Source organism: Papio anubis, chromosome X (assembly GCF_008728515.1).
Source record: "Papio anubis isolate 15944 chromosome X, Panubis1.0, whole genome shotgun sequence".
NCBI classification, from domain to species: domain Eukaryota; kingdom Metazoa; phylum Chordata; class Mammalia; order Primates; family Cercopithecidae; genus Papio; species Papio anubis.
In genome coordinates, this window is record NC_044996.1 from 83,207,661 (window position 1) to 83,279,749 (window position 72,089).

A 72,089-nucleotide genomic window follows, 5' to 3' on the forward strand; every position below is an offset into this window, starting at 1 on the left:
GCCCTGCCACTTACCAGCTGTGTGGCCTTGGGTGAGTCATTTCACCTCTGAGTCTCTGCTTCCTCATTTGTAAAATGGTGCTAATAATATATATCTTGCAGGGCTCATATGAAGGACTCAGTGAAAGCATACACTAAATATCTAGAACATGGTTTCTCCCTTGTCAGCAGAGGAGCAGGCTTCCCCTTTCCCAGAGAAGAGTGCCAACATACAGAGTGAATGGCTTCATGGCCTATCATCTTCACCTCAACACATTAGATAAAAATGCTCCATCCTTGGGCTCTCACAGCCTTTGGCCATACCTCTTTAAAGTGTTTTCCACATTGTAGTTAAATGTATCTCCTTACCTGTCTATCTTCCCCTATTCCCCAGAGATCAAACTTCCACTATCCCTTCTACCCAGTTGATACAATTTGGATGTTTGTCCCCTCCAAATCTCATGTTGAAATGTGACCCCAAACTTTGGAGGTGGGACCTGGCGGGAGGTTTTTGGGTCATGGGGGCAGATCCCTTATGAATGGCTTGGTGTCTTCCTCTCGATAATGAGTGAGTTCTTGTTCTATTAGTTCACATGAGACCTGGCTGTTAAAAAAAAGAAAAAAAAAAAAAGCCTGGCAACCAGGCACAATAGCCTATGCCTGTAATCCCAACGCTTTGGGAGCTGGAGGCAGGAGGATCACTTACATCCAGTAGTTCCAGACCAGCCTGGGCTACGTAGTGGAACCCCCATCTCAACAACATTTTTTTTTTTAATTAGCCAGGCATGGAGGCATATGCCTGCAGTCCCAGCTACTTGGGAGGCTGAGGTGGGAGGATTGCTTGAGCCTGGGAAGTTAAGGCTGCTGTGAGCCATGATTGCACCTCTGCGCTCAGCCTGGGCAACACAGCAAGTGAGACTCTGTCTAAAAAAAAACAAAAAACAAAAAACAAAAAAAAAGAAGAAGGCCGGGCGTGGTGGCTCATGCCTATAATCCCAGCACTTTTGGAGGCCGAGGAGAGGGTGGGAGTGGATCACCTGAGGTCAGAAGTTCAAGACCAGCCTGGCCAACATGGCAAAACCCCATCTCTACTAAAAATACAAAAATTAGCCAGGCATGGTGGCACGTGCCTGTAGTCCCAGCTTCTGGGGAGGCTGAGGTGGCAGAATCACTTGAACCCAGGAGGTGGAGGTTGCAGTGAGCTGAGATGGCACCACTGCACTCCAGCCTAGGTGGCAGAGTGAGACTCCATCTCAAAAAAAACAGAAAAAAAGAAAAAAAGATCCTAGTTCCTCTCTCCTTTTCTTTTGCTCCATCTCTCACCATGTGACACACCTTCCTCTATGAGTAAGATTCCTGAGGTCTCACCAGAAGCTGAGCAGATGCTGGTGTCATGCTTGTACAGCCTGCAGAACTGCGAGCTAAATAAACCTCTTTTCTTTATAAATTACCCAGCGTCAGGTATTCCATTATAGCAAAACAAAACAGAATACTATGCTAGTCTTCTAGAATGACACTTCTGAGTCTAATTAACTGAACAAATACTGTGCCTACTATGTACCAAGTTTTGGGCCAGATTTTGAGGACAAAGAGGTAAATTAGACATGATTCCTGTCCTTTTTTTTTTTTTTTTTTTGAGACAGAGTCTCGCTCTGCTGCCCAGGCTGGAGTGCAGTGGCGTGATCTTGGCTCACTGCAAGCTCCGCCTCCCGGGTTCATGCCATTCTCCTGCCTCAGCCTCCCGAGTAGCTGGGACTACAGGCGCCCGCCACCTCGCCCGGCTAGTTTTTTTGTATTTTTTAGTAGAGACGGGGTTTCACCGTGTCAGCCAGGATGGTCTCGATCTCCTGACCTCGTGATCCGCCCGTCTCGGCCTCCCAAAGTGCTGGGATTGCAGGCTTGAGCCACTGCGCCCGGCGATTCCTGTCCTTTTATATCTCATGATCTAGTAGGAGATATGGACAAGTTAACAGGTGAGTATAATTTAACATAGTGTAGTTAAGTACAATGACAGATGTGAACTTAACCACAAGAGAATGCAAGAAAATGTCAGCTCCGTGAAAGTGGGGACTCTGTCTTGTTCACTATTGATAAGCACTCAGTAAATATTTGTTAAATGAATGAATGCATGGTATTACGATGGCACAGAAGAGAATACCTAAGCCAGGTGAAATAGCAGAGGAGGTGAAAAGGGAGGAGAGCAATTGGACTGCTGGATTAGGTGAGGCCCGGATGACTTTTACAGGAAAAGTGGGGTGTGGAGGGCACTTCAGAGGGACAGCAGGGAGGTGAGAAGTAGCACAGCAAGCGCTTGGGAACAAGTAGTTCGTTGTTGCGGGAGTACAGAATTCAAGGCTGGAAGAGAGGAAAGCTAGGGCCAGATGACAGAAGGTCTTGTAATCAATGGCATAAGAGGCTTCAGTTTTGTCCCAAAGAAGATGTGAAGGTGAGAGGTGAAGCCAGCTGGACTTCCTGGGTTGAGTGGGGACTTGGAGAACTTTTCTGTCTTACAAGAGGTTTGTAAAATGCACCAATCAGTGCTCTGTAAAAACGCACCAATCGGCACTCTGTAGCTAGCTAGAGGTTTGTAAAATGCACTAATCAGTGCTCTGTAAAAACGCACCAATCAGCACTCTGTAGCTAGCTAGAGGTTTGTAAAATGGACCAATCAGCACTCTGTAAAATGGACCAATCAGCAAGACATGGGCAGGGACAAATAAGGGAATAAAAGCTGGCCACCCCAGCCAGCAGTGGCAACCTGTTCAGGTCCCCTTCCATGCTGTGGAAACCTTGTTCTTTTGCTCTTCACAGTAAATCTTGCTGCTGCTCACTGTTTGGGTCCGTGCCACCTTTAAGAGCTGTAATACTCAGCGAGAACGTCTGCAGCTTCATTCTTGAAGTCAGCGAGACCACAAACCCACTGGAAGGAACCAACTCTGGACACGAAGACAGTAGGGCAATTTAAACTGAAGAGAGATAGGGTCAAATATACACTTAAAGTATGTCACTCTGACAACAGTATGAGAAATGGATTTGAGCAGGGCAACATGGAAGCAGATTACTTAGCTAGTTGTTTCTACAGGCCAAAAAAGAGAAGATAAGAACCTGAACCAAACCGTGGCAGTGGGGACAGGGAGTAAGATATGGAGTTGAGAAATGTTTATCGGGTAAAACTAGCAGGATTGGTGACTGAATGGATATAAGAAACTGAAGGGGGAGTTAAGAGCAATTCTCAGATTACTGACTTGGGTAACTAGGTATAGTAGTGGTTCTCCAAAATAACGAACATAGGAGGAGCAGGGTTTGGGGGACCTGCTAGTTGAGACGTGATGAGTTTAAAAAGTAATGGGACATTCAAGTGACTGTCCAGCAATTACTTCTGTATCATTCTAGAAATCATATGTCAGAGTCATAAACTGGAGATTCCGGAGTTATCAGAACTCCTCAAGCTGATTTACTGGCTGATCCATCTGAGGATGGAGTTCACTGCCTTCAGGCACAGCTGGACTCAGGCTCAAACCTCATGAAGCTTCCCTCAGTGCCAGCTTCTCTTCTTGTGATACACTTATTCTCTTCTGCTATTGTGATGAAAAAGTTGGCCACTGACCACCCCAGGCTTGCATCTTTACAAGTCATAATACAAAAGGAAGACAGTCTGGCTTCTTAGGTCTAGCAGAAAAAACCTAGAAAGGCCTTTGATTGGCCCAACTTGGCTTAAGTATTCATTACTTAATCACTGTGATCAAGGAAAGGAGGTAACATGGCTCAGTCTAGGTTAGTCTAGTAAGGGAGGAATTCTCCAAAGGAACTAGAAAGAAAATGAAAATGCATGCTGGGAAAAAAAAAAAAAAACAATAGTTTGAATAGTTTGAATGGTAGTTGAAATTATGAGAGTGAATTTTGATATCTAGGGAGAATTTGTAGATTGAAAAGAGCAGAAGGCAGAGAAAACACTCAGTTTCAAGGGGCAGGTGGAAGAAGAGGGGTTCTTTAAGAAGAAATAGACTATTTTGACAATCAAGAGAGTTAGCTGTCATGGAAGACAAGAAAGAAAAATGTTTCCAGGAGGAATAGGAGTTAACAACAGCATCAGTGCAGTAGAGTAAGGTAAGGACTTAGCAATTTTAGTGAGAGCAGCCACTTTCTGAGAATGTTCATGACATGGGCATGAAGCCAGACCGCATTTGGTTGATAAGTGAACATGAATGTAGACAAGCTTTTTCGAGAAGTTTGGATGAGAGCAGGTTGGCATCTGGATGATGGCTGGAAGGGAACACATTCCCACTCTTGGTTCTGAAGCTATAGCACCAGCCCCACTACCCTGGATTGTATTTCTCCTTGGATTCTGGATGTCTGCCTGGACTACATTAGCTGAGTTCCTGATCTCAATTTTCAATCTTTCTTCCACTCCTGCCTGCTCCAACCATTCAACATATTACCCAGGGCCATGGCTACCATTATTGCCCATGAATTTCCCATTCTTTCTTTGGCTTGATTACTCCTTCCTTCTCACCATGCCATGTAGTTGGAACTATCAAAGCTGCATCCTATTGACAGCTAGTACTGATAGCAGAGACCAGCGTCTTAGCCATTTTTGAATCCTATCTAGTGTAGTAGTAGAATGTTCAATAACTTATTGAATGTGTGAACACTTCATCATCCTTGCCTCTAGTCACTTATTCTTCTCTTCCACCTCACAAGAGGTTTCTCTCCTTTCTCTAAAGCTAAATCTACCAACTATATTCCGAATTCCAGCCCTTTTCACCTTCTTTAGGGTGTTGCTCCTTCAACAAACTCTTTTCCTTAGAGCATATCACTTTTTCTCATGAGCTCCTTCCTTTTTCACTGTTAAATATGCACATATCCACTGATGAAAAAAAAAAAGTTGTAGGCTGGGCGTGGTGGCTCACGCCTGTAATCCCAGCAACTGGGGAGGCTGAGGCAGGAGAAGAACTTGAACCCGGGAGGCAGAGGTTGCGATGAGATCACGCCACTGCACGCCAGCCTGGGCAACAGAGCAAGACTCCATCTCAAAAAAAAAAAAGAATTGTGAATTTGTGTTTTGTTTGTTTGTTTGTTTAACCTGCATTAGGTTATCATCCTTTTAGCTACTGTACTCTCACGTAGTAGAAAGAGCAGCAAACCTGAAATGAAAAAACTAAGTTTTAGTCTGGTTCCTTCCAACAACGTTGGCTAAATGACTTTCCCTCTCTGAGCCTCAGTTTTTCATTGGTAAAATAAGCAAAGTGAACCAATTATCGCTCACGTTCTTTTAATCTCTAATGTTCTGTGCCTGATCTGAATCTACAAATAAGGAACAAAGACTAGGAGCCTCCATCTCCTTCCTATCAATACTTTTGGAGTGCTTACTTATGCAGCATATATACTAAAATCGGAACAATGGGGAGAACATTAGCATGGCCCCTGCAGAAGGATGACACACACATTCGTCAACACTTCCATGTTTTTATTTAAATAAATAAATAAATAAAATATTTGGCTGTATGGTGTCTCACGCCTGTAATCCCAGCACTTTGGGAGGCTGAGGTGGGTGGATTGCTTGAGCTCAGGAGTTCAAGACTGGCAAGGGCAACATGGCAAAACCCCATCTCTACAAAAAATACAAAAATTAATCGGGCATGGTGGTGACAGCAGAGCAGAAAGCACCAAGGCTTTGGAGTTCATACAGACCTATGTTCACATTCCACCTCTGCCACTTACTGTGGGCAAGGTATTTAATCCAAACTTCTTCCTCTTCTGAAAAATGGAAGGAATGATCTCACAGGGTTAGTGTTAGATGAAGACAGCAATGTGAAAATCCATGGCAGGTAAGTGTTAGCTTCGTAACTTCCTCCTCCTCATCTTTCTGGCTCCTTTTCATAAGCCTATCACCCAGCACTGTGGTTGTCATCAAGACTGTGCCTGGACAGTGTTCTCTCAATATTCATCACATCTGTAAGCTCAAATTTACATTTATAGCAATGACTTCTATAATACTACCCTCCAGGCGCCAATTTTCAATGGTTTGTAGAATATCACCACTGTGACAGCCAAAGTCAGTGCCTCCACAACTGTTAGCCCACCATTCTTCCCGACTTCAGACTTACAGTTTAGAAATATATTCACACTCTTCTCTTCCCTCTACCCTCCTCCCAATCCAATTTCCCACTATGTCCCCATTTATTCCTTTGAGGTCACTTTCATCAAGATATTCCCCTTGAAGTCACCCTATTTCCCACCACAGTAAGACCTAACTTCACAATTCCCTGGTTTTCAATACCTACTCTCAATAATTTGGTCTCATCTTAGCCAACTAATTTCTTCCATTTCCCAATTCAGTTGAATTCACTTCAACTTTTGCACTCTCATTAGAAAATGAAAGATTGTATTAACATGAGGAACAACCAATTGCATCCTTGAGACTGATTTTCTAACCCAGGACATACTTCTCTGAGCCTATTTCTTTAGCTATAAGATAATCAGCTTTATCTACTTCGCAGTGACATAAAATAAAGGCAGCTAGGAAAATGAAGTGTCACAATGCATTGTGATTATATACAGAACAAGGTGCCACACTCTCACATGTGCACGTGAACAGCTGTAGAGACAGACCTGCTTGTTCCCTCTTATCTTTGCTCGTAAGTATTCTCTACCATTGGGAATGCCCTTCCTCTTCTACTCTTGGATGATACAAATTCTCTCAATACTTCACAGACTTTTTTTTTTTTTTGGAGACGGAGTCTTGCTGTGTCGCCCAGGCTGGAGTGCAGTGGCCGGATCTCAGCTCACTGCAAGCTCCGCCTCCCGGGTTCAAGCCATTCTCCTGCCTCAGCCTCCCGAGTAGCTGGGACTACAGGTGCCCGCCACCTCGCCCGGCTAGTTTTTTGTATTTTTTTTAGTAGAGACGGGGTTTCACCGTGTTAGCCAGGATGGTCTCGATCTCCTGACCTCGTGATCCACCCGTCTCGGCCTCCCAAAGTGCTGGACAGACTTCTTGTTTTTACTGATCACTCTGCTATTTTATTTGGTACCAAAAATAAAAGCCATGACATTTTTCAACTATTATGTGTGTAGGGCAATGCGGAATTTTGTTTATCCAAGTAGTTTATAAGTCAAGAGCAGGAATAGGTATAGTTCCCAGCAGAAAGCTGAAAACCCAGTTTTTCTTACCAAGCACCTAAATTGCCTGCTTGGCCTAGCTTAGCTTCATTTAAGTGGGTAGGTATGGTTTTAATTTAGCAAAGAACCAATATAGAAAACCCTCCCCCCTCAAAAAATAAAAATAAAAATAAAAATAAATAAAAAACAGGCTTTGCAGTCATAAAACCTGTGTTTGAATTCTGGTTGTACCATTCACTATGTGACTCTGGGCAATTTAACCTGAGTCCCAGATCTCTCAACTGTTTTAAATTTTTATTTATTTATCTATCTTGACACAGGGTCTCAGCCTGCCACCCAGGCTGGAGTGGCACCATCGTACCTCACAGCATCCTCCAACTCCTGAGCTCAAGCAATCTTCCTGCCTCAGCCTCCCGAGTAGCTGGGACTACAGGCACACACCACCGAGTCTGGCTAATTTTTGGTTTTTTGTTTTTTTAAAGAAACAGAGTCTCCCTATGTTGCCCAGGCTGGTCGTGAACTCCTAGGCTCAAGAGATCCTGCCTCCTCAGGCTCCCAAAGCACTGGGATTACAGGTGTGAGCCTCGAAACCCAGCCAGATCCAACTTTAAGGATAATGCCTCTGATCTCAAAAGGCTGCTGTCATCAGAGGAGATACTGTTTGTAAAGCAACTAATAAAGTGCCTGGCATGGTATACAGCATTTGCTCAATGTGACTTCCCTTTCTTACTTGCTCCCTGCCCAATTTACAAAGCATTCAATATTGTCAGATGGCAATATACCTGAAATCAGATGTAGCAAATCTCTGTGCCTTCAGTACAAGAATAGGCACACACAAATTCTTTTTCCAGTGTTTTTATTTGCACATTTAATAGTCACAAATCTTTTTACAGACTTTTCATAGATTTATTATTTATAGAAAAAAATCAAGATTAAAATGGAGTATCGAAAAGGACCAAGAAATTACCAGCAGTGATGGCAAAGTACAAAGGCTCTGAGAGAACAGAGTAAACAAGAGCAGCGCAGCCCAGCGCAGCGTGTGGCCACTTCCCACCAGGCAGAACACTTGACTTCATTAAGGCAAAGCCTTTACTCTGTTACTTTTTCCTCCCACGTAGTTTAACCCAAATAGAAAGGCATTCTATTCTCACACTACCGTTCTCTAAGGTCCTAGGAATATAACTGGTACTATAAGAAACCAGATGCATCCCTTGACTATTAATACCTGAATAGACAAGTTAAACTGTGATGCATTAACCATCCCTCTGGGAGAATTAAAAAGAGGCAGAAATTGATTCTTAAGACTGAGAAAAAGGGGTATATGTGTGTGGTGGTCGTGGAAACGGGAGAGAAAAGAGGTTCAAGGAGGGATGAGGGCAACAAACCTAACTCCTTCCAATGTCCAACTGTTCTTATGTTCTCAGATGCTGCTGATACAGTGTTCCATTACTCCGAAAACAAATGTTATCTACATCTAGTCAGTTCTAGGGTACAAATGCTAACAATAGGGAAAATACCTTGGGGGAGGGGTATATTCATTTCAGGTACATAAAAATGGAATTCAAAATTGTGTCCTACTATGTTCTCATCTAATGTGTTATTACTGTTGTAAATCAAATTACTGTGTGACCGTGGACAATTTACTTAACCTCTCAGTGCCTCAATTTTCCACAAAAAATGAGAATTGTAGTACTGGGATTACAGGAGATGCATGGGAAGCACGGAAGAATAGTGTCTGGCCAAATCAATAGAGACAGAAAGCAGATTGGTGGTTGCCAGGAGCTGGGATGAAGGGAGAATGCAACTGACTGTCGACAGACCTGGGGTTTCTTGGCGAAGTTACGAAATGATCTAAAATTAGATGGTAGTGATAGTTATGCAATTTTGTGTGTGAATATACTAAAAATCACTGAATTGTACATCTTAAAAGGTGAATTTCAGCCAGGCATGGTGGCTCACGCCTGTAATCCCAGTGTTTTGGGAGGCCAAAGCAGGCAGATTGCCTGAGTCCAGGAATTCAAGACCAGCCTGGGCAGCATGGCAAAACCCTATCTCTACAAAAACTACAAAAATTAGCCAATTAGGTGTAGTGACTCATGCCTGTAGTACCAACTACTCGGGACACTGAGGTGGGAGGATTGCTTGAGCCCAGGGAGGTTGAGGCTACAATGTGCCATGATTGCTCCACTGCACTCCAGCCTGGGTGACAGGGTGAGTCCTTGTCTCAGAAAAATAAAAATAAAAAAAACAAAAGGTGAATTTCATGGTAAAGTGTATCTCAATAAAGCTGTTATTTTAAAAATTCTTAAAAAAATAGAATAGTGCCTGGCACACAGTAAGTGCCAAATAAAGGTTAGCTATTATTATTAGTAATATCATTGTCATTATTATTTGGCCATTCTGTGGCCTAAGTAAACCCCAAGAAATTCTCTATTTTTAATAAAAGCCTACAGAATCTAGAAAAGTGTTTCTAATTTATATACATCAATTAACATTTATACATTTATTTCCATCCAAATGTCTCAGAAACAGTCTAAGAATCACAATTCAGTGTTTTGCACTGTGCTAAAACAGCTGCATGCAATGGATATCTTATCAAATCATGACAAGCTTTAGATAAATTCTAATGACTTGATGTTACCCAAGAACTTGAACTGACGGATTTTCATTTTTGTCTCCAGGAATGAACAGGCAGTCCAAATACTGTTAGTAGTTACATTATATAAAGTACACAATTAAATGTCTAAATACAGGCTTGCTAGCCTTCTAATCACATTTTGGGAGATACTGTTTATAAAAAGACAAATATAGCAAACAGTAAAATGCTTACTAGTCCCATGTCCTGTGACCTCACCTTGCCCAACAACAGGAAAATCTCACCACAATGAAAAGATCAAAATCAACTCATGTAATAAATCTCTTCAGAGGCAAAAGACTAAATGATTAACGGTTGACTTTTAAGACTATACCGCACATTCAAATATGTTGGCATCAATTGAGTTTTTATACTCTGAACAGCTATTAAATCCAGTCTTTACCCGTCCTATTGCTAAAGAATATGACAACAGAGTCTTGGTCTCAGAAGTAGGAGCAGCAAGTGATTACTCATGATGGCAATGATGCGCCACATTCTGCAGTGATGCTCACATGCCTGAATTTCATCTGAAGCATGAAAGTTCCCAATTCCTGCAACAGGGTTTCCTTTGTTGGAGTCCCCTGTCCTTGCTGTCTTCACTTCTATAATCAGCTATGTGCCTTTGCAGCAAATCAGGAAAAGCTGTGTTGAGGGTTACAACTTCCAGACATTTAGGTCTTAACTTCCATCACAGAAAGCAATGTACTTTTTTGAATATATTAAGAAAACGTTTATTCATCCCTTCAAGCCACTCACTTTCAGAAAGACAATTGAACATCCATTTTATCAACCTTCATTTAACCCTTTTCTTGTTTAGAAAAAAAAAAAAAACTGCCAGCGCTAATTTACATAAACATGCTCTTTGAGGCTGAAGCAAATCTGATTTTCAAAGTGAAAAAAATATAAAAACTGAGTTATTTCCAAACAGAACATCAGAACTGTCTATTTCAAGAAAAGTGGATTCATCAAATGAATCTTCAGCCAACAACTATTCGAGAATGATGTAAACATCATGTATAGGCATGCTACGTTTTCTAGGATTTGACATTTTCAGTGATCAAGAATTACTATATTTTGTAAATAGAAATACCGCTATTAAAAAAAAAAAAGAATGCTATAAATAGAACAATGTCTTTTGTTTGCAAAGTCAATGTACCAGAATGATGTGAAAATAATAAAAGCGAAATATTTCATGGCAAAGTTATCTTGGGGTAAATGCTACAACTACAAGCGCCACTGGCGAGTATTCTCAGGGCAAACAGAAAAAGGGTTAAATCAAGTAAAATCATTCCCTAAGTCACCCAAGAGCAAAGATCAATACCTAGAACAAGCTGTCTTAAGTCCTGATATGTATAACCCACCCACCACGTACATCTACACGAACCCCCTCAAAGTTGTGGCCTTAGGAATTTCTGACCAAACAATTAGCCCGAGTAAAATTCAATAAACACTTTTAATTCCCCCTTGAGAAGCATGGTTACTTCTTTAATTTTACATTATAGTCATTGAGACAGATTACAAAACAACTTGGGCAGAGAGAGAGTTTTAGCGGGAAGTAAGAGAATTTCAGACATTGGAAATGGATAATAATTTAGAACCAATTTCAAAATGAGGATCAGTTCCAAAGTATTTTCTTTACTAATTCAAGATTGAAACATTGGCTCTGTCCACACAAAGGTTTATTTTACAATTTAAAAGGTAAACTGTAATGAATAGAAATATATAAGCAAAAACTCTGGACAAGGCTGGAACCAAGGGACCCACTTTGCAATGCTTTGTTGTTATCATTCCAAGAACCCATTTGGCCCTGTGTTCACTTGGTTAATGTGGGGATGGAGAAAATAGGATTTTGGAATAATATATCTATGTGTAGGTAGTCTTTAAATACAAAATGAATAAATATTTAAATTATATGATAAAGAAAAATTGGGGAATAAGAAAGTCCTATGTTTATCAACTAATAGTATATTTACAATGAGTGTTTTCTGCCTGACACCTAATCTTTGTCTATTAGAGTTCCTCAATGTGCAATTTATAGAAGGCAACAGTTCATATTGCCTTAAAGGAGCCCTGTTTAGATCAGAATCAGCCTGTCCCAGATGCTCTGCTCCCTGAAAAACGTTCACACCTGTGTGCATAAATAGCTGAGAGTACAAGTAGGTACACACGTACAAAATGTACTTGTCTAAAGGGGAGCTAATTAGCTTGATAAAGTCTAAAATCAAGACCAAAAAATTGCTATTCCCCAACCCAAAAAACACATCTAATGAGAAAACTGCTAAGCCCACTATGAAAAGGCAGCAGCTGTAAACTCATCCCATCCCACGTCATGCTCTAAGTATCTAGCTGTCCTATTAATCAGCCATCAGAACACTAAATCCCTCCCTGTTCACACGGTTAAATGCAGACTTCTGATTTAGCTTTACTTTCTAGTTAAGAGGCCAGACTACAGAGAATATTAAAGAGCTCCTTTTAACTATACTGCATCCAAACTGCCTCATTCCACCCTAAGAGAAGGTGCCCACATGATAATATGCACTAGAGATCTACCAATCTCAGTTTCTGAGGTCTTCTTTTTGGATAAGTTCCAGCATTGGAACATTCACAATTTCAGTCAAAGGAAAATTACATGTTGACTACTAACATTTTAGACTGCATATTCAAAGCTAAGGCGCAAGATTAAGACTAGAGTGCCAACCTAGATGCTGGTAAACATGGCAAAAAGGTGACTGCACAAAGGGACCAAAGAGGCTGATTCTTTAGAGGCCCTTTGCTGTTTTTTTCTTTTAGCAACAAGTGTAGAATTTCCTCTGATCAAAATCTGAATATTGGTTAATGCATGTTTTCTCATTCTCCATGTATGAACCCCCTCCTAGCCTCTCTCATTGCCTTTTTAAGCTTAAGAGAGAGAAATAAAAGAAAATGGATATAGACCATTTATTTTTATTTACGAAGAGAGAGGCATATTCTAATAGTCATAAGGCAATGTGTTTAAGAGCTGCACCTGAACTGGTATTCTCAAAACTGAAAATAGTTATCAACTCTATTCAACTTGTAAGATGTATCCATGTGCTTCCCAAGTCACTAGTTGTCACTCAAATGGACCACGGTGACTCCATGATGCCTTAAGGAGGCATTATATACTGTGTGTAGTATGCACATGTATTTTTAAAGAAATGACATTAAGAGAGAAAAGAACAGCCTTTCAAACATCAGTTCCTCACATAAGTGGTGACACTGCTATATGGCTCCCTTTTAATCTTCTCACCTACTCAGTTACCAAATACCTCCAAAATTAGACAAAATAGGGCCAGAGACAAAGCTCCATGGTGACTTGCATCTTTCAGATGTGCTTTCAATTCACTGGTTTTTCATTTCCCATTCCTGATTTACTGAGGAGTAAAGGTGAGAATCATCCAACTGATGACAAAGTAAAACAGGAAAACAGGATAAACAGCTAGGGCTCTGCGGTTTGGAGGCTGGCTATCAGCAAGGAAAGCTGTGGAGGCTAAACAAAACAAGACAAAACAAAAAGGAATGTTTAATACAGTAATATTGTCACAACTACTAACATTTACTAAACATTCATGAGCTTGGCATCATTTGGAACATAGAATTACACTAAAAGTTTAGTATACTGGTGATCCTCAGAGATAAAGGCATTCTGCAACACAGTTTTTCAGAGAGCCAAGGGCTTTTTATTTCAAGTACTAAACCATTTTGGATGGAAATCTTTCTAAAAGGAGTTTTTTACCCTTTTCTGGAAAAGTTATTGAACTATACTGAAAAGGCTTACAAAGATGTGTAAGGTTATTTGCTCCTATGGTAAATGGCCTCGTGCTGCTGTGCTTTTTGAGCTAACTGTTCTTCACAGAAATTATCATTCCTTTCATTACCATCCTTCTCTTGTCCATCTAAGAAAAACCTACTCATCATTTTACTAATCAAGCATCACCCTTCTGACCAGGTACAGTGGCTCATGCCTGTAATTCCAGCACTTTGGGAGGCCAAGGCAGGTGGATCACCAGAGGTCAGGGTTAGAGAGGTCAACCCAGCCAACATGGTGAAACCCCATCTCTAATACAAAAATAAAAATTTGCCAGGGTGGTGGGGCACCATAATCCCAGCTACTCGGAGGCCCTGAGGTGAAAAATTGCTTGAACTTGAGGCCGGAGGGACGTTGCAGTGAGCCAAGATGGTGCCACTGCACTCCAGCCTGGGTGACAGAGCAAGGTCCAGTCTCAAAAAACAAAACAAAACAAAAAAACAAAATAAAGAATCATTCATCTCACTGGGTGCTATGGCTTATGCCTGTAATCTCAGCTACTCGGGAGGCTGAGGTGGGAGAACTGATTGAAGCCAGGAGTTCAAGGCTGCAGTATGTGACGGTTGTACCACTCCACACCAGACTGAATGATAAGTGGCTCCCATCTCTTTAAAAAAAAAAACAAAAAAACAATAGGAGGTGGCTGGCAAGATGGCCAAATAGGAACAGCTCTGGTCTGCAGCTCCCAGTGAGATAAACGCAGAAGGCGGTGATTTGTGCATTTCCAACAGAGGTACCCGGCTCATCTCACTGGGACTGGTTAGACAGGTCATGACCCCATGGAGGAGTGAGCTGGAGAGGAAGCGGGGTGAGTGCCTCACCGGGAGAAGCCCTGAGGTGGGGAACTCCTTACCCTAGCCAAGGGAAGCCATGAGGGACTGTGCCATGAGGAACGGTGCATTTCAGCCCAGATACTATACTTTCATCACTGTCTTCACAACCCGCACACCAGGAGACTCCCTCGGGTGCCGACGCCACCAGGGCCCTAGATTTCAAGCACAAAACTGGGCGGCCATTTGGGCAGACACCAAGCTAGCTGCAGGAGTTTTTTTTTCATTCTCTAGTGGCGTCTGGAACACCAGTGAGAGAGAAGCATTCACTCCCTTGGAAAGGGAGTTGCAGCCAGGGAGCCAAGTGGTCTAACTCAACGGATCCCACCCCCACAGAGCCCAGCAAGCTAAGACCCACTGGCTTGAAATTCTCACTGCCAGCACAGCAGTCTGAAGTGGACCTAGGACGCTAGAGCTTGGTGGGAGGAGGGGCGACCACCATTACTGAGGCTTGAGTAGGCGATTTTCCCCTCACAGTGTAAAGAAAGCCACAGGGAAGTTCGAACTGGCCGGAGCCCACCACAGTTCAGCAAAGCTGCTGTAGCCAGACTGCCTTTCTAGATTCCTCCTCTCTGGGCAGGGCATCTCTGAAAGAAAGGCAGCAGCCCCAATCAGGGGCTTATAGATAAAACTTCCATCTTCCTGGGACAGAGCATCTCTGAAATAAAGGCAGCAGCCCCAGTCAGGGGCTTATAGATAAAACTCCCATCTTCCTGGGACAGAGCACCTGGGCGATGGGGCAGCTGTAAGCACAGCTTCAGCGACTTAAACATTCCTGCCTGCCAGCTCTGAAGAGAGCAGTGGATCTCCTAGCACAGTGCTTGAACTCTGCTAAAGGACAGACTGCTTCCTCAAGTGGGTCCCTGACCCCCATGCCTCCTGACTGGGAGACACCTCCCAGCAGGGGTCCACAAAAACCTCACAGAGGAGAGCTCTGGCTGGCATCTGGCAGGTGCCCCTCTGGGACGAAGCTTCCAGAGGAAGGAGCAGGCAGCAATCTTGGCTGTTCTGCAGCCTCTGCTGGTGATACCCAGGCAAACAGGGTCTGGAGTGGACCTCCAGTAAACTCAAGCAGACCTGCAGCAGAGGGGCCTGACTGTTGGAAGGAAAACAAACAGAAAGGAATAGCATCAACATCAAAAAAAAGGACGTCCACACAGAAACCTCACCCGAAGGTCACCAACATCAAAGATCAAAGGTAGATAAATCCACGATGATGAGGAAAAACCAACACAAAAAGGCCGAAAATTCCAAAAACCAGAATGTCTCTTCTCCTCCAAAGGATCACAACTCCTTGCCAGCAAGGGAACAAAACTGGATGGAGAATGAGTTTGACAAACTGACAGAAGTAGACTTCAGAAGGTGGGTAATAACAAACTCCTCTGAGCTAAAGGAGCATGTTCTAACGCAATGCAAGGAAGCTAAGAACCTTGAAAAAAGATTACAGAAATTGCTAACTAGAATAACCAGTTTAGAGAACATAAATGACCTGATGGAGCTCAAAAACACAGCACGAGAACTATGTGAAGCATATGCAAGTGTCAATAACTGAATCAATCAGGCAGAAGAAAAAACATCAGATATTGAAGATCAACTCAATGAAATAAAGCGGGAAGACAAGATTAGAGAAAAAAGAATGAAGAAGAATGAACAAAGCCTCCAAGAAATATGGGACTATGTGAAAAGACCAAACCTAAGAGAGAAGAATCAAATCGACGCAATTAAAAATGATAAAGGGGATATCACCACCGACCCCACAGAAATACAAACTACCATCAGAGAATACTATAAACACCTCTACGCAAATAAACTGGAAAATCTAGAAGAAATGGATAATTTCCTGGACACTTACACTCTTCCAAGACTAAACCAGGAAGAAGTTGAATCCCTGAATGAATATGCTTAGGCTCTAGAGTGAAGCAACAATTAATAGCCTACAACAAAAGTCCAGGACCAGATGGATTCACAGCTGAATTCTGAGAGAATTTTCCAAGGGAGGTGGTACCATTCCTTCGAAACTATTCAATCAATGAAAAAAGAAGTCCTCCTAACTCTTTATGAGGCCAACATCATCCTGATACAAAAGCCTAGCAGAGAATACAACAAAGAAATTTTAGACCAATATCCTGATGAACATCGATGCAAAATCCTCAATAAAATACTGGCAAACCCAGTTCAGCAGCATCAAAAGCTTATCCACCATGATCAAATTGGGCTTCACATCCCTGGGATGCAAGGCTGGTTCAAGTAGCAATCAATAAACGCAAATCCAGCATATAAACGAACCAAGACAAGAACCACATGATTATCTCCATGAATTAGAAAAGGCTTTTGACAAAATTCAACAGCCCTTCGCGCTAAAAGCTCAATAAATTAGGTATTGATGGGCATTACCTCAAAATAATAAGAGCTGTTATGAGCAAACCCGCAGCCAATATCATACTGAATGGGCAAAACTGGAAAAATTCCCACGCTTTGAAAACTGGCACAAGACAGGGATGCCTCTACACTCCTATTCAGCATAGTGTGGAAGTTCAGCTGGGCAATCAGGCAAGAGAAATCAGAATTATTCAGTTAGGAAAAAGAAAGAAGTCAAATTGTCCCTGTTTGCAGATGAAGCATGATGATTGTATATTTAGAAAACCCCATTGTCTGGGCCCAAAATCTCCTTAAGCTGATAAGCAACTTCAGCGAAATCCTCAGGATACAAATTAATGTGCAAAATCACAAGCATTCTTATACACCAATAACAGACAAACACAGAGAGCCAAATCATGGATGACACATTCACAATTGCTTCAAAGAGAATCAAATACCTAGAATCCAACACAAGGGATGTAAAGGACCTCTTCAAGGAGAACTACAAACCACTGCTCAGTGAAATAAAAAGAGGACACAAACAAATGGAAGAACATACCATGTGCTCTCATGGATAGGAAGAATCAATATCGTTGAAAATGGCCATACTGCCCATTTAAATTGGCCATCCCCATCAAGCTACCAATGAGTTTTCTTCACAGGGTGGAAAAAAAACACTCTAAAAGTTCATATGGGCAAGAGCCATGTCTCCAAGACAATCCTAAGTCAAAGAACAAAGCTGGAGGCATCCCGCAGCTACCCTGAAAAACTTCAAACTATATACTACAAGGCTACAGTAACCAAAACAGCATGACACTAAGTACCAAAATGAGAGATAGACCAATGGAACAGAACAGAGTCCTCAAGTAATACCACACATCCACAGCCATCTGATCTTTGACAAACCTGAGAGAAACAAGAAATGGGAAAAGGACCCCTATTTAATAAATGGTGCTGGGAAAGTGGCTAGCCATAAGTAAGCTGAAACTGGATCCTTTCCTTGCTCCTTATCTGAGAAAATTAATTCAAGATGGATTAGAGACTTAAATATTAGACCTAATACCTGAAATCCTGAGGAGAAAACCCTGGAGTAGTACCATTCAGGACATAGGCATAGGCAAAAGACTTCATGTCTAAAACACACCAAAACTTAAGCAGCCTTAAAATGAGCAAACCAAAATGGGATCTCTGAGTAAACTAAGAGCTTCTGCACAGCAAAAGAAACTACCATCAGAGTGAACAGGCAACCTACAGAATGGGGAGAAAAATTTTTTGCAATCTACTCATCTGACAAAGGGGCCAATATCAGAATACAAAGAATAAACCAATTTTACAGAAAAACAAAACAACCCCATCAAAAAGTGGGCAAGGATATGAATAGACATTTCTCAAAGAAGGCATTCATACAGCCAACAAACACGAAGAAATGCTCATCATCACTGTACATCAGGAAAGTACAAATCAAAACCACAATGAGATGCATCTCACACCAGTTAAATGGCGTCATTGAAGTCAAGGAAACAACAGGTGCTGGAAGGATGTGGAAGATAGGAACACTTTACACTGTTGGTGGGATTGTAAGCCCAGTTCAACCATTATGGAGAAAACAGTGGCGATTCCTCAAGGATGTAGAGAACTAGATGTACCATATGACCCAATAATCCCATTACTGGGGATATACCCAAAAGGATTATAAATTATGCTGCTCTAAAGACACATGCACGTATGTTTGTTGGCACACTATTCACAATAGCAAAGACTTGGAATCTAGCCCAAATGTCCATCAGTGACAGATTGGATTAAGAAAATGTGCTTACATATACACCATGGAATACTAATACATGCATAAAAGGATGAGTTTATTTGTGTCCTTTGTAGGGACATATGGATGCAGCTGGAATCCATCATTCTTAGCAAAACTATCACAAGAACAAACCAAACACATGTTCTCACTCATAGGTGGGAACTGAACAATGAGATCACTTGGACTGGGAGAGACATGCACGGGGGCCTATCATGGGAGGGGGGAGGGAGGGATTGCATTGGGAGTTATACCTGATGTAAATGAGTTGATGGGTGCCTTACACCAACAAGGCACAAGTATACATATGTAACAAACCTGCATTGTACATGTACCCTACAACACAGTATAATCAATAATAAAATAAATTAAAAAAAAAAAAAAAAAAAAAAGACCAAACCTACCTTTGATTGGTGTACCTGAAAGTAGCCGAGGGAGAATGGCAACTTGGAAAACACTTTCTTCAGGACCCATCCCGGGAGAACTTCCCCAACCTAGCAAGGCAGGCCAACATTCAAATTCAGGAAACACAGAGAACACCACAAAGATACTCCTCAAGAAGAGCAACCCCAAGACACATAATTGTCACATTCAGCAAGGTTGAAGTGAAGGAAAAAATGTTAAGGGCAGCCAGAGAGAAAGGTCAGGTTACTCACAAAGGGAAGTCCATCAGACTAACAGCGGATCTTTCAGCAGAAACCCTATAAGAAGAGAGTGGGGGCCAATATTCAATATTCTTAAAGAAAAGAATTTTCAACCCAGAATTTCATATCCAGCAAAACTAAGCTTCATAAGTGAAGGACAAATATAATCCTTTACAGACAAGCAAATTCTGAGAGACTGTCACCACCAGGCCTGCCTTACAAGAGCTCCTAAAGGAAGCACTAAACATGGAAAGGAAAAACCGGTATCACTCACTGCAAAAACATCAAATTGTACAGACTATTGACACTATGAAGAAACAGCATCAACTAATGGGCAAAATAACGAGGTAGCATCATAATGACAGGATCAAATTCACACATAACAATATTAACCTTAAATGTAAATGGGCTAAATGCCCCAATTAAAAGACACAGACTGGCAAATTGGATAAAGAGTCAAGACCCATCCGTGTGCTGTATTCAGGAGACCCATATCATAGGCAAAGACACATATAGGCTCAAAATAAAGCAATGGAGGAATATTTATCAAAGAAATGGAAAGCAAAAAAAAAAAAAAAAAAAAAAGCAGGGGTTGCAATACTAGTCTCTGATAAAACAGACTTTAAACCAACAAAGATCAAAAGAAACAAAGAAGGCCATTACATAATGGTAAAGGGATCAATTCAACAAGAAGAGCTAACTATGCTAAATACATATGCACCCAATACAGGAGCACCCAGATTAATAATGCAAGTCCTTAGAGACCTACAAAGAGACGTAGGCACCACACAATAATAACGGGAGACTTTAACATCCCACTGTCAACATTAGACAGATCAATGAGACAGAAAGTAAACAAGGATATCCAGGAATTGAACTCAGCTCTTCAGCAAGCAGACCTAATAGACATCTACAGAACTCTCCACCACAAATCAACAGAATATACATTCTTCTCAGCACCACATCACACTTATTCCAAAATTGACCACATAGTTGGAAGTAAAGCACTCCTCAGCAAATGTACAAGAACAGAAATTATAACAAACTGTCTCTCAGACCACAGTGCAATCAAAATAGAACTCAATTAAGAAACTCACTCAAAACCGATCAACTACTTGGAAACTGAAAAACCTGCTGCTGAATGACTACTAGGTACATAACAAAATGAAGGCAGAAATAAAGATGTTCTTTGAAACCAAAGAGAACAAAGACACAACATACCAGAATCCCTGGGACACATTTAAAGCCGTGTGTAGAGGGAAATTTATAGCACTAAATGCCCACAAGAGAAAGCAGGAAATATCTAAAATTGACACCCTAACATCACAATTAAAAGAACTAGAGAAGCAAGAGCAAACACATTCAAAAGCTAGCAGAAGGCAAGAAATAACTAAGATCAGAGCAGAACTGAAGGAGACAGAGACACAAAAAAAAACCTTCAAAAAATCAACGAATCCAGGAGCTGGTTTTTTGAAAAGATCAACAGAATTGATAGACTGATAGCAAGACTAATAAAGAAGAAAAGAGAGAAGAATCAAATAGACACAATAAAAACTGATAAAGGGGATATCACCACCCACCCCACAGAACTACAAACTACCATCAAAGAATACTATAAACACCTCTACACAAATAAACTAGAAAATCTAGAATAAATGGATAAATTCCTGGACACATACTTCCTCCCAAGACTAAACCAGGAAGACATCAAATCCCTGAATAGACCAGTAACAGGTTCTGAAATTGAGGCAATAATCAGTAGCCTACCAACCAAAAAAAGACCAGGACCAGATGGATTCACAGCCGAATTCTACCAGAGGTACAAGGAGGAGCTGGTACCATTCCTTCTGAAACTATTCCAATCAATAGAAAAAGAGGGAATCCTCCCTAACTCATTTTATGAGGCCAACATCATCCTGATACCAAAGCCTGGCAGAGACACAACAAAAAAAGAGAATTTTAGACCAATATCCCTGACGAACATAGATGCAAAAATCCTTAATAAAATACTGGCAAACCAAATCCAGCAGCACATCAAAAAGTTTATCTATCATGATCAAGTAGGCTTCATCTCTGGGATGCAAGGCTGGTTCAACATATGCAAATCAATATACACAATCCAGCATATAAACAGAACCAAAGACAAAAACCACATGATTATCTCAATAGATGCAGAAAAGGCCTTCAACAAAATACAACAGCCCTTCATGCTAAAAACCCTCAATAAACTAGGTATTGATGGAACATATCTCAAAATAATAAGAGCTATTTATGAGAAATCCACAGTCAATATCATACTGAATGGCCAAAAACTGGAAGCATTCACTTTGAAAACTGGCACAAGACAAGGATGCCCTCTCTCACCATTCCTATTCAAGATAGTGTTGGAAGGTCTGACAAGGGCAATCAGGCAGGAGAAAGAAATAAAGGGTATTCAATTAGGAAAAGAGGAAGTCAAATTGTCCCTGTTTGCAGATGACATGATTGTATATTTAGAAAACCCCATTGTCTCGGCCCAAAATCTCCTTAAGCTGATAAGCAACTTCAGCAAAGTCTCAGGATACAAAATCAATGTGCAAAAATCACAAGCATTCCTATACACCAATAACAGACAAACAGAGCCAAATCATGAGTGAACTCCCATTCACAACTGCTCACAAAGAGAATAAAATACCTAGGAATCCAACTTACAAGGGATGTTAAGAATCTCTTCAAGGAGAACTACAAACCACTGCTCAATGAAATGAAAGAGGACACAAACAAATAGAAGAACATTCCATGCTCATGGATAGGAAGAATCAATATCGTGAAAATGGCCATACTGCCCAAGGTAATTTAGAGATTCAATGCCATCCCCATCAAGCTACCAATGATTTTCTTCACAGAATTGGGAAAAAAACACTCTAAAGTTCATATGGAACCAAAAAAGAGCCCACATTGCCAAGACAATCCTAAGCCAAAAGAACAAAGCTGGAGGCATCACACGACCTGACTTCAAACTATACTACAATGCTACAGTAAACAAAACAGCATGGTACTGGTACCAAAACAGAGCTATAGACCAATGGCACAGAACAGAGCCCTCAGAAATAATACCACACATCTCCAACCATCTGATCTTTGACAAACCTGACAAAAACAAGAAATGGGGAAAGGATTCCCTATTTAATAAAGGGTGCTGGGAAAACTGGCTAGCCATATGGAGAAAGCTGAAACTGGCTCCCTTCCTCATACCTTATACAAAAATTAATTCAAGATGGATTAAAGACTTAAATGTTAGACCTAAAACCATAAAAACCCTAGAAGAAAACCTAGACAATACCATTCAGGACATAGACATGGGTAAGGACTTCATGTCTAAAACACCAAAAGCAATGGCAACAAAAGCCAAAATTGACAAATGGGATCTCATTAAACTAAAGAGCTTCTGCACAGCAAAAGAAACTACCATCACAGTGAGCAGGCAACCTACAGAATGGGAGAAAATGTTTGCAATCTACTCATCTGACAAAGGGCTAATATCCAGAATCTACAAAGAACTCAAACAAATTTACAAGGAAAAAACACCCCATCAAAAAGTGGGCTAACGATATGAACAGACACTTCTCAAAATAAGACATTTTGCAGCCAAGAGACACTTGAAAAACTGCTCATCATCACTGGCCATCAGAGAAATGCAAATGAAAACCATAATGAGATACCATCTCACACCAATTAGAATGGCAATCATTAAAAAGTCAGGAAACAACAGATGCTGGAGAGGATGTGGAGAAATAGGAACGCTTTTACACTGTTGGTGGGACTGCAAACTAGTTCAACCATTGTGGAAGACAGTGTGGCGATCCCTCCAGGATCTACAACTAGAAATACCATTTGACCTAGCCATCCCATTACTGGGTATATACCCAAAGGATTATAAATCATGCTGCTATAAAGACACATGCACACGTATGTTTATTGTGGCACTATTCACAATAGCCAAGACTTGGAACCAACCCAAATGTCCACCAATGATAGACTGGATGAAGAAAATGTGGCACATATACACCATGGAATACTTTGCAGCCATAAAAAAGGGTGAGCCCTACAAAAGTCCCTTTGTAGGGACATGGATGAAGCTGGAAACCATCATTCTCAGCAAACTATCACAAGGACAAAAAAACCAAACACCACATGTTCTCACTCATAGGTGGGAACTGAACAATGAGAACACTTGGACACAGGAAGGGGGACATCACACCTGGAGCCTGCTGAGGTGGGGAGAGGGGAGGGGAGGGATAGCATTAGAGATATATCTAACGTGAAATGATGAGTTAATGGATGCAGCACACCACGCTGGCACATGCATAGTTATTATTAACAACTTAAATAAGCAGTACATGTACCCTATGTACCCTAGAACTTAAAGTACAATTAAAAAGAAAACAAAACAAAAATAAATAAAATTAACATTAAAAACAAAAACAAACAAACAAAAAAAACAGACCTACGAAGAGACTTATACTCCCACATAATAATAGTGGGAGACTTTAACAAGGCACTGTCAATATTAGACAGATCAACAAGACAGAAAATTAACAAGGATATTCAGGACTTGAACTCAGCTCTGGACCAAATGGACCTAACATGCATCTATCCCAAATCAACAGAATCTCTACCCCAAATCAACAATACACACCCCAAATCAACCCAATATGTACCCCAAATCAACAATCTCTCCACCCCAAACCAACAGAATATACATTTTTCTCAGCACCACATCACACTTATTCTAAAATTGACCACATAATTGGAAGTAAAATACTCAACAAATGCAAAAGAATGGAAATCATAACAATAGAATGAAAAGAATGGAAATCATAGTCTCTCAGACCACAGTGCAATCAAATTAGAACTCAGGATTAAGAAACTCACTCAAAACCACACAACTACATGGAAATTGAATGACCTGCTCTTGAATGACTACTGGGTAAGCAACGAAGTTAAGGCAGAAATAAACAAGTTTTTTGAAATCAATGAGAATAAAGACACAACATACCAGAATCTCTGGGACACAGCTAAAGCAGTGTTTAGAGGGAAATTTGTAGCACTAAATGCCCACAAGAGAAAGCAGGAAATATCTAAAACTGACACTCTAACATCACAATTAAAAGAACTAGAGAAGCAAGAGCAAACACATTCAAAAACTAGCAGAAGACAAGAAATAACTAAGATCAGAGCAGAACTGAAGAAGATAGAGACACGAAAAACCCTTCAAAAAATCAGTGAATACAGGAACTGTTTTTTTGGAAAGATTAACAAAATAGACCACTAGCCAGACTAATAAAGAAGAAAAGAGAGAAGAATCAAATAGACACAATAAAAACTGATAAATGGGAGATAATACTAACCCCACAGAAATACAAACTACCATCAGAGAATACTATAAACACCTCTACACAAATAAACTAGAAAATCTAGAATAAATGGATAAATTCCTGGACACATACTCCCTCCCAAGACTAAACCAGGAAGACATCAAATCCCTGAATAGACCAGTAACAGGTTCTGAAATTGAGGCAGTAATTAATAGCCTACCAACCAAAAAAAGCCCGGGACCAGACAGATTCACAGCTAAATTCTACCAGAGGTACAAAGAGGAGCTGGTACCATTCCTTCTGAAACTATTCCAAACAATAGAAGAAGAGGGACTCCTCCCTAACTCATTTTATGAGGCCAGCATCATCCTGATACCAAAACCTGGCAGAGACACAACAAAAAAAGAAAATTTCAGGCCAATATCCTTGATGAACATCGATGTGAAAATCCTCAATAAAATACTTGCAAACCAAATCCTGCAGCACATCAAAAACCTTATCCACCAAGATCAACCCGGCTTAATTCCTGGGATGCAAGGCTGGTTCAACATACGCAAATCAATAAACGTAATTCATCATATAAACAGAATCAATGACAAAAACCACGATTATCTCAATAGATGCAGAAAAGGTCTTTGATAAAATTCAACACCCCTTCATGCTAAAAACTCTCAATAAACTAGGTATTGATGGAACGTATCTCAAAATAATAAGAGCTATTTATGACAAACCCATAGCCAATACTGAATGGGCAAAAGCTGGAAGCATCCCTTTTGAAAACCAGCACAAGACAAGGATGCCCTCTCTCACCACTCCTATTCAACGTAGCGTTGGAAGTTCTGGCCAGGGCGATCAGGCAAGAGAAAGAAATAAAGGGTATTCAATTAGGAAATGAGGAAGTCAAATTGTCTCTGTTTGCAGATGACATGATTGTATATTTAGAAAACCCCATCGTCTCAGCCCATAATCTCCTTAAGCTGATAAGCAACTTCAGCAAAGTCTCAGGATACAAAATCAATGTGCAAAAATTACAAGCCTTCCTATATACCAATCATAGACAAACAGAGAGCCAGATCATGAGTGAATTCTCATTCACAATTGCTACAAAGAGAATAAAATACCTAGGAATACAACTTACAAGGGATATGAAGGACCTCTTCAAGGAGAACTACAAACCACTGCTCAAGGAAATAAGACAGAACACAAACAAATGGAAAAACTTTCCTTGTTCATGGATAGGAATAATCAATATCATGAAAATGGCCATACTGCCCAAAGTAGTTTACAGTTTCAATCCTATCCCTGTCAAGCTACCATTGACTTTCTTCATAGAAGTAGAAAAAACTACTTTAAATTTCATATGGAACCAAAAAAGCGCCCATATAGCCAAGACAATCCTAAGCAAAAAGAACAAAGCTGGAGGCATCACTCTATCTGACCTCCAACTATACTACAAGGCTGTAGTAACCAAAACAGCATAGTACTGGTACCAAAACAGATATATAGACCAATGGAACAGAACAGAGACATCAGAAATAATGCCGCCCATCCAAAACCATCTGATCTTTGACAAGCCTGATAAAAACAAGCAATGGGGAAAGGATTCCCTATTTAATAAATGGTGCTGGAAAAACTGGCTAGCCATATGCAGAAAACTGAAACTAGACCCTTTCCTTATACCTTATACAAAAATTAACTCAAGATGGATAAAAGACTTAAATGTAAAACCTAAAACCATAAAAACCCTACAAGAAAACCTAGATAGTACCATTCAGGACACAAGCATAGGCAAAGACTTCATGACTAAAACACCAAAAGCAACGGCAACAAAAGCCAAAATTGACAAATGGGGTCTAATTAAACTAAAGAGCTTCTGCACAGCAAAAGAAACTATTATCAGAGTGAACAGGCAACCTACAGAATGGGAGAAAATTTTTGCAATCTACCCATCTGACAAAGGGCTAATATCCAGAACCTACAAAGAACTTAAACAAATTTACAAGACAAAAATCAAACAACCCCATCAAAAAGTGGGCAAAGGATATGAACAGATACTTCTCAAAAGAAGACATTTATGTGGTCAACAAACATGAAAGCTCATCATCACTGGTCATCAGAGAAATGCAAATCAAAACCACAATGAGATACCATCTCACGACAGTTAGAATGGCAATCATTAAAAACTCAGGAAATAACAGATGCTGGAGAGGATGTGAAGAAATAGGAACATTTTTACACTGTTAGTGGGACTATAAATTAGTTCAAGCATTGTGGAAGACAGTGTGGCGATTCCTCAAAGATCTAGAACCAGAAATACCATTTGACCCAGTAATCCCATTACTGGGTGATACTATACAGACACATGCACACCTACATTTATTGCTGTACTGTTCACAATAGCAAAGACTTGGAACCAACCCAAATGCCCATGAATGATAGACTGGATAAAGAAAATATGGCACATGTACACCATGGAATACTATGCACCCATATAAAAGGATAAGTTCATGTCCTTTGCAGGGACATGTATGAAGCTGGAAACCATCATTCTCAGCCAACTACCACATGAACAGGAAACCAAACACCACATGTTCTCATTCATAAGTGGGGGTTGAACAATGAGAACACATAGACACAGGAGGGGTACGTCACACACCAGGGCCTGTCGGGGGTTGGGGGGCTAGGGGAGGGGTAGCATTAGGAGAAATACCAAATGTAGATGATGGGTTGATGGGTGCAGCAAACCACCATGGCACATGTATACCTATGTAACAAACCTGCATGTTCTGCACATGTGTCCCAGAACTTAAAGTATAATAATAATATAAAAACATATATATATATATATATATATATTTTAGCCAAATAAATAAATGAAAATAATCAGCCGGGTACGGTGGCTCATGTCTATAATCCCAGTACTTTGAGAGGCCAAGGCGGGTGGATCACCTGAAGTCAGGAGTTTGAGAACAGCCTGGCCAACATGGTGAAACCCCATCTCTACTAAAAACACAAAAATTAATCAGGTGTGGTGGCACACAGCTGTAATCCCAGCTACTCGGGAGGCTGAGGCAGGAGAACTGCTTGAACCCAGGAGGTGGAGGTTACAGTGAGCCAAGATAGTGCCACTGCACTCCAGCCTGTGCGAGAGTGAGACTCCGTCTCAAATACTAATCATCATCATCATCATCATCACACCTCTGGGAAATCTTTCCTGAATAATCATGTTACCATGTATAAATCTTCGTCTCCCACCTAGAACACCTATTGCCTTTAAGTGCTTTCATGTCGGGCTGCTCTGTTAGATTTTGAACTCCAAGGACAAAGACCATGCCTAAAATTATGCCTGACACATAGTTTGTGATTAATGTTTGCTGAATTCAAGTTGCTCTCTCCTATGATTCTACTTCGTGATCACCTGTGAGCCTGGATACTGGATAACTAAGTAAGTATAATTACATGTATGGTAATTATGAGATTCTCAGTGAGAGAATGAGGGACTGTCCCCATGGGAAAAGCACCCAAGCTTAATATACAGTCTTTGGAATATCAATTCTGGCTCTCTCAGACCTTTGTTGGATTACTTGTTAGCTTTCAACCATGTTCCAGAGCAATGAGATGTTACTACACTTAAAAATATTAAGCAGTCTGTCTATCCATTAAAGCAGAAGCTAGTGAACACTTCTAAATTTAAGCTGGAATCTTAAGAGAACTTTAGGAATGTAAAAACAATGAGCACATAGCATTCATTATCATTGCTATAGGCCCTTCCTAGTCTTTAGCAAAATGTTCTACTGAAGCAGAAAAGTGCTATATAATGATGCTTACAATCTACACTGAAAGGCAGTATAGTACAGTTCTTAAAGGTTCATGACTGCCTGGTTTGCAATTTGACTCTCTTACTAGTAATGCAACCTAGGGCAAGCTGCCGAACTTCTCTGTAACTGTTCTTCATCTATAAGATGGGACTAACAATAGTATTTCTTAAACGGTGCCTGGCCTTTGATAAGCAATCCATAAATGTTATTATTTTTATTTTAATTACTTTGTCAGGAAAAGATCCCAGTCATTTCACAAGTCACCTAATGCCTTTTATATACCAGGACTGGGCTAAATGTAGTGTAATCCACTCTCCCAACCTTTTTTTTTTTTTTTTTTTAAGAAAGAAAAAAGATGTGACTCTCCATACCTTATAAGTCCAGATATCCAACTCAGATAAGATAGACAGCAGCCCCATCATTGCCTACTCAGGGAAGAGGGTTCTATGGATAATACTGTCAAGAATCGTATTACTCACATCTAACTTTGGACTTATACTGCTCCTCATCTGGTCTTCATCTTTAAATCATGTTTTTGTTTGTTCTGTTATTGTGGAAATAAGTATATACTTACCAACTATAGACCAGGCAAACATTACAATCACCACAAAAAGCCGAACCATGAAGTTTACAGGTCCTGGATCAGCCAAAAGTACCAGCCGGCAAATCAGCATTGCTACTGTCAAGGGAAGTATACAGTAACCCAGTACACAGAGGCTCTGAAAAAAAGATCTTAAAAACAAAATACATTAATAAAGATCATAAATACAGCTGATGGGTGTTATGACACAGCTTATTACATAGATTTCTCTATATAATGGACTGTTTCCTCCTTCTTGGTACATAACATCTACATCCTAACATTAATTATTAAGTACATGCTTTTGGCTGGGTGTGGTGGCTTACGCCTGTAATACCAACACTTTGGGAGGCCAAGGTGGGTGGATCACCTGAGGTCAGGAGTTTGAGACCAGCCTGGCCAACATGGTGAAACCCCATCTCTACTAAAAATGCAAAAAAATTAGCCAGGCATTGTGGCGGGTGCCTGTAATCCCAGCTACTCAGGAGGCTGAGGCAGGAAAATCGCTTGAACCCGGGAGGTGGAGGTTGCAGTGAGCTGAGCTCGTGCCACTGCACTCCAGCCTGGGTGACAGAGCAAGACTCCATCTAAAAATAAAAATAAAAATAAAAATAAAAAATTAAGTACATGCTTTAATTTTCTTTCCCTATACTCTTCCTCCTCTCCTCTCAGATCCCTTAAAAATCAATCATCTAACACCAGATGATCTGCTCTAGTTCCTACAGATATCTTTCTCTGAACCTCTAAGATGGTGGTTCTTAATCCTTTCTAGTTTATATATACTTGAGAATTTTTATTATACTTGAGAATTTGTTGAAAGCTATGGACCACTTGCCCCCAAAAATGTACATACTCTTCTTACACAAAAAAGTCTGCCTATGATTTCAGGGCCTGGAGAGGGCATCTGAAGCTTATTAAAGGACCTCAGATAATTTAAGACAATTTAACTCAACAAGGTTATCTCTGTCCAGTAGTAGTGGTTTTAAGAACACTTCTCTTTGGCCCTTATTTAGTTCGATTTTTCTTTTTAAAAAAATATCAGGCCAGGTATGGTGACTCATGCCTGTAATCCCAGCATTTTGGGAGGCCAAGGTGGGAGGATCACTTGAACCCAGGAGTTCAAAACCAGCCTAGGCAATACAGTGGGACCCCACCTCTACAAAAAAAATTTTTTTTTTAAATTAGCCAGGCATAGTAGCACATGCCTGTAGTCCCAGCTACTCAGGATGCTGGGGCAGGAGGATCCCAGCTACTTGGGACACTGAGCCTGGGAGACAGAGGCTGCAGTAAGTCATGATCACACCAATGCACTCCAGCCTGGGTGACAGACTGAGACTCTGTCTCAAAAAAAAAAAAAAAAAAAAAAAATCTAACTAGCTTGTCTTCCTTAATCTAAGATATACTACCTGGCAAGGGGGAAAAACAATGCATTTTAATAATACTCACATGTTCCCTCCAAGAAGCTTTGAGTTGAGGGTGATGGTAACTGCACCAAACCAGACAATGACAAACACCTCTGCAAACTGGGGCCCTCCATCTTTTTCACTATCTACAGAGTCTCTTTGCAGCATTCTGAGAAAAGGAAACAGCATAAGAATTGCTTAATCTTTTACTTAGGGCAACACAGTTAAGGCATGGGTTCTCAAACTTTGAATCAGATTGCTGTGCTATAACCTCACCCGAAGATCTGTAATATGTAGGTTGTACTAAAAGGAAAATGACACAAGTATTTGGCAAGGCTCCCTTACTGCAAATTCCAAATGCCTCAGGACTACAAGGGGTGCTCCATTTGACCTTGTTGAATTACTGAAGACCTTTTTTTTTAAGCAGTGGTTATAAACTGAAGGGTCAAATGTACCTCACAGATATGAGGTTTTGGGCTTATATAATATTTAAGATGATTTTGAATTTAAATTGACATTATTTTATTTCACATAAGAATATGAATTTCTAGATCTTCTTGAAAAAACTATTAGACTTTCTAACACTGAGCCTGCATTCCAACACTGCAACAATTAAATGTAGCTGACATAAGTGCAAAGGGCTTACAGTCACCATATCACTACTACATGCATTTAGGTTACTACTCTAGCCTTTAGACATATCTGAATTTGCAATTCTTGGGTTAAGGTTTCAGTTGAGATATTTAAAAATGGAAATAGGCCAGGTATGGTGGCTCAGCCTGTAATCTCAGCACTTTGGGAGGCCAAGGCAGGCAGATGGCTTGAGGCCAGGAATTCGAGACCAGCCTGGGCAACATGACGAAACCCCCGTCTCTACAAAAAATAAAAAAATTAGCTGGCCGTGGTGGTACACGCCTATAGTTGTAGCTACTAGGAAGGCTGAGCTGGGAGAATCACTTGAGCCTGGGAGGTTGAGGCTACAGTGAGCTGTAATCACACCACCGACTCCGCCTGGGTAACCGAGTGAGACTGCCTCAAAACAAAATAAAAATAATAAACAAAAATGGAAACGGTCTATACACCTTTTTAGTTGTTGATTTTTAAAAACATCAAAACATACAGATTATTACTAAAGGGTTTTGCTTTGGAATTGAGTAGTTGAACAACCACTTAACTATTCTTTGTCTAAGAATTTTACAGATGTAAACTGTTTTGAATATTTGGACTTGGTGTTATTACCAAGAAAAATAGTAATTGTAAGCTCACAACCTCTTCTTATTAAACAGTATAGAGAAGTCACACTGTAAGTCTTTCTTGCCCTGCTATGCTACCTGGCAGTACACACAGGCTTTTGTATTCTATGCTATGCATATTCCATTCCGAGTCCTGACAACCAGATGCAAAGAATGGCCAGCACTCATCACTTGTTGCCTGGAATCCCTATTGCTTCAGCATGGTATGATGGAAAGAATATTAACTAGCCTGGAAAGCAAGAGACCCAGATACTGATCCTAATTCTGTCACTAGATATGTCACTTGATGTCCTGGGACTCCAGTTTTCTCTGCAACTAAGTGGGGTTAAACTACGTAATCTATAAGGTTAATCTTTCAAAAGTAAAAAAATATATATATATGCTCAGGATGTCTAATATAAACTCCTCCATCAAGGCATTAGGCTGCATCCCTTGACATAGTTACTAAAAGTATAAGAAATAGTACTCAACATTATTACCTAAATTAATATATGCTCAATTTAAATTTAAAAAATTAGAGAAGTCAGCAAGAAACTTAGTGAATTTAGACCCACAAAGGGTTAAGCCTGGAAAGGACCCTCAACCATCTCCCTTTACAGATATGGAAGAGGAGACCCAGAGTGACTAGGTGGGAAGAGATGTGTAATGAACCCTAGAGGTACAGAGTAGGTAGTGAGGAAACCTGAGGTTGAATCTCAGGTCTACCACTGATTATGTGATCTTGGTTAAATCCTCAACCTTTGTGAACCTGAGCTTATTTGTCAAAAAAAAAAAAAAAAAGAAAAGAAAATAATTTTAATTCTTGCTATGTGGCTAAAGTAAGAGAAAGTATTTCAAAGTTTTCTGCAAACTGGGAAAAATTATACAAACATTGGTTATTAGTAGCCCGAAGTCGCATAGCTAGCTGACAGTAGAGTCAGAATGTGAACTCCGAACTGAATTCCAGGGCAGTATTTTTTCCCACTCTATCAATGGTTATATTCCTCTCTCTAGTGTAACCTTTCTCTCCTTCCTCTGTCCTCTTCCTTTACATACAACGTGTATGGAAAAGTACAATGCTCTGAAACACAATCTTGCTTTTCACTACTACTTCTGATTTATTCTCATTCTCATTCATATTTTTAGTAAGATTACAGAGAATTACGTTTGCAAACAAAGGGTGCTTAAACCTTAATGCACTTAGTTTAATAACGGGGAGGAACAAGAGAGTAAATAAGTAAATAAATATTTGTTGAATAGACATGGCTAAAACAGACTAAAATGTCATTGGTTAAGGAAGGTGAGCCTAATTTCATCATTTTTAAATTGATTTGGAAAGTGACGTTAGAGGCTTAAATACCTAAGGAGTGCAACATGTCCAACAAGTCATACAAGTCCTAAATTAAATATTCAATCAAAATCCCCCACAATTTTGAAAATCCACAAAAAAGTCTAGTCTAGCTCAAAGGACAAAGAAAGAAAATGCAAGTACTTACAATGCGAGTGTCACACAAAGGATCAAAGGGCCCCACAAATCCCCTACGAGACAAGAAAAGACAGAAGCAAAGGTAATATTTTCTGTCTTTATTCCAATATCTACCTCTCTCCCTCCTGGAATTCAGACATCAAGGATCTCTTTGCCTGCCTAAGCCTTCCTACCTCTCCTCTCCCACTACCTGCCCTCCCTGTCCCCTAATCCTGAATGCACTTCTTTACATAGACTTTAAGTTTTGTTTACTTCATATCCCACAAATCACCCTTCCCTCCTCCCCATCTACTAAGCCACATACTGGCATCCTATAATTAAAGACCAATGGACAAACAATCAGAAGACCTAGGTTCCCTACCCCATACTCTTAAGAAAAAAGACTATAACCAAGGCACTTTACCGATCAGAGACTGCATTAGACAAGGCAAGTATAATCATGCTCAGTTCACAAATACAAAAAATGAAGCTGAGAAGGAAATGACTTGCCTAGTTTTATATGTGGAGGTGGGACCAGAACCTAGGGCTACTGGTTTTTTTTTTTTTTTTTTTTGAGATGGAGTTTGGCTTTTGTTGCCCAGGCTAGAGTGCAATGGCGCAATCTCAGCTCATAGCATCCTCTGCCTCCTGGGTTCAAGCGATTCTCCTGCCTCAGCCTCCCGAGTAGCTGGAATTACAGGCACCCGCCACCATATTTGGCTAATTTTTGTGTTTTTAGTAGAAACAGGGTTTCACCATGTTGGCTAGGATGGTTTCGAACTCCTGACCTCAGGTGATCCGCCTACCTTGGCCTCCCAAAGTGCTGGGGTTACAGACGTGAGCCACCGCAGCTGGCCTGATTCTTTTTTTTTTTTTAATTTTTTTTGAGACAGGGCCTCACTCTGTTGCCCAGGCTAGAGTGCAGTGGTGCGATCGTGGCTCACTGCAGCCTTAACCTCCCAGGCTCAGGTGATCCTCCTACCTCAGACTCCTGAGTAGTTGGGACTACAGGCACATGCTACCACACCCAGCTAATTTGTATTTTTTGTAAAGATGGAGTTTCGCCGTGTTGCCCAGGCTAGTCTTAAACTCCTGGCCTCAAGTGATCCACCCGCCTCAGCCTCACAAAGTGCTGGGATTACAGGCATGAGCCACAACACCCGGCCTGGTCTTTTGATTCTTAGACCAAAGTTGTTGCCACTCTGTCGTACTGCTTCCCTTTTATAATTAGTATACTGAATTAATATAGAGTTGCTGTTCTTCTAGGTAAAAAAAACAGCCCAGTATTGGTAATTTCACAAGGTTAAACTTTAACAAATAACATATGAAAGCTTTCTGAAAACTGCAAAAGGCTATGAAGGCTCTGCCAGCATCAGGTCTAGCAAACATGGTCCTCAATCAAAAGCTGCAGGCTGGGTGCGGTGGCTCATGCTTGTAATCCTAGCACTTTGGGAGGCTGAGGCGGGTAGATGGCCTGAGCTCAGGAGTTTGAGACCTGCCTGGGCAACATGATGAAATCCCATCTCTATTAAATACAAAATATTCACTGGGCATGGTGGCACGTGCCTGTAATCCCAGCTACTCGGGAGGCTGAGGCATGGGAATTGCTTGAACCCAGGTGGCAGAGGTTGCAGTGAGCCAAGATCGTGCCAATGCACTCCAGCCTGGGTGACAGTGCAAGACTCTGTCTCCAAAACAAACAAACCAACAAAAACAGCTACCGAGTGATTTGGTCAGGTTCGGTAGCTCATGCCTGTAATCCCAGCACTTTGGGAAGCTGAGGCGGGAAGACCACTTAAGGTCAGGAGTTTGAGACGAGCCTGGCCAACATGGTGAAACCCCGTCTCTAACTAAAAATACAAAAAAATGAGCCAGTTGTGGTGGCACATACCAGTTAGCTCAGCTACTCGGGAGGCTGAGGCAGGAGAATCACTCAAACCCAGGAGGCAGAGGTTGCAGTGAGCCAAGATCACAACCTCCACTCACTACACTCCAGCCTGGGTGACAGAGCAAGACTCCGTCTCAAAAAAACAAACAAAATAAGCTTCTGAGTGATTTGTATGCCAACAGTTCAGTAGCACACAGCTTAGAGCACAATTACCTTCCTCAATTCATTCCAAAAAGGCACATATCCCACATCTAACTTTAACCTCACATGTATATAACCTTACCCAAGAGACGTACGCAAATTTATATACTTAATGTTATTTGTTTTTTAATTATATAAGTAATTTTGACACCATTGTGGAAAGTTTGGAAAAGACATAAAAAACCATAATCCTACCATTTCTAATAAAACTGCTGCTAATTTCATTAATTTTTTTTTTAATTGCTCAACTTAAAAACTGAATTCAAGTGTACTGTCATGTGCCACATAATGACATTTTGGTCAATGACAGTGGTCCCATAAGATTATAATGGAGCTAAAAAATTCCTATCACCTAGTGACATCTAGTACAACACATTACTCACGTGTCTGTGGTGATGCTGGTATAAACAAACCTACTATGTTGCCAGTCATATAAAAATATAGCACAGTTATGTACACTACATAATACTCTACTTGATAGTGATAAAAAATGACTATGCTACTGTGGTTTAAGTGTTTACTATGCTATACTTTTCATTGTTACGTTGAAGCATACTTCTACCTAAAAAGTTCAGCCTGGGTAGCAGAGCAAGACCCTGTCTCTAAAAACACGTGTTTTTTTGGTTTGTTTGTTTTTTCTTTGTTTGCTTTGTTTTGAGACAGAGTTTCCCTCTTTTCACCCAGGCTGGAGTGCAATGGTGCAATCTTGGCTCACTGCAACCTCCACCTCCCGGGTTCAAGTGATTCTCCCGCCTCAGCCTCCCGAGTAGCTGGGACTACAGGTGCCTGCCACCACACTCAGCTAATTTTTGTAATAGAGACAGGGTTTCACCATGTTGGCCAGGCTGACCTGGAACTCCTGACCTCAGGTGTTCCACCCACTTGGCCTGCCAAAGTGCTGGGATTAGAAGCGTGAACCATCGTGCCCGGACAAAAAAATTTTTAAAAATTAGCTGGGCATGCTGGCACAGGCTCCAGGCATGGGAGCCTGAGGTGGGAGAATGGCTTGAGCCTAGAAATTTGAGGCCATAGTGAGCTATAATCACGCCACTGCATTCCAGCCTGAGTGACACAGCAAGATCATGTCTCTAAAAAAAGAAAAAAGTTAACCATAACACAGTCTCAGGCAGGTCCTTCGGGAGATATTCCAGAAGAAGGCATTGTTATAATCGAAGATGGCAGTTTCATGCGTGTTCATGCCCCAGAAGACCTTCCAATAGGACAGATACAGAGGTGGAGGACAATTGTACTGATGATCCAATTCTGATCCTGTGAAGGCCTAGACCAACGTGTTTGCGTTTGTCTTAGTTTTTAACAAAAAAGTTGAAAAAATAAAACATTGGCTGGGCACAGTGGCTCCCGCCTGTAATCCCAGCACTTTAGGAGGCTGAGGTGGGCAGATTGCTTGAGGCCGGGAGTTTGAGACAAGCCTGGGCAACATAGGGAGACCCCCATCTCTACAAAATATTTAAAAACTAGCCAGGCGTGGTGGCACATGCCTACAGTCCCAGCTACTCAGGAGACTGTGGCAGAAGGACTGCTTGAGCCCAGGAGTTTGAGGCTGCAGTGAGCTATGATTATGCCATTGCATCTCAGCCTTGGTAACAGAGTGAGACGCTGTCTGTTTTGACAGAACTCTGATAAAGAAAGCAGTCATCAGACTAAATGATAGGCTTGAAAATGAAACTGTCAATAAAGGTACTAATAATTTGTTAAATGTTTATGGGTATTTACTATTATATTAACATTTAGGCCAGGGGTGGTGGCTCTCGCCTGTAATCCCAGCACTCTGGGAGGCCAAGGCAGGTGGACCATTTCAGGTCAGCAGTTCGAGACCAGCCTGGCCAACATGGCAAAATCCGTCTCTACTAACAATACAAAAATTAGCTGGATGTGGTGGCGGGCACCTGTAATCCCAGCTATTCCAGAGGCTGAGGCAGAAGAATCGCTTGAACCCTGGAGGCAGAGGTTGCAGTAAGCTGAGATTGTGCCATTGCACTCCAGCCTGGGCAACAGAGCAAGACTCCATCTCAAAAAACTAACAAACAAAAATTTAAACATTTGCCTTTCCCTTGGAGATCATTAATTCTTTATGTGTCAGCAGCTTCCAGGAATATTATGCAATATATGTAAATATTATAAATTAGCAGCCTCCAGAAATGCATTTTGTAGTAACCACTAGAGCATTTTTAAAAATTTATATGGGCCGGGCGCGGTGGCTCAAGCCTGTAATCCCAGCACTTTGGGAGGCCGAGACGGGTGGATCACGAGGTCAGGAGATCGAGACCATCCTGGCTAACACGGTGAAACCCCGTCTCTACTAAAAATACAAAAAACTAGCCAGGCGAGGTGGCGGGCGCCTGTAGTCCCAGCCACTCGGGAGGCTGAGGCAGGAGAATGGCGTGAACCCGGGAGGCAGAGCTTGCAGTGAGCTGAGATCCGGCCACTGCACTCCAGCCTGGGCGACAGAGCGAGACTCCGTCTCAAAAAAAATAAAAAATAAATTAAAAAAAAATGTATATGTATGCTATATATATATATATATACATATATATATATATATATACATATATATATATATATATATATTTTTTTTTTTTTTGAGACAGGTCTCGCTCTATCACCCAGGCTAGGGTGCAGTGGCGCAGTCATGACTCACTACAGCCTTGATCTCCTGGGCTCAAGCAATCCTCCCACCTCAGCCTCCCAAGTAGCTAGGACTACAGGCATGCGCTATCAGGCTTGGTTAGTTTTTTAATTTTTAGTAGAAATGAGGTCTTGCCATGTTGGCCAGGCTGGTCTCAAACCCCTGAGTTCAAACAATCCTCCTGCTTCAGCCTCCCAAGTACTGGTATTACACATATGAGCCACCATGCCTGGACACTGTATATTTATTCATGAGGTATATTTATTGATGAGGGCAATATAATAAGCAAAATCTTTCAGTCTCTGAGATTCCAATCTAAATTTTTAATTTCTGCCTGTAATCCTAGCACTTTGGGAGGCTGAGGCAGGTGGATCACCTGAGGTCGGGAGTTGGAGACCAGCCTGGCCAACATGGTGAAACCCGTCTCTACTAAAAATACAAAAAAATTAGCTGGGCGTGGTGGCAGGCACCTTTAATCTCAGCTACTCAGGAGGCTGAGGCATGAAAATTACTTGAACCCGGGGGCAGAGGTTGCAGTGAGCCAAGATCACACCACGACACTCCAGCCTGGGAGTCAGAGTGAGACTCTGTCTCAAAAAAAATAAAAATAAAAATAAAATAAAATAAATGTTTAATTTCTGCCAGAAGTTTGATTTACATATCATTTACATATTTTTTTCATCCTACAAAATGATGTCAGTTTTATTACCACAGAGCCTTTGCCTTATAAAGTACTTATGATAAGGCACGGTGAGATAGATTAAGCAAACCCTTAAAAACTTCATATACTTACAGTCTCTCAAAAGAGTATTACTTTTCCTTGGGTACAAAACATGCATGAATTTTTTCCCAACAGCTTTTAGATCACGCATCTGAAAAACAGAAACAACCTGTTGTATTGTGATGACCAAGGTTGTCCGCAGCCTTACTTAATTTGCTAAAATTTCTTTTATTTCAATCTCCTGTGAACTCTTCATTGAATTTTGCAGATAATTCCAGTTCAACTCCTTCACTACACAAACAAACCAGAGAGGTAGGGTATGCTTTTTCTATTAACTCCTTAAGCCAACTTTTAACACTTTTCCACATCTTTTTTGATCTGTTCTGTTTTGATGTTGAAAACAAATCCATAAAAAAGAAACACAGCCCTCCCAATAGGCTGCTTGAAGAAACTAAAACAATTGCACTATAAAAAGCTGCTCTACAAAACACAGTATGCGACATTCAGTTCATAGAAGATGAGGTCTCAAGGATCAATTAGCCTGCTCTCTAGCTACCACATTCTTTGCAATATATGAAATAAATTTCTAACATTCTCAGTTTAATTGGTAAACAAATCCTAGAAGCCAGATTAAAAAAAAAAAATCACGAAACTGGAGGAAGGGTTCAGTAATACAAATACAACCTCTCAAAGTACCACTGAGCTAATTCTGTTTTAGTTTTTTCACCTAGAACTTTATCCATGTTATTAAACACTTTGTAAACATAATTTTTAATAGTTGTTTAGCATCCCATCACAAAGATATAACATAATTTACCTAACCAATACCTCATCTATGGTTCATTCATTTCTAGCTTTCCCCTATTACAAAGAATGCTATTATAAACATCTTTGTATATTGATACTTTTATGTTGAAAATTTTTGTTTTACATTTTAAAACTTTCCTTATACTATATTTGGAGAAGTATGATAATATATTGGTTTAAAAAGATTTGGACATTTTAAGATTTTTTTTTTTTGAGCCGGAGTCTCGCTCTGTTGCCCAGGCCAGAGTACAGTGGTGTGATCTCCGCTCACTGCAACCTCCACCTCCCAGGTTCAAGCGATTCTCCTGCCTCAGTCTCCCAAGCAGCTGGGATTACAGGCGTGCGCCACCATGTCCGGCTAATTTTTGTATTTTTAGTAGAGATGGGGTTTCACCATGTGGGTCAGGTTGGTCTTGAACTCCTGAACTCAGGTGATCCGCCCGCCTTGGCCTCCCAAAGGGCTGAGATTACAGGCGCGAGTCACCACACCTTGCAGTTTTAAGATTCTTAATATGCATTATAACCAAACTGCTCTCCAAAAAGGCTGTACCAAATTATTCTCTAGAATAAAATATTAAACTTCAGTATATAAAACATATTCAAAACCAGTGAACCAAATGAAAATATTGCAAAGTACTATCAGTTACTTAGTCCCAGGATACTGAACAGAAGTTCTCTCAACTAGTCTAACTTACGATTGTATTGCGAACAGATTCATTTAATGTGGAGCTGTCAAACTCCCGGATGCGAGATTTCATAGGAATGGTGATTTCTCCTTCTACGGGGATGTCTTGTGAGATGGATATATCTGAAAGGCCTGCAAACTGAGAGGAGTCACGGGAAAAAAAGTAAGCCTGTAATAAACTGTAGCATTCCTCATATATATCATCATTTCCTAGAGAGTTGGGACCATGTATTTGGTAGGGTTTTACATAGGAAAGTAGGTGTTAGCTCAACAGACATTACACAATGCAGTTAACAATAATTCTCAAATTTATTTCTTTAAAGATTAAACATAATGAAAAAACTAAAGTAAATGTCATAGACACCTTCTTGCCCACCAACATTTAGCATAAAATCTTCACATGGCACAAGCTAGCAAAATTGAGATAATAATTGTAAAGTTATTAAAAAGTGACCTTTTAGCAATGACTGTCTTAGAATGCCTGCATTTCTGTTGCACTTCTGCTCCCTAGCAAGCTCTAGTGGCCTCTGCTGGCTAAAAATGAGCATTACATGAACCATAAAGGCAAGTGGGAGGAAAAGGGAAATAGCAAAATATACCTTGATTACACTCTTTATAGGTTACCTGGCAATCACAGAGCAGATACAATTTTCAAAGTGAATAAAGAATGTGAACTTTTAAATTCATACTCATCTGCTAAATTTTATTACAACCGAAACTCGAATCTACAAATTCCTAAGAAAATAGAGGCAATGCCTTCTCATACAGTTTTTGGACCAGTAGGCACAATTTTTAGTGGGCAAGAGTTGCAGATAGAGGAAACACAAGACAGTATACTGAAATTTTAGAAAGAATGAGGATGTTCACAGAATTTGTAAAGGGTTGGGTGTGGTGGCTCATGCCTGTAATCCCAGCACTTTGGGAGGCCAAGGTGAGCAGATCACCTGAGGTCGGGAATTTGAGACCAGCCTGACCAACATGGAGAAATCCCATCTCTACTAAAAATACAAAATTAGCTGGGCATGGTGGCGCATGCCTGTAATCCAAGCTACTCGGGAGGCTGAGGCAGAAGAATCGCTTGAACCCAGGAGGTGAAGGTTGCGGTGAGCCGAGATCACACCATTGCACTCCAGCCTGGGCACCAAGAACAAAACTCCATCATAAATAAATAAATAAATAAATAAAATGAAATAAAATAAATTTCTTAACCACATTCATATTTCTTAACTATAAGAAACATTCCATAGAATTTTTTTTTAAGGTTTCCTATAGAGGAAAGAAAGGAATAGGATAGAGCAGACAGGGAGAGAAACTAGGCTTTTTTCAATACATATTGTTCGTATAAATGACTTGCAATCATATAAACAGTTCACACAATTATGAAACAAAATTAAAATTTGAAGGAAGCAATCCCTGAAACTGAGAGAAAAATTAAACCAATGAAACTACCACGTACTGAAATAAACACACAACCACAAAGATAGCACCTATTTCAAGTGACTACATAACACTGTAATTTGACTTCTGACTAAGATCTAGGAAGCTGGAAAGACCATTCCCCAAGTAGAACAATGAGAAAAGGCTAGATACTTTACTTTATCATAACTTTCCCTGAATTCATCTGAGACCTGAGTTGTAGGGAGACCAAGTAGCCTGGATGAAATCTAAAGAACGCCAGGTGCTTCCACGAAGAGACATCAGCAGTGGCTCAACGGTAGCAAAGCATGAGGAGAAGACAATGCTGCACACCACACCACACAGATGGGTGAGAATTCAACTAAAATTTTAAATAAATTGCTAAAGTCCAAGTATGGACTAGCACAAGAGTACAGAACCCCTAGAAGCAACAGACGTAAGGGGAGTTCACACCCTCTTGCAGGCTCTTCTCTAGAAAAAAGCCCCTAGAGAGAAAGAGCCTTAAAGCCACTTGGACAAAAACAAGTTGCTTTCAGAACACAGGCAACAACTCACTGAAGCTGGTGAAAGGGAAAAGGAAAAGCTCTCTACTACTAAGGGATGGACAAGAAACCATCCTGGGTCCAGACCGTTAAGAGTTTCCTTCAGCTAGGAGGGGGACAGGATCACTAAGAAAGTGCCACCCAGGAGACCCAGGGACACATGGTATGCCTAAGGCAGAGACTAGACTATGACAACAAAGAATCCCCTTTCCCTGGCCCCTATCACCAGGCTAGCAAGTATGGAGCAATAAACAACAGCAGTCTACTGCTGGAGGAAGGGCTAGAGCTTAGAAAGAGACTCACCATGAGATGCAAGGGCAAAGACAGAAGCTGAGTATAGAACATGAACATTAATAAAAACATTGGGGCTGGGTGCAGTGGCTCATGCCTGTAATCCCAACACTGGGAGGCTGAGGTAGGAGAATTGCTTGAGGCCAGGAGTTTGAGACTAGTCTGGGTAATATAGTGAGACCCCTATCTCTACAAAAAAATGTTTTTAAAAAATTAGTTGGGCATGGTGGCATGCAACTGTGGTCCCAGCTACTGAGGAGGCTAAAGTGGGAGGATCACTTGAGCCCAGGAGGTCAAGGCTGCAGTAAGCTATGATCACGCCATTGCACTCCAGCCTGGGTAACAGAGTGAGACGCTGTCTCAAAAAAAACAAAACAAAACAACAACAAAAAACAAAACACTGGGACAACATAGCACCCCTACCCCTAAACACAATGTAACAGCAGAGGAATCTGAAGCTGGTGATGCACTGAAGGTACCCATAGCAACAACGAAAAAAGAACAAATGAAGCTCAACTCCTGACTAGACTGACTTAACCCCTACTGACTGACAACTCAGTAGCAGAGGTGTGCCACTTCTGGCAGTGTATACATGATGTCTAGCGTTCAATATCAATAACAAATTATCTCCCCCATATTCACATGAAAAAACAACCCACTATGAGACAAAGCAATCAACAAAACCAGACTCTGAGATGACCAAGATGTTAGAATTATCAGAAAAGAAATTTAAGATTACTATGTTTAATATGCAAAAGGCTCTAGTAGAAAAGGTACATGCATGAATGGTGATGAATTTCTGCAAAGAGATGGAAACTGTAAGAATCAGATGGCAATGCGAGAAATACATGAACATAGTAACAGATGAAGGATGCCTTTGCCAGCCTTATCAGTTAACTCAATACCAAAGATTTCAGAGCTAGGTCAGTCAAAATTATCCAAACTAAAACAAAAAGAGAAGAGTAAAAGAACAAAAGATAAAAGAATAGAGTATGTAGGAACTATGGGAAAACATTAAATGGTCTTATTATGTAAATAATTGGAATCCCAGAAGAATAGAAAGATAACGGCTCTGAAGAGATACAGGCCAACTGCAGTGGCTGACGCCTGTAATCCTAGCACTTTGGAAGGCCGAGGCAGACAGAATGCTTGAGCCCACGAATTCCAGACCAGCCTGGGCAACATGGTGAAACTCCATCTCTACAAAAAAATATTTAAAAATTAGCCAGGAGTGGTGGCACACACCTGTAGTCCCAGTTACTTGGGAGGCTATGGTGGGAGGATCACCTGAGCCCAGGAGTTCAAGGCTTGCAGAGCCCAAGATCATGCCACTGAACTCCAGAGACTCTGTCTCAAAAAAAAAAAAAAGCTGAAAATTTTCCAAAAATAATGAGATATGAAAGGACAGATGCAAGCTTAAGAGAACCCCAATCAAGATGAATACCAAACTACAAAATGAAAAAATCCACAAACCTAGACACAAACTACTGAAAACCAAAGAAAGAGAAAATCTTGAAAGTAGCCAAAGAGAAAGGCATTGCATTCATAGGAACAAAGATAAGAATTATAATAAAAGGCCGGGCATGGTGGCTCACGCCTGTAATCCCAGCATTTTGGGAGGCTGAGGTAGGCAGATCACCTGAGGTCAGGAGTTCAAGACCAGCCTGGCCAACATGGTGAAATCCCATCTCTACTAAAAATACATAAAAATTAGCTGGGCATGGTGGCAGGTGCCTGTAATCCCTGCTACTTGGGAGGCGGAGACAGGAGAATCACTTGAACTCGGCAGGCGGAGGTTGCAGTGAGCCAAGATCACGCCACTGCACTCCAGCCTAAGTGACAGGGTAGGACTCCACCTCAAAAAAAAAAAAAAAAAAAAAAAATAGGCATCTCTAACAAAATATAAACAAACAAATAAAGAAAGACATCTCACCAGAAACTATGCAAACCAAAAGAAAATGGAGGGACACTTCTGGAGGGCTAAAAGAATAAAACTATTAACACAGAATTCTAAACCCAGCAATACCTATTAAAAACAAAGGCAAAGTAAAAACGTTTTTCAGACAAGCAAAAGCTAAAATATATTCTACAAGAAATGCTAAAGGAAGTTCTTCAGAAAGAAGGAATATGATATCAGAAGGAAACTTGGATTTACATAAATAAATGATCTCCCAAAGTGGTTAAAATGAAGGCAAATATGACATTTCTTCCTATTTTTAATTATTCTAAAAGATAATTGCCTAAAGCAGGGGTCACCAACTTTCTGTAAAGGGTCAAACAGTAAATATTTCAGGTTTTAAGAGCCATATGGTTTCTGCTGCAACTGCTGAACTCTGCATTGTAGCATGAAAGCAGCTAAAGATAATACACAAATAAATAAGTGTAGCTCTGTTCCCAGAAAACTATACTTAGAAAAACAGGCAGTGGGCCAATTTTTAAATTATAAAAATATAATTTAGGAGATAATTGGAAATTTGAACCCTAATAAGATATATAAAGAAATTATTAATTTTTTACACGCATTATTATTGTGGTTATGTTCTCTCTAAAAGCAGAATTCTAATTTGGGAACTGTGGCACACCTATAGTTACAGCTAGTTGGGAGACTGAGGTGAGAGTGTCCCTTGAGGCCAGAAGTTGAAGGCTGTGGGTGCTACGATCATGACTGTGAACAGCCACTGCACTCCAGCCTGGGCAACATAGCAAGATGACAACTCTAAAATAATACAAAATCAGAAAAAAAAAAATCCTTATTTATTTATTTATTTATTTATTTATTTATTTATTTATTTTTATTTTTTTTTTTCGCAACAAGGTCTTGCTCTGTCATCCAGGTTGGATTGCAGTAACATGATCATAGCTTACAGCAGCCTCAATCTCCCAGGCTCAAGCAACTGTCCCATCTCAGCCTTTCAAGTAGCTGGGACTGTAAGTGGTGCCACCACACCAGGCTAGTTTTTAAATTTTTGGTAGAGACAGGGTTTTGTCATGTTGCCCAGGTTGATCTCGAACCCCTGGGCTCAAGCAATCTGCCCATCTCGGCCTCCCAAAGTGCTGGGATTACAGGTATGAGCCACCGTGCCCAGCCAGAATCCTTATCTTTTAGAGATACATACCACATATTTACTAATGTAATGATGCCTGAGATTTGCCTCAAAATAATACAGAAAGTAGGTAGGGCTGTAGAAGAAAGAAGATTCATTGTAAGTAGATAATTGTTGAAGGTGTATATGGGGATCCAATTTACCATTTTTTTTTTTTTTTTTAAATGGAGTCTCACTCTGTTGCCCAGGCTAGAGTGCAGTGGTGTGATCTCAGCTCACTGCAGCCTCCGCCTACAGGGTTCAAGCAATTCTCCTGCCTCAGCTGCCTTAGTAGCTGGGACTACAGGTGCACACTACCATGCAAGCTATTTCTTCTTTTTTTGTATTTTTAGTAGAGATAGGGTTTCACCATGTTGGCCAGGCTGGTCTCAAACTCCTGGCCTCAAGTGATCTGTCCACCTCAGCCTCCCAAAGTGTTGGGATTACAGGCATGAGCCACTGCACCCAGCCTGGATCCCGATTTAAACAAACACCAAAAAGGACTTTATCTTTTTAGAAAATTGCGAGGTGAACGGATAGTTTTGTTATGTATGATAACAAAGAAAACGTCCTTACCTGTTAGAGAAACATAGTGAAGTATTTACAGATGAAGATGATATGTCTGGGCTTTGCTTTAAAATACTCAGAAAAGATTATGAAAGATAAGAAAAGACTGAAGAACCATTACAGATTGGAAGAAATGAAGGAAAAATAACAACTAAATGCAATGCGGGATCCTAGATAAGATCTTGGAACAAAAAAAGCCATTAGTGGAAAACCTGCTAAAATTCAAACATGGTCTATAGGTAATGGTGTTTTGCCAATGTTAATTTCTTGGTTCTGATCAGTGTACTATGCTTATATACAATGTTAGCATTAGAGGAATCTGGGCGAAGGGAATACAGGCACTCTCTCTACTATTTTTGCACTTTTCTATATGTCTAAAATTAGTTTTAAATAAAAAGACTGAAAAAACATGTGGTGAGACCAATAAAATAATAGCAGAATGTTGATAGGTACATGAGGTTCATTATACTACTTTTCATTTTATTTATACATTTGAAAGCTTCTGTAATAAAATTTAAAAATATATTGCTCCCTTGTTTCTGCTATTCTCTCAAACTACTCTCCTTCTTCTCTTGCTTGATCACACTTTTCACTTTCCCATTTAACCCTCTGTAATCTGGCAGTGGCCTTCTCACCACTTCACTGACATTGTGCTCTCTGATAGTAGCCTCACATAATCAAGAAATACAAGGATCTTCATTCAATCCTCATCCTCTTTTAATACTCTGCAGCATGTAATGCGTAAACCAACCCATTTTGTTTGTTTTGAGACGAAGTCTCACCCTGTCACCCAGGCTGAAGTGTAGTCGCATGATCTCGGCTCACTGCAACCTCCGTTTCCTGGGTTCAAGCGATTCTCTTGTCTCAGCCTCCCAAGTAGTTGGGATTACAGGCACACACCACCACGTCCGGGTAATTTTTGTATTTTTAGTAGAGACAGGGTTTTGCCATGTTGGCCAGGCTGGTCTCAAACTACTGACCTCAAGTGATCTGCCCGCCTTGACCTCACAAAGTGCTGGGATTAAAGATGCGAGTCACCGCACCCAGCCAAAACCAACACTTTTTGAAGCCATATTTTCTCTTCGCTACTATAACACTGCCCTTTCAAGTGCCAGGATTGCTTGTTTTCAGTTTCCCTGTTGCCTGCTACTGCTAGGAGAAGCAGGGTAGTACAGTAGAAAAAAACAGGCTTTAAAGTCAAACAGGGATCTCACATGGAAACAACACTGCTATAAAAATAAATAACACCTGTACAGCACCTAGCACATACCCAATGCTCAACATGGTATTTGGAGAATACTGATTAAGAGTGCAGGCCAAATAGCCTGAGTTCAAATCCCAGCTCCATCATGTACTATCCATGTGACAATGAGCAGGTTACTTAGCCTCTCTGTGCTTCAGTTTCCTCCTCTGTAAAATTGAGATAATGGTACCATCATCACAGAGTTATTGTGAGGAAGAAATGTATTAATACAGGAACACAATAGGGGCTGGATAAATGTTAGCTCAAGTTCAAGATTCCCATGGAGTCAATTCCAGTTCTGTCACTATGGTATAATAAAGAATTTAGCTGGCCTTTGTCCCCTGTTCTTGAGAGTTAGCCTCTAAACTTAGAATTTCCTGAATGATAGAGGAGTATTTTTGATATTCACAGAGGCTCTGGTAGTTTATGCTAACAGGTGAGTCATAGTAGACCCTTATGTAGTTTGTGCTCTGGAGATGACTCAGGATGGGGGCTAACCACGTCAGAAACACCGCGCATATAACTAGAGGTCTGGGGCTTTAAGTCACAACATATAAGCCCAAACTTTGGGGAGTGGTGGGACCCTGAAGACTGAGTTCTATTATCCGAGCAATGATCCAATTAATCATGCCTACATAATGAAACCCCAATAAAAACTATAGACACATGAGTGAACTTCCCTGATTGGCAATACTCTGCATATTGTCACATACCAGCAAACCAGGAGGGTAACATGTCCTGAATCCACAGGGACAAGACAAGGAATCTTTGTGTTTGGGACTCTGTCAGACCTCGCCCTGTGTATCTCTCTCTTTTGCACATTTGGATTTGTATCCCTTTGCTATAATAAAATTGTAATTTTAAGTAGAGTGCTGCTCTGAGTTCTATGAGTCATTCTAGTGAATTATGAAACCTGAACGGAGGGCCAGGTGCCATGGCTCACACCTGTAATCCCAGCAATTTGAGAGGCCAAGATGGGCGGATCACTTGAGGTCAGGAGTTCGAGACCAGCCTGGTCAACATGGTGAAACCCCATCTGTACCAAAAATACAAAAGTTAGCCGGGCATGGTGGCATGTGCCTGTAGTCCCAGATACTTGGGAGGCTGAGGCAGAGGCTGCAGTGAGCTGAGATTGTGCCAAAAAAAAAAAAAAAAATCTGAGGGGAACGTGGAAATCCCTGAATTTGTAGCTACTTGCTCTGAAGTGAGGATGGTCCTGGGAACCCCCAAAATTGTGGCTGGTGTCTGAAGAGCAGTCTTGTAGAGGACTGTGCTTTTAACCTGTGCAGTTTGGCCTAACTCCAGGTAGTTGGTATCAGAAGTCACTGTAGTCACTGAGGTGCCATGTGATCCCCTACTCTCTCCCCTTTATCTCTTCAAGAATTAGCAACAATGTTCCATGAGCTATGGAGTCAGGAACTATGGCCCTCCAGCTCCATGTATAAAAGACAGGACTTCCAGGACCTCAGCTAATGGACCCTGCTCTCTGTCTAGCCCTCAGCAGGAAAGGCGACTTGGATCCATGCCCCTCCCCTTTCCCATCAGCAGGCAGGCTCTTGCACATATATAGATGTGCTCACAGAAACACACATGCACACTGCTCTGCCTGGCTTGGGCCAGTAAGGGGAACAGGTAGAGGCAGGGCCAAAAACACACAATAAAAACAGGGACTGCAACCTTAAAAAAAAAATAGCTGGGAGCAAATGGGTTATACTATTGACCAAAATCCTGGAAAAAGGAACCAACAAGGGGAAGCATGAAGCCAGAATCAGCTCAAAGAGGCTTGGCTCCCAGGAGTGGATGAAGGGATAGCCAGTGGGCATGGTCTCCAGCCAGCCCTTCACCTGGGGCCAGCTTCCTCACAGCCTGAGATCTTCCAAAGATCCCAGATTGTAGTTTGAGACCAGCCTAGCCAACATGGTGAAACCCCATCTCTACTAAAAATACAAAAATTTTCTGGGCATGGTGGTGCATGCCTGTGATCCCAGCTACTCGGGGAGGCTGAGGCAGGAGAATCACTTGAACCTGGGAGGCAGAGGTTGCAGTGAGCAAAGGTGGCACCATTGCACTCTAGCCCTGGGTGACAAGAGCAAAACTCTGTCTCAAAAAAAAAAAAAAAAAGACCCCAGACTGCAGCCATTATTACAGCCTACCTTTTCTTCCTGCCCGCTAAATACAGGCATTACCCAAGATTCTGTCTTTGTAACCCTGTGCAGATGACTCCTAAAGCAACATCTCTAGGCATGACCTCTTCTGAGCCCTGAAGTACAGGTTTTAAAGTCCAATTGCCTGTTGGATATCTATCGAATGGCCTGCCAGTATCGCAAACTAAACATGTCCCAAACTGAATTAATCAACTTTTAAGGCCCTCATCCAGCTAACCCTCCTTGTATATTATCTATTTTTGTTCAGAGTGTCACTATACTCTTGGGTGTCTACAACCATACTCTTCAAAATGTGGTACCGGGAGCAGCAGCAGCAGCATCACCAGGGAGTCTGTTAGAAATGCAAAATCTCGGGCCCTATCTCAAACCAACTGAATCAGAACCTGCAAATTAACAAGATTCCCCAGATGACTGCTAGCACACTAAAGTTTGCAAAATACTGATCTAAGACAAATCCTCCTTCACATACTACAAACCCTCGTGGATTCTGCCTTGTCTGAAATCCTCTTGTCTCCTGCCACTGCTGTTGTCCAGATCCCTATCATTTCTTCCCAAAACTACTGCAACAGCTTCACTGGCCTTCTAGATTCCAGATATTCCCCCACTGTAACTTACCCTCTATTATGTTGTCCAATTCATGATTTCAAATTCTTCCCTCCTCAAAAATTTCCACTGGCTCCTTGTAGCCCATTAAGCCTCCCAGGTTAGTAGTCGATAATAAGAAATAATACTTATTGCAATATTATATGCCAGACATTCTATTAAGTGTGTTAATTTATCCAATGTGTTAACTCATTTCACCTAACAACCCCATGAATTAAGTATTGTTATATCTCTATTTTACAGATGGGGAAACTGAAGCAAGGAGGGGTTTGGTAATTTCCCCAATATCCCGCTAGTTAAGTGACAGTGCTTAGAATCAAACCTAAGCAAATCGACTCCAGAGTACACATACCAAATCACCACTGTTCCATACTGCCTTCCTAACTCAGTAGGCTTACATGTGAAGGCTTATCTCCTAATAATTCCCTGTGCTTCAGCCAAAGTGATCTACCTGTTGTTCTATATATATATATTAGCACCTTCCAACATCTGTGCCTTTGTTCACAAGAGGCTGTGTAGCACAAATGGATATAGTCTGGGCTTCAGAGTCAGATCTAGGTTCAAATATCAGGCATGGGCACTAACTGGATGTAGACCTTAGGGAAATCATCAAACCTCCCTGCATCTCATATCCTCATCTGCACATAAAATGTAGTTAAAAGCCACCTAACTGAAATGATTGCTGTAAAGTTTAGCAAATACGCAGAGGATGTCTAGCACAATATCTAGCATGTAGCAGGTGCTCAGTTATTGATAGCTCTTACGCTCACCTGCAATTTCAAATCCTACCCATCCTTTGAAGTCCTTTCAAATATAACTTCCACCGTGTAGCTTGGTCACCCCAACTGGACATGACAGCATTTTCCTTTAAATTTCTGTAATATTCTTTGTGTAACTTTCTCTTATATACTGCCTTATTTTAGCATTGTGTACTTGTCTTATCCCTACAACTTAGACTGGTAGCACTATAGAGGTAGGCCCTTTGCATTCCCTACAGCAACTAGCACAGTGCATTACTCATTGTGGGAGTTCACTAAACATTTGCTGAATGGAAGCAGACTGCATATTGAGTAATGAGTGATTAGAACCACTGAAGTTAACTGGGGGAAAGCTTCACAGAAGAGGGGTGGAGAAGTTTAAATGAAAGAGAGAAACTAAAAACTACTAAGCACCTATGACAATGTCTTAGTAGGCACTATGTGTATATTATCTCATTTAGTACTCTTCGCTAATTCAGTGATGTGTTCCTATCACCATTTTCCAAATGAGGAAACTGGGGTTCAGCCTGATTTTACTCAAGGTCATAATAGATCTTAACACAACTCACTCTTATTGCCATATCCCCAGTGTCGAAAGGAGTGCCTGGAACATAGTAATGGATGCTCAATAAATATTTGTTGAGTGAAGGAAGAGGTGAACAAATGGAGAGAGTAAGCAGCAGAGTTAGGACTAGAATCAAGTTCACTGATCTCCTAGCTCAGTTCACTATGTTAAGTTGCTAATTCAAAACAGAAGAAAGGGGGCCGGGCACAGTGGCTCACACCTGTGTCCCAGCACTTTGGGAGGCCGAGGCAGGCAGATCACCTGAGGTCAGTAGTTCAAGACTAGCCTGGCCAACATGGTGAAACCCCATCTCTACTAAAAATACAAAAATTAGCTGGACGTAGTGGCAGGCACCTGTAATCCCAGCTACTCGGGAGGCTGAGGCAGGAGAATTGCTTAAATCCCAGAGGCGGAGGTTGCAGTGAGCAGAGATTGTGCCATTGCACTCCAGCCTGGGCGACAAGAGCAAAACTCTGCCTCGAAAAAGAAAAAAAAAAAAAAAAGAGGAAAGGGAAGAACCATTTAGTGAGCAACTACTATATAACCAAACACATTGAGAAGAGGGACAGGAGCAGAATGTTGACCTCTTTATACTCCTCAGTTGATGGTACTGGTAGTATTAGACATGTTACATAAATTATGCCATTTGATCTTTCTAAAAACTCTTTTGAGGCAGGTATTTTTATCTCCATTTTACAGATGAAGAAACACCCTCCACAAAATGACTTGCCCAAACTCACAAAGTGGGTGGATTCCATCCCAGGTAAAGTTTAACTCCAAAGCCTGTGTTCTTAAAATACTTGTCCACACTTTGGGCTTGCAATGGAAATTCTATCCCTTGCAGAGACAGGAGCAAGAGAGTATGGTGAAGTTGGCTGGGCACAGTGGCTCATGCCTGTAATCCCAACACTTTGGAAGGCCGAGGCAGGAGGATAGCTTGAGCCCAGGAGTTCGAGACCAGCCTGAGCAACATGGCAAAACCCCATCTCTACAAAAACTACAAAAAATTAGCCGGGTGTGGTGGCATGCACCTGTGGTCCTAGCTACTAGGGAGGCTGAGGTGGGAGGATCACATGAGCCTGGGAGGCAGAGGTTGCAGTGAGTGGAGACGGCGCCACTGCCCTCCAGCCTGGGTGACAGAATAAAACTGTCTCGATTTAAAAAAAAAAAAAAAAGTAAAAAATAACAAAGGAGAACAAGTATGGTGAAGAGAATGGCAAGGAGCTGCGACAGGAATGGCAGGGGTTAAACCTGACCTACTGGGGTCATGGAACAAGTCAATACTAAAGTTATAAGCAATAAAACGTTAATGTCCCATGGGAAGCAATCTCTCATTCCTTCAACAAAGGTTGGTGACAGGTTTTGATAAAAATGAGGGGACAGCAGAAGAAAAGATAACTTAAGAAATCACCTAAAGTTCGCCATTTAACACAATGTAGGGGACGAAGACGAGCCCTGGGAGGATGGGAAAGGAAAGATCGGAGTTTCACAAAAAGACCTGGAAGGAACCAGGAGGGCATGGGGCAAAATGGTTAGCACAAAGAACAGGTGTAGCGTTAGGACTGGTTCTGGCGTCGGGTACAGGAAGGGCCTGCCGGGCGGAAGGGGATCCAGCTCTCAGGCCACGAGCCCGTTCCCCGACTTCTTTAGGGGGCACTCTGCCTCACCCTCGGTCCCTTTTGTTGCAGATCCCAAGCTCACCAGGGGCCTGGGCGATGCTGTCCCCGGGTCTCCTGGAGACTCCTCCGCTTCCGCCATCTTGGCCCTCCTTCTCCCGGGTCGCACCCACAGGTCTTTGCGGAACCTGCGACGTGGAGGCCACGGCCGGTCAGCGCGTCATCGCGTGCGGCCGCGTCACGTAATGGCCCCTGGCAATAGCCGGCGGCTGCGGCCCCTAGCTCTCCCTCGGTCCTCGGGGTGTCAGGGACAGCTTCGCATCGCCTTGTCTCGTTTTTTCCGGGCCACGGGTCCCGCTAGACACGCTCCGCCTTTAACACTCAAGCCAGATTCTCAGACCGTTCCCTCGCTCTCGCGACCACTGCTGCCTTCTCCACCCCACCGACCCCCCCGCCCATTTCCCGTTCTCAGGAGTTGGCTTGGAGTGCCAGACCCTCTATCACGGCGATTGTAGGAAAGAGCCTGCCTCTTCCTACCCTTCCCCGGCCGCCGAGCGACTTCAAGTTTCCGTGCCCCGGAATGAAGGGTTCAAGCCCCAACCTACTGCTCCCTCCGCCGCCGCCCCTGCCCCGCTGACTCTGCGCCTCTCCTTCTGCTCCCAAGCCTCTTCCCACTTCCTTGACTTTTATAAACCTCTCTACTGCCTCCACACCAACCCTCCAGGATTACTTTTCTCGGGCACCCACTCTGGGGGTGGGCGGGCAAGAAGCTTCGTTGACCAAACTTGTTAATCCCACTTCAAAAGTTGCTAAACACGGTGGCTCATGCCTGTAATCTCAGCACTTTGGGAGGCCGAGGCGGGTGGATCACAAGGTCAGGAAATCGAGACCATCCTGGCTACATGGTGAAACCCTGTCTCTACTAAAAATACAAAAAAATTAGCCGGGCGTGGTGGTGGGCGCCTGTAGTCCCAGCTACTCGGGAGGCTGAGGCAGGAGAATGGCGTGAACCCGGAAGGCGGAGCTTGCAGTGAGCCCAGATCGCTCCACTGCACTCCAGCCTGGGTAACAGGAGCCGGTGACCTCGGCCTCAAAAAAAAAAAAAAAAAGTTGCTAAACCATTTGGCGCAAGTACTGGAAACACCCAGTCTTAAAAGAGAGTAACTATTGTGAGAATAACTTAAATAAAAAATAATCTGCATGTCCCAACCTCTTTACCTTTTGGACTTTCACGGTATTTCTGGTCCCAGTTTACGTTGGCCCCAGGCTAAAATGTAGTCAGACCATGCAGCCATTGTTGACAGCATCAGCATCCAGGATGCCTGAGTGCCCTTTGGTGGTGTTAAGCATTTGACCAACAACACAGGGGATGGGTGTGAAATAAAAATGTTTTATATAATACACACACACACACACACACACACACACACACAAGGCACTCAAAGTAGTAAACTTAAGGAAGAATGTGGAATGTGGAGGGACAAAATTCCAAACGAATGGAGGTTTTTTTTTTTTTTTTTTGGTGTTTGTTGTTTTGTTTTATTTACGATAATTCCCCTTCTGACCAAGTACAATTTTAGTACTTGCACAAATACTGGTGGAAGTGATATTAAAATTTAAGCCAGTAGATATGAAATCTTTTTGTAATTGCAAGGGAATATCATCTACAAATGCCCCAACTCCAGCCTCAGCCTCTCACCTCATCCTCCCACCCTATGATTACCAGACCACCACATCCCATCCCACTTCCCTGAGGCCATTGATAATGTCTGCTATTTCCTTGCCAACCTCCAAAATTAGCTATCTCTCCCTAGCCACAAGCCCCTAGCTTCTACCCCTTCTAACCTCATCTATTGGCCCTCTTGGCCACGTATTTCAAGGTAGCCTTGGTGCCAGGTTAAGAGGAGGACAGGCCGGCCGGCGCGGCGGCTCACACCTGTAATCCCAGCACTTTGGGAGGCCAAGGAGGGTGGATCACGCAGGTCAGGAGATCGACCATCCTGGCTAACACGTGAAACCCCATCTCTACTAAAAATGATTCACCAAAAAAAAGCTACCGGCTGCAGGTGGTGGCCTGGTAGTCCCAGCTACTCCGAGGCTGAGGCACGGCTTGAACCCAGGAGGCGAGCGCCAGAAAGTGAGCTGAGACGCCAGCCACTGCACCTACTCTGGGCTACAAGAGCAAGACTTGGTCTCACAAAAAAAAAAAAAAAAGGGAAAAAAAAAAAGAGGAGAACAGACCATAGAACAATTGAGGCAGGCAGTGCTCAGGTTACTTGGGCATTATTTCAGACTACCAATGCCTGTTCTCCCCATTTAACTAATAGGGTACTGGTTGGGTGTGAGACAATATGCTTTGTAGAAAGAAAATCAGGAAGGAAGGGGCGGCATAGGAACAAGCTCCCAAAAATAGGAATTATTCTGTTTTTAGTTGCAAGTGTATCTCAAAAAATTGCCAGACTAACTCAGTTTCTGTAATACACTTACAGTCATTACTCTTTGCCAGATCATGGATATTTACAATACAGCAGGACTTGCATGACTTGCCCAAAGTTATTCAGAACCTTTGTAAGTGGTAGAAGTGGAATTAATATTTAAGTCAATAGGTATGGAGAACTTTGTTGGCTAATCTATGTTTCAGGACAATATAGCATACAACTCTATGAAAATAACCAGGAAATATTAAGGAAATAATTTCACAGAAAAGTGGTCAGAATTGACTCAAAACAAGTGTAAATCACAAAACGAATTTTGTTAGAAAAAATTTAAAATACATATTAAAGCTGGCTGGGGTCAAGCGTGGCTCAAGCCTAATCCCAGCACTTTGGGAGGCCGGTAGACGCATGATCACGCAGGTCAGGAGATCAGACCCATCCTGGGCTAACACGGTGAAACCCCCGCCTCTACTAAAATACAAGAAAATTCAGCCGGGCGCAGGTGGTGGCCGCCTGTAGTCCCAGCTACTTGGGAGGCTGAGGCAGGAGAATGGCGTGTGGAACTGAGCTTGCAGTGAGCCGCAGATCGCTGGCCACTGCACTCCAGCCTGGGGCACAGAGCAAGACTCCGTCTCCAAAAAAAAAAAAAAAAAAAAAAAAAAAAGCTGGCTGGGTGCGGTGGCTCACACCTGTAATCCTAGCACTTTGGGAGACCGAGGTGGGCAGATTGCCTGAACTCAGGAGTTCAAGACCACAACATGGCGAAACCCTGTCTCTACTAAAAATACAAAAATTTTCTTGGCGCAGGCGCAGCTCGTAGTCCCAGCTACTTGAGAGGCTGAGGGATGAGAATCTCTTGAATCCTGGAGGAGGAGATTGCAGTGAGCTGAGATCACACCACTACACTCCAGCCTGGGTGACAGAGCAAGAATCCATCTCCACAAAAATAAATAAATACAGGCATACATACATATAAAAAGCAAGATGCAGACAGTTTGTATGATATGCTATCAACTGGGTAAAAATGTAAGGGCAATGGATAGATATCCATACATTGTACTTGAATATTCACAGACTGTGTCCAGAAGGCTACACAAAAAGCTGGTAACTGGTTGCCTGTGGGGAGAGAAACTGGCAATAGGGGTGGATTGACTTGCAAGTGAAGACTATTCATTGTATGTGAAGCAGTTTGAAATTTTAAACGTATACATGTATTAGTTTTTTAAAAGTTGCCAAATATCTCCCCTCTTCTCGCACCCTCAAAGTGCTGGACCCAGATGGTTTCATAGGCTATTCATTCAAGCCTTCACAGAGCAGATAATTCCTACACTGTATAAATTGTTCAAGAGAGAAGAAAAGGCAAAGTTTACAAATTTATTCTAGGGACCTAGCATAAACATGGTACCACATCTGAAAAAGATAGTACTAAAAAGAAAACTATATATCATCTTGCTTGTAAATATATATCTACAGGCCAGGCATGGTTAGATTAAGGCTCACACCTGTAATCCCAGCACTTTGGGAATCCAAGAGAGGAGTATCACTTGTGCCCAAGAGTTCGAGATTAGCCTGGGCAACACAGGGAGACCCTGTCTCTACAAAAAAGTAAAAATAAAAACTTGCTGAGAGGCTGGGCACGGTGGCTCACGTCTGTAATCTCAGCACTTTGGGAGGCCGAGGCAGGCGAATTGCCTGAGCTCAGGAGTACAAGACCAGCCTGGGCAACATGGTGAAACCCCGTCTCTACTCAAATACCAAAAAAATTTAAAAAAATAAAAATTAGCTGGGCATGGTGGGGTGCGCCTGTAGTCCCAGCTACTCGGGAGGCTGAGGCAGGAGAATTGCTTGAACCCAGGAGGCGGAGGTTGCAGTGACCCGAGATCATGCCACTGCACTCCAGCCTGGTGACAGAGCAAGAATCCATCTCTCAAAAAAAAAAAAAAAAAAAAAAATTAGCCAAGAATGATGGCACACACCTGTGGTCTCAGCTACTTGGGAGGCTGAGGTGGAAAGATTGCTTGAACGAGGGAGGCAAGGCTGCAGTAAGCTATAATCATGCCACTGCACACCAGCCTGGGTGACACAGGAAGACCCTGTCTCAAAACAAAATTTTAAAAAATATATATATATGTACACACATACACACATGCATACACACAAACACCTTAAACAAACTGTTAGCAAATAAAATATGACAACTTAATGTGACAAAAAATATCTGTCTCAAAACCAACATCATGATATACCTGGTATGCACATTAAATCCAGGAACAAGGCAAGAATACTTTTTATCCCCCCTGTTATTTAGCACTGTTCTGGAAGTGCCTGAAAATGTCCTTAGATTCTTCTTCATCTTGGGACAAAGGCCAGCTCCATTCTCCCTGAGGCCATTAGTCCCACTGAATACTCTCACCTATTAACACTAGCTTAAACCTCAGTCTCCAATACACAAGCAACCCTACAGCCCTACAAACTCCACATGTGTTTCCCACTTTCAGCATTTTCTTTTCTTGGCGCTTGCCTTTCCCGAAGTATAGCACTTCTCTGTATAAATATAGCTCTTATCTGTGCACTTAACCCTTCCTAGTGTAACCATAGCTTTTCTTCAGTCTCAAAAAATTACTGACAGATCCTTCCCTAACCTCTCTATTTACCTCCACCTCTTTCCCTTCTCCATTCCTGCCTTGGTCCAACCCAATTCCCTACCCTTACCCTATTCCCTAGTCCTTTCCCACTTCCCTGAAGATTTCCCTAACCAATCTCCCTAACTCCTCTACCATGTACCTCATCCCTGGGCTTTTTCAGCACCCTGACTAAAGATTTCATTGCCATTGGGCTAGGAGGAGGTCAAGTTATAAAGCGATTGGGGATGCAGTCAGTATTCAGGTTCCCTGGGTGCCTTTTCAGGGTACACATATCGGTTCCCTGTTAACAAACAGGGTAAGAGATAATTATGAAATGAAGTAGAGTGCCCTATATTTTTGCATTAGGCAATTCACAAAAACTCCAAAGTACCTCTGAAGGTAAAATAATGTGATACACATAAACAAACTCACAGAATAGGAATTGCCATAATATTTTTTTTTTCTTGAGATGGAGTCTCACTCTGTCGCCCAGACTGGAGTGCTATGGTACAATCTCAGCCACTGCAAATTCTGCCACTCAGGCTCAAGCGATTCTCCTGTCTTAGCTTTCTGAGTACCTGGGATTACAGGCACCCACCACCACACCCTGCTGATTTTTGTATTTTTAGTAGAGACAGAGTTTCACCATGTTGGCCAGGCGGGTCTTGAACTCCTGACCTTAGGTGATCTGCCTGTCTCAGCCTCCCAAAGTGCTGGGATTACAGGCATGAGCCACCACGCCAGGCCTATTTTTTCAATTACAAGTATATCTAGCAACATTTATAATTGTGTATGCCCACATAAATTACTCTCTTTCAAACCATGAACATTTTCAGTAGAGAAGTTAGCATTTGCTTTCTTTTTTTTTTTTTAATTATGTATTTTTGAGACAGAGTCTCACTCTGTCACCCAGGCTGGAGGGCAGTGGCATGATCTCTGCTCACTACAGCTTCAAACTGCCAGGTTCAAGAAATCCTCCTGCCCCAGCTTCCTGAGTAGCTGGGACTACAGGCACATGCCACCACACCCGGCTAATTTTTTGTATTTTTAGTAGAGACAGGGATTTGCCATGTTGCTCAGGTTGGTCTCCAACTCCTGACCTCAGACAATCCATCCACCTTAGCCTCCCAAAGTGCTAGGATTACAGGCTTGAGCCACATGAGCCACACAGTGAGATTCTGTCTCAAAAAGAAAAAAAAGAAAGAAAGAAAGAAAGAAAGAAAGAAAGAAATCTAATCCCCAATGTGGCAATGTTGGGAGATAGGACCTGGTGGGAAGTGTTTGGGTCATCACAGTGGATTCCTCATGAGTAGATTAATGCCCTCTCTCAGGGGCGCTTGAGTTCTCACTCTATTAAGTCTCACAAGAGCTGGTTGTTAAAAAGAGCCTGTCACCTCCCCACCCTTGCTTCCTCTTTTGTCATGTGATCTCTTTACACACACTGGCTTTCCTTCTGCTTTTCACAGTGAGTTGAAGCAGCCTGAAGCCCTCATCTGATGCAGAAACTCAATCTTGAACTTTCCAGTTACCAGAATCATGAGTCAAATAAACCTCTTTTCTTTATAAACTACCCGGTCTCGGCTATTCGGTTATAACAACACTAAATGGACTAAGATATATGTGTGTGGTACATTAAACAAGAAAAGCAGCTTATAAAAATACTATTTATGTAAACAGAAGGACTAATGAACACACAAGAATTCAATTTCCCTACCAGTATCCATGTCCCCCTTATTATTTAACAGACCTGTACTTTTGTTCAGGCCCAGGCAATAAATCACAATTGATTCAAATCAATCATGACAATCCTGTTCTCCAATTTCCCAGCTTTACCCACAGGAATGACCATATGATCCAGTTTTGGATAATGAGAATAAAACAGAAGTTATGTGGGTAGGTTTCTGAGAAAGCAATTATTTTATTAAGTAGAGGACACACATTCAGCTTGCATGGCTTATTCCTCTCAATCTTCTTGTCTTGAATATAGATGTGATGTCTGGAGATGCAAGAATGCAACAACCATCTTGCCACCGACAGAAGAAAAAGATGAGAACAAAAGTCCAAGTGATAAGGATGCCCTTTTCATGTTCCGTGAACTATGAAGAAAAGAAAAGAAAAAAAGAAAAGAAAAGAAAAGAAAAGCAGGACAGGCATAGTGGCTCATTCATATCAGCAATTTGGGAGGCCAAGGCAGGCAGATCACTTGAGGCCAGGAGTTTGACACCAGCCTGACCAACATGGTGAAACCCCATCTCTACTAAAAATACAAAAATTAGCCGGGTGTGGTAGTGCATGCCTGTAGTCCCAGCTACTTGGGAGGATGAGGCATGAGAATCATTTGGACCCAGAAGGCAGAGATTGCAATGAGCTGAGATCATGGCACTGCACTCCAGCCTGGGCAACAAAAGCAAGACTGAATCAAAAAAAAAAATTAAATTAAATTAAATTAAAAATTAAAAAAACACAGTCATCACATATATTGTAAAAAGCAATACGAATATCTTCATTAAAAATGGGGATATATCCTGAGACTTTGCTGAAGTTGCTTATCAGCTTAAGGAGATTTTGGGCTGAGACAATGGGGTTTTCAACATACAATCATGTCATCTGCAAACAGGGACAATTTGATCTCTTCTTTCCTAACTGAATACCCCTGATTTCTCTTGCCTAATTGCCCTAGCCAGAACTTCCAAATACTATGTTGAATAGAGTGGTGAGAGAGGCATCCCTGTCTTGTGCCAGTGTTCAAAGGAATTTTTCCAGTTTTTGCCCATTCAGTATGATATTGGCTGTGGGTTTGTCATAAATAGCTCTTATTATTTTGAGGCACGCTCCATCAATACCGAATTTATTGATGCTTTAGCATGAAGGGCTGTTGAATTTTTGTCGTGCCTTTTCTGCATCTATTGAGATAATCATGTGGTTCTTGTCTTTGGTTCTGTTTATATGCTGATTATGTTTATTGATTTGTTTAATGTTGAACCAGCCTTGCATCCCAGGGATGAAGCCCACTTGATCATGGCGGTGGATGTTTTTGATGTGTTGTTGAACTGGGTTTGCCAGTATTTTATTGAGGATTTTGCATCGATGTTCATCAGGATATTGGTCTAAAATCTCTTTTTTTTGTTGTGTTCTGCCAGGCTTTGGTATCAGGATGATGTTGGCCCCATAAAATGAGTTAGGAGGATTCTTTTTCTATTGATTGGAATAGTTTCAGAAGGAATGGTACCAACCTCCTCATAGGAAGAATCAGACGCGGGAAATGCACATACTCGCCCAAGGTAATTTATAGATTCAATGCCATCCCCATCAAGCTACCAATGACTTCTTCAGTAGGAATTGGAAAAAACTGCCTTAAAGTTCATATGGAACCAAAAGAGCCCGCGATTCCACACAATCCTAAGTCAAAAGAACAAAGCTGGAGGCATCACGCTACCTGACTTCAAACTATACTACAAGGCTACAGTAACCAAAACAGCATGGTACTGGTACCAAAACAGATATAGACCAATGGAACAGAACAGAGTCCTCAGAAATAATACACACACATCTACAGCCATCTGATCTTGACAAACCTAGAGAAAACAAGAAATGGGGAAAGGATTCCCTATTTAATAAAGGGTGCTGGGAAAATTGGCTAGCCATAGTAGAAAAGCTGAAACTGGATCCTTCCTTTACTCCTTATACGTAAAATTAATTCAAGATGGATTAGAGACTTAAATGCTAGATCTAATACCATAAAAATCCTAGAGGACCTAGGGTAGTACCATTCAGGACATAGGCATGGGCAAAGACTTCATGTCTAAACACCAAAAAGCAGCGCAGCAAAAAGCCAAAATTGACAAATGGATCTCATTAAACTAAAGAGCTTCTGCACAGCAAAGAAACTACCATCAGAGGAAGAACATAGGCAACCTATGAATGGGAGAAAATTTTGCAATCTACTCATCTGACAAAGGCTAATATCCAGAACTCAAAGAACTCAAACAATTCCCATAAGAAAACAAACAACCCCATCAAAAAGTGGGCAAAGGATATGAACAGACATTTCTCAAAAAGAAGACATTCATACAGCCAACAGACACATGAAAAATGCTCATCATCACTGGGTCAGAGAAATGCAATCAAACCACAATGATACCATCTCACACCAGTTGAATGGCGACTACTAAAAGTCAGGAACAACAGGTGCTGGAGAGGATGTGGGAGAATAGGAACACTTTTACACTGTTGGTGGGATTGTAAACTAGTTCAACCATTATGGAAAACAGTATGGCTTATCCTCAAGGATCTAGAACTAGATGTACCATATGACTCCAGCCATCCCATTACTGGGGATATACCCAAAGGATTATAAATTATGCTGCTATAAAGACACATGCACACACATGTTTATTGCGGCACTATTCACAATAGCAAAGACTTGAATCAGCCCAAATATCCATCAGTGACAGACTGGATTAAGAAAATGTGGCACATATACAATTCATGGAATACTATGCAGCCATAAAAAGGATGAGCTTGTGTCCTTTGTAGGGACATGGATGCAGCTGGAAACCATCATTCTTAGCAAACTATCACAAGAACAGAAACCAAACACCGACAAGGTGTTCTCACTCATAGGTGGAACTGAACAATGAGATCACTTGGACTCAGGAAGGGGAACATCATACACCGGGCCTATCATGGGAGAGGGAGGGGAGGGATTGCATTGAGTTATACCTGATGTAAATGACGAGTTGATGGGTGCACACCAACATGGCACAAGTATACATATGTAACAAACCTGCACGTTATGCACATGTACCCTACAACTTAAAGTATAATAATAATAAATAAATTAAAAAATAAATAAATAAAAAATAAATAAAAAAATAAAAAGTATACTATTTTCATATTGTGGCCAATAAAAAAAAAAAAGAAAGGGTTAAATTCCATCATTCACTAAATATGAAACATTGTTTGCAGTAAATCATGTTAAATTTGTTCATAGTTAGCAATGCAATGAAAAAAAAAAAATGGGGATATAAGCTAGGCACAGTGGCTTACACCTGTAATCTCAGCACTTTGGGAGGCCAAAGTGGGCAGATCACTTGAGATCTGAAGTTTGAGACCTGCCTGGCCAACATAGAGAAATCCTGTCTCTAGTAAAAGTACAAAAAATAAGCATAAATGAGCCAGGCTTGGTGGCAGGGGCCTATAATCCCAGCTACTTGGGAGACTGAGGCAGGAGAATCACTTGAACTCGGGAGGCAGAGGTTGTGGTGAGCCAAGATTGTGCCACTGCACTCTAACCTGAAGCGACAGAGTGAGACTCCGTCTCAAAAAAACTAAAATAAAATAAAATAAAAATAAAAGTTGAGGGGTGGAGCAGGGGAGGATATATCAGGCCAGGTGAGGTGGCTCACGCCTGTAATCCCAGCACTTTGGGAGGCTGAGGTGGGCAAATCACTTGAGGTCAGGCCAATGTGGCCTGGCCAACATGGTGAAACCCCGTCTCTAATAAAAATAGAAAAATCAGCCAGGTTTGGTGCCAGGCACCTGTAATCCCAGCTACTCAGGAGACTGAGACAGGAGCATTGCTTGAACCCGGGAGGTGGATCTCAGTGAGCTGAGATGCTGAGATGCTGTCTCAATTAAAAAAAAAAAAAAAAAAAAAAAAAAAAAAAAGGGCATATACCATATGAGAAAGTAAAATGCTAAAAATAAAGTAAAATATATCTTATTGCTGCAGTTGTCTGTCTATTCCTGGATTTCCTCCAGAAGGCACAGCCTGAGACAAGGACTTTCATGTTAGTGTTGATATTGGAAAGTCATCCCATGTAACAGGAACGGGGAACATGAAAGATTGAAGCAGAAAAGGAGGGAAAGTCGTTAAAAGAATATATTTCCAGCTGGGCACCTGGGGGTCAATCCCACTGAGGAGCCATGTAGAATGCGGTTCAGAGTTGTCCACTGGAGGGACAGAAGAGTAGGAATCTCTCTACAGCTCCTGTATCCCATTGGTCAGCAGTCACTACTTGCAGTGTTAATTTCCTTTCACCTCCAGACTTGTGCATGCTTCAGAATATTAGAACAGGTTCCCACAGGCAAGAAGAAGCCTGTGGACTTCTGTGAGATAAAGCACAGTATAGGCAAAGTACTGTCAGGTTGAACCTGCCTACAGAGTGGTGGGTGGAAAGAATACAAGGCAGGGCTTGAAAGGTATTTGATGCCTACTCTAAACGCAAGGCGACAGTCATCTGAAAAACAGTGGTGGTAGTAGGAGTGTCAAGGAAGCAATTTTACTTTCATTTTATCTTTACTTTTTATATTTACATTTTCAAAGAGGCAGCTTGATGTAGTAAATAAGCAGACAAACTCTGGAACCAGACTATCTGGGTTTGAAACTCAACTCCATCATTAGTAAATCGTGTCATTTTGGACAAGTTACTAAATCTCTCCATGCCTCAGTTTCATCATCGGTAAAATGGAGATAACAATAGCTGCCTAATAGAGTTTTGAGGACTGAGTTAAATGTTAGCTATTAATATTTACAATAGAAACACATGTTTGGCCAGGGGCGGTGGCTCACGCCTGTAATCCCAGCACTTTGGGAGCCGAGGTGGGCGGATCATCTGAGAAACCGGGTTGGTTTCAAGACCAACCCTGCCAATATGGGGAAACCCCGTCTCTACTAAAAATACAAAAATTAACCAGACATGGTTGTGTGTGCCTGTAATCCCAGCTACTCAGGAGGCTGAGGCAGGAGAATTGCTTAAACTCAGGAGACAGAGGTTGCAATTAGCCAAGATCGAGCCACTGCACTCCAGCCTGGGTAACAGAGCAAGACTCCATCCCAATCAATCAATCAATCAATCAATCAATATTAAAAAAAAAAAAGGAAACACATGTCTGCTGCCCATCCCCACCCGATTTTGCCCTTCCAGACTCTCATCTATTCCCTCACTGGAGACAGAAGATCTTTTATTTTCTGTTATTTATAACTTCAGAATTTGGCCCCCTGTTCTTTCTTTCCCATTAACTTGAGTGACCTGTGTGAGAGACAGACAGACAGATACCACACAAGGATGGTAGGACAAGAACTTTTACTTTTTCTTACATAAAAATTTTACACAAAAAAAATTACATTCCTTGTAAAAATTGAGAACACATAGTTATGTAAAAATATGAAGTTAACTGTTCTGTGTCTGTTAGAATATGTTTTGTTTTGTTTTTTGTTTTTGTGTGTGTATGTTTTTTGAGACAGAGGCTCTCTCTGTTGCCCAGACTGGAGTGCAGTGGTGTTATCTCAGCTCACTGCAACCGCCACCTCCCAGGTTCAGGTGATTATCATGTGGCAGCCTACCGAGTAGCTGAGATTACAGGTGCATGCCACCACACCCGGCTAATTTTTGTATTTTTAGCAGAGACGGGTTTTACCTTGTTGGCCAGGCTGGTCTTGAACTCCGGACCTCAAGTTATCCTCCTGCCTCGGCCTCCCAAAGGGCTGGGATTACAGGTGTGAACCACTGCGCCTGGCCAGAATGTTTTTGTTTTTGAGTAAGACAAAATCAACCCACACTGCCAGTGATGGATTGGAGAGAGCAAGGCCCATGAATAGAGAATTGAGATGGGGAGTGTTGGGGTCAGGCAGTTGGAAGGTGACATAAAACTATTCTGTCAACAAAGTCAGGCCAAGGGGCTGAGGGAAGCTGAGGCGTGAGATGGAACTTGGATAAACTGAGTGGTGAATGCTAGTATGTAGCTAGCCAATGGGAGATGTTCCTTCCTCTACTGTTTTCTGTTGTTCCTTCTGCTTTCTTTTTCTGGTCCTTCACTACCTCGCTTCTTGGCAGCAATGCCTCCCCTTTCTGTAACTGAAAAAAAGGTAAACATAGGGCCACTGTGGACGAATGTATGGTCAATGTTTGTTCTGAATGAGTGCATCTAAAAAGTGCACTTCTGAAAATCAAACAAAACCTACGCAATTAGGTTGCCATTAAAATGACACACAGTGCAAAGAGCAATGTGTCTATTGTACTACACACTCATACTTTCCACCCCTCCCCCATCACTTTCTTGAGAAGGATGAGCCTAACAAGGAAAGAGGAAGAATAGCAAAGGAAAGGACACCCTTAGGAGTGGGCAACAGCAACTCAATACTTCCCATGCTTCCCATGTTAAAGTTTGAAGTAAACTTAAATATAAAAAACACCACACGAGGTGTTTTTGATGTAGTGAATAAGCATACAAATTCCACAGGTGCGGTGGCTCATGCCTGCAATCCCAGCACTTTGGGAGGCTGAGGCAGGCAGCTCACTTGAGCCAAGAGTTCAAGACCAACCTGGGCAACATGGCAAAACCCCGTATCTACAAAAAAATACAAAAATTAGCCGGGCCTGGTGGTAGGTGCCTGAAGTCCCAGCTACTTGGGGGGCTGAGACAGGAGGATTGCTTGAGCCCAGGAGGTTGAGGCTGCAGTGAGTCCACTGCCCTCCAGCCTAAGCAGCAGAGCAACTCAAGAAAGAAAGAAAGAAAGAAAAAAAAGAAAGAAAGAAAAGAAAAAAAGAGAGAGAGAAAGAGAAAGATATAAAAAAAGAAAAGGAAAAGGAAAGAAAAAGGAAGGAAAGATGAACCACGAGGAATCATTTTAAAGTTTCCTCTCTAATAAGATTGGGAACAGAGACTCCTGCGAGTGGACATGACCAAGGGCAGCAGAGGCCACTGAGTTCCTAACACACTGCAGTCCCTTAGGATGAGTAGATGACTCTCTAATATCTGAACTACTTGGATGCAGATGTATGTATGTATGTGTGTGTGTGTGTGTGTGTGTGTTTATTTATTTTTTGAGGCTCACTGCAGCCTCAAACTCAGGCCTTCAAGTGCTTCTCCTGCCTTGGCCTCCCAAAGTGCTGGGATTACAGGTGTAAGCCACTGCTCCCAGCCTACACAAATTTAAAATATAGTTAATTCTTCAGTCCAGCCCTCCAAATTATTTCCTACCTCTGTCTATGTGTAGATTCTCAGAAAAGCACAAATCTTTAATGTATGTGAAACGAGGTCTAAGAAAAAGCAAGCGATAAAAGCTCAGGGAAGGAGACAAGACCATCTCACTCCTACACTTTGATCCTACTGAGACCTACAATCCACTGATTTGCCACAGTTTTACTGTCTTTCATCCCCCTGATGTCCACTTTTCTCTCCTTATTCAGTTTAAACTCCACTGGCAATCACCACAATCATTTATTTGCAACATTCTCAACTCCCTTACCCCTCTTTTGCTTTTATTGCACTCATTTGGCAAGAGTACAGACCTGGTTAAACCCAACACTCTATATACTTGGTGTTTGCATCGTCAGCTAAATGTTATCAGAGCAAAACATACAACTTAGCTGACTGGTCTCACTTTAAGGGACCACAAAGCTTCATAGACCTTTAATGCTGCCTGGTGATCACACAAATTTCTTAAGTCCATTTACTTGCCCACTCACCTAAAGATTATATCATACCTTCTTTCTCCTCAAAACTTCAATGTCTCCTCTCCAATCCTGAATTTCAGATGAAAACTTTGCCCCCTAATTCACTGAGAAAATAAAAGCAGTCCAAAGAGACCTTCTATTGACCACACATGTACCCACTTGTTAGTATCCATAAGCACATTCTCTGCCATTGCTCCTCACAACCATCTGTATTATCTAAGTCACTTATACACTAGGTTTGATCCCACATCTTCCTACTCAAGGATAACATCTCAAGAGTAAAAGGAAAAGTTCACATACACGAAATGACTGCATTTAAGTCTCCTAGCAGATTAAAAATATTAACTAACATCTGCATGAACTCTACTATTTTACAAACTAATTTCACATACATTTTTGTACCTTATCTTCACAAAATTTCTATGAGGTAGGTTTTATTCTTGTTTCCATTTTGCAAGAAAATGAGACTCTAAAGAGGTAAATTATTTGCTCCAAATTGCTCGGAAATTTGGTTAGTGGTAAAGATGGAATTGAAATTTAGGCCAAGAATAATAATGGAAAATTGGTTTTTATTTTTAATTTACATGAGAGTGCTATGTACAAATCTGTGCAAATAAGCTTGAAAGCGTCAAGGAGATAGACTGTTTCTTAGAAAAATTTAAGTGTTCAAACTGACCCAAGAGAATTTAGGAAACCTCATCAGAACAATGACTATGTAAAAATACATTTAAAACTATCAGAGAATCAGGCTGGCACCATGAGTCACTCCTGTAATCCCAGCACTTTGGGAGGCCGAGGCGGGCGAATCACTTGAGGTCAGGAGTTCGAGACCAGCCTGGCCAAAATAGCAAAACCATGTCTCTACTAAAAATGCAAAGCTTAGCCGGGCGGGGTGGCACATGCCCATAATCCCAGCTACTCCATAGGCTGAGGCATGAGAATCGCTTGAACCCAGGAAGCAGAGGTTGCAGTGAGCCGAGATCGTGCCAGTGCACTCCAGCCTGGGCTTCAGAGTGAGACTCCATTTCAAAAACAAACAAACAAACAACTATCAGAGAAGCAATCCTCTAAATCAAAAGTTGACAAATATTTTCTGTAAAAGGCTAGCTAGTAAATGTTTTAGGTTATGTAGACAGAGTCAATCGTCTCTGTCGCCCAGGCTGGAGTGCAGTGGCGCGATCTCGGCTCACTTGCAAGCTCCGCCTCCCGGGTTCACGCCATTCTCCTGCCTCAGCCTCCCGAGTAGCTGGGACTACAGGCGCCCACAACCGCGCCCGGCTAATTTTTTGTATTTTTAGTAGAGACGGGGTTTCACTGTGGTCTCGATCTCCTGACCTTGTGATCCGCCCGCCTCGGCCTCCCAAAGTGCTGGGATTACAGGCGTGAGCCACCGCGCCCGGCCTGCACATTATTCTTTATGTCTTTTTGTTTTGGGTTTTACAGACCTTAAAAATGCAGAAACCAGTCTGACACGGTTGTTCCTGCCTGTAATCCCAGTACTTTGGGAGGTTGAGGCAGGAGGATCACTTGAGCCCAGAAGTTCGAGGCCAGCCTGGGTAACATGGAGAAACCCCATCTCTACAAAAAGTTTAAAAATTAGCCTGGCATGGTTTCACACACCTGTAGTCCCAGCTACTCTGGAGGCTGAATTGGGTGGACCACTTGAGACCAGGAGTTCAAGGTTACAGTGAGTTATGACGGTGCCACTGCACCCTAGCCTGTGCAGCAGAATGAGATCTTGTCTCAAAAACAAACAAACAAACAAACGAAAACAAAAACAAAACAAAGCAAAAAAAAAAAAAAACCTATGCTGTTTAGTTTCCAAATATTTGGGAATTTTTCAAGGTATCATTTTGTTATCAACTTCTCATTTAGTTTCCTTCTGGTTTGAGAACATATTTTGTGTGGCTTATATTCTTTTAAATTTGTTAAGTTTTGTTTTATGACTTAGAATATAGTCTGTGTTGGTGAATGATTCAAGTGCACTTGGAAAGAATGTCTCTTCTGCTGTTGCTGGGTGGAGTGTTACCAATTAGGTCAAGTTGGTTGATAATGTACTTCATGTTATCTATGTTCTTACAGATTTTCTGCCTACTTGTTCTATCAATTACTGAGAGAGGAGTGCTATATATAATATATATAGTACTAATATACATAGTACATATTATATATATATATGTATTTTGTAGAGACAAGGCCTCATTATATTGCCTAGTCTTGTCTCAACTCCTAGGCTCAAGTGATCCTCCCACCTCAGGCCTTCCAAAGTGCTTGAATTACAGGTAAGCCACCTTACCCAGCCATGTTGCTGCTTTTTAAACAGTCAGTTTAAAAAGCAGCAACATGGCTAGAGTTCAGTGGTGCAATTGTAGCTCACTGCAGCCTTCAAGTCATTCTCCCACCTCAGCCTCCCGAGTAGCCGGGACCACAGGTACGCACCACCATATTCGGCTAATTATTAAGTCTTTTGTTATTATTTTATTTAAGACTTGTTATTTTATTTAAATAATAAGAAATAAAAGTCTTTCTATTCACACACGTAATTACCCTTTCTAATGCTTTTCATTTCTGTGTATTCTGTGTATAGATCCAGGTTTCCAACTGGTGTCATTTGTCTACCACTTGAAGAAATTTTAAAAGTATTTTTTGTAGTGTGTGTCTACTGGAAATGAATTATTTCAGTGGTTTTATGTCTGAAAATAGCTTTATTAAAACTTCAGTGGGGCCAGGCATGGTGGCTCACATCTATAACCCCCGCACTTTGGGAGGCCAAGGCGGGTGGATTGCTTGAGCTCAGGAGTTTGAGACCAGCCAGGGAAACACAGTGAAACTCCATCTCTACAAAAAATACAAAAAATTAGCCAGGCATAGTGACTGTGGTCCCAGCTACTCCAGAGGCTGAGGTGGGAGGATCACCTGAGCCCAGGGAGGTTGAGGCTGCAGTAAGCTGTGATCACGCCACTGAACTCTAGCCTGGGCGACAGAGTGAGACCCTGTCTCAAAAGAAAGAAAAGAAAAGAAAAGAAAAGAGAAGAGAAGAGAAGAGAAGAGAAAAGAAAAGAAAAAGAAAAAGAAAAAGAAAAAGAAACTTCAGGGCCAAGTGTGGTGGCCCACGCTTGTAATCCCAGCACATTGGGAGGCAAAGGTGGGAAGATTGCTTGAGCCAGGAGTTTGAGATCAGTTTGGGCAGGATGGCAAGAACCTGTCTCTGCAAAAAACTTAATAATTAGCCAAATATGGTGGTGCATGCCTGTCCCAGCTACTCAGGAAGCTGAGGTGGGAGAATGACTTGAACCCAGGAAGTTAAGGCTGCAGTGAGCTACAATTGAACCATTGAACTCTAGCCTACGCAACAGAATGAGACCTTGTCTCAAAAAACAAATTAATTCTGAGTCTGATGCCTTCCCTGGAAAGCCTAAGCGAATAAATAAAACTTCAGGGATTTTGTAACAGCTTTATTGCAATATAATTCACATGTCCTATGATTCACTCCTTTCAAGTGTACAATTGAATGATATTTGATATATTCACAGAGATATGCATCTATCACCACAATCAATATTATAACACTTTCATTGTCCCAGACAAGAACTCTGCACCCCTTAGCCATCATCCTCAAATCCCCCATTGCCCACCACCAGCGCTGGGCAACCAGTAACCTACATTTGCCTGTTCTGCACATTTTATATAAATAGAATCATACAATATGTGGGCTTCTTTCACTTAGCATAGTGTTTTCAAGTTTCATCCATGCTGTAGCATGAATGTAGTATTTAATTCCTTTTTACAGCTGAATAATATTCCATTGTACAGACATGCCATGTTTTGCTTACCCATTCATCAATTCATGGACATTTGGTTATTTCCATTTTTCAGTAATGCTGCTGTGAACTTTTGCATGTAGTACATGGACATAAGTTTTCATTGCTCTTGAGTATGTATCTAGGAGTGAAATTGCTGAGTCTTATGGTTACTCCGTATTTAACCTTTTGAGGAACTTTCAAGCCATTTACCAAAATATCTATGCCATTTTACATTTCCACTAGCAATGTATGAGGCCTTCAATTTTTTTCACATCCTTACCAACATATGTTATTACATATATTTTCAATTATAGCTGTCCCCTAGTGGGTGTGAAGTGATATATAATTTTGGATTTGATTTGCATTTCACATATGTCACAGATATCACAATTACACGGTGTTGAGCATCTTTTCATTTCCTTAATGACAATTTATGTAGCTTCTTTGGAGAGATATCTATTCAAATCCTCTATCTATTTTTAAATTGAGTTATTTGTCTTTTTATTGTTGAGTTTTTAAGAGTTCCTTATATATTATAGATACAAGTTTCTTGTCAGAAATACACTTTGCAAATATTTTCTCTCATTTTGTGGGTTGCTTTTTCAACTTCTTTATGGTATCTATCTTAGTTCATTTTCTGTTGCTATAACAATGCCACAGACTGGGTAATTTATAGAGAAAATAAGTTTATTTAGTTCATGGTTCTGGAGGCTAGGGAGTCCAAGAGCATTGCACCAGCATTTGGGTGAGGGCCTTCTTACTGTGTCATAACATGGCAGAGGGCATCACATGGCTAGAGGACAAGAGCAAGAGGCCACAGAAAGCTTGCTTTTATAGCAAAGTCACTCTCATGTTAACAAGCCCACTCCCACGATAGTGATACTAATCCATCCATGAGGGAAAAAGGATTAAGTTCCCAACA

The 72,089-nt window shown here is 41.5% G+C and overlaps 1 protein-coding gene, 1 non-coding gene and 1 pseudogene across 3 annotated transcripts; 1 reads left to right on the plus strand and 2 right to left on the minus strand.

The window, feature by feature from the left end:
- Positions 1-5,340: 5,340 nt before the first annotated feature.
- LOC116272201 lies at positions 5,341-5,447 on the plus strand. Its single transcript, XR_004180927.1, has one exon. It is a non-coding gene; the product is annotated as a U6 spliceosomal RNA (small nuclear RNA).
- A 4,138-nt stretch (positions 5,448-9,585) lies between these two features.
- YIPF6 (Yip1 domain family member 6) lies at positions 9,586-53,557 on the minus strand. Of its 2 annotated transcripts, none has more exons than XM_031660635.1 (7): positions 52,930-53,557; positions 40,006-40,134; positions 38,576-38,654; positions 33,078-33,120; positions 30,393-30,518; positions 28,941-29,098; positions 9,586-13,240 (listed from the first exon to the last, which is right to left on the minus strand). In XM_031660635.1, exons 1-7 carry the CDS (start codon positions 52,984-52,986, stop codon positions 13,122-13,124), a joined length of 711 nt encoding a protein of 236 aa, XP_031516495.1. In that variant the 5' UTR covers positions 52,987-53,557; the 3' UTR covers positions 9,586-13,121. The 2 variants fall into 2 exon arrangements, with proteins under 2 accessions (XP_031516495.1, XP_031516496.1); XM_031660636.1 differs by having other exon boundaries at positions 52,896-53,019.
- A 17,047-nt stretch (positions 53,558-70,604) lies between these two features.
- LOC101024577 overlaps positions 70,605-72,089 on the minus strand; it is a 5,580-nt pseudogene continuing 4,095 nt past the window's right edge.

What these genes read in the sequence shown, in the direction of transcription:
- YIPF6 (XM_031660635.1), bottom strand. Translation starts at nt 52,986, where the DNA reads ATGGCGGAAGCGGAGGAGTCTCCAGGAGACCCGGGGACAGCATCGCCC. An exon ending in CAGCATCGCCCAGGCCCCTG is followed by an intron (nt 40,135 to 52,929) that starts GTGAGCTTGGGA and finishes GACTCCTCTCAG; the next exon opens with TTTGCAGGCCTTTCAGATAT. An exon ending in AATCTGTTCGCAATACAATC is followed by an intron (nt 38,655 to 40,005) that starts GTAAGTTAGACT and finishes TCTGTTTTTCAG; the next exon opens with ATGCGTGATCTAAAAGCTGT.